The 72,089-nt window shown below is 36.7% G+C and overlaps 2 protein-coding genes and 1 pseudogene across 3 annotated transcripts; 2 read left to right on the forward strand and 1 right to left on the reverse strand.

Moving 5' to 3' along the window:
- Window positions 1-32,749: 32,749 nt before the first annotated feature.
- LOC113282252 lies at window positions 32,750-40,018 on the forward strand. 2 transcript variants are annotated; one of them, XM_026531236.1, is made up of 11 exons: window positions 32,750-33,374; window positions 33,479-33,736; window positions 34,884-35,126; window positions 35,288-35,458; window positions 35,579-36,960; window positions 37,653-37,726; window positions 38,123-38,204; window positions 38,291-38,416; window positions 38,501-38,607; window positions 38,916-39,106; window positions 39,267-40,018. In XM_026531236.1, the coding sequence occupies exons 1-11, from the start codon at window positions 32,934-32,936 to the stop codon at window positions 39,522-39,524; spliced, it is 3,333 nt and encodes a 1,110-aa protein (XP_026387021.1). In that variant the 5' UTR covers window positions 32,750-32,933; the 3' UTR covers window positions 39,525-40,018. The 2 variants fall into 2 exon arrangements, 1 of the variants encoding a protein (XP_026387021.1); XR_003326683.1 differs by lacking the exon at window positions 39,267-40,018 and having other exon boundaries at window positions 38,123-38,178; window positions 38,916-39,093.
- Window positions 40,019-40,688: 670 nt separating this feature from the next.
- LOC113279323 lies at window positions 40,689-48,732 on the forward strand (annotated as a pseudogene).
- Window positions 48,733-49,228: 496 nt separating this feature from the next.
- LOC113279324 lies at window positions 49,229-51,841 on the reverse strand. The gene has a single exon (XM_026528020.1). The coding sequence runs from the start codon at window positions 51,839-51,841 to the stop codon at window positions 49,229-49,231; it is 2,613 nt and encodes an 870-aa protein (XP_026383805.1).
- Window positions 51,842-72,089: the final 20,248 nt, after the last annotated feature.

Raw genomic sequence — 72,089 nt, forward strand, 5'->3', positions numbered from 1 at the left:
GTGAGACGAAGATGTTTGTGACTTCTTTATCTTGCCTATCGGAGAACTCTCACGATCTCAAACCAATCAAAGATTGTACTCGTACGATATAAGATGCAAGATCAGATCACACAACCACGATAAAAGTAGTATCGGTCTGGCTTCACAATCCCAATGAAGTCTTTAAGTCGTTAACCTATTTTTAGAGAAGAAAACCAAAGGTTAAAGGAGAATCGACTCTAGCGAGCGCACTAGTTCACACATACGTGTGGGGATTAGTTTTGTAAAATGCTAGATGTCTCCTTTATATAGCCTTCAAATCAGGATTTTGCCTTAGTTACAAAGCAATCCATATTCACCGTTACATGAAAGACTTATTTATATTCAAGCTAATATTTCTCACCGTCAGATCGAAAACTTAGCTTGTCACACACACTTGGGTAGACGTTTACTGGGTTTGTGAAAACCATGCCCAAACGTGTACGTGTATGTTGGTTCAACATAGTAACCCAAAAGGTTAACCATATGAGCAATTCATATTAACCTAGTTCTTCTTCACCATAACTAGTTCAATTGACACAAATGAACTAGTTAGAGAGTTGTTCAATTGCTATGAGATCTTATGTAACTACACAAGTCACAATTGAAACAAAGATGATTCGATTCGATGAATTGGCTCATGAACTTTATAGCCACGGTTTGCATAAAGCATTCCTTAGTAATTTAAGTTTCATGTTCAGAGCACATCTTTAGAACCACTTAAGCTCACAAACAAGTTCGTGGACTTAAGGCAACCGGCAGAGTTTTCCAAACTCAGCAGAAAATCTCGGCAAAGAAACTTCCGCCAGTTCGCGGACTAAACACGCAAACGAGTTTTTGGAAAATCCCAGCAGAAATTCTCGGCAAGAGAACTTCCGTCAGTTCGCGGACTGAGGTCGCAAACTGAGTTCGCGGACTTGGCAAAGCCAATTCCTCTGGTTTCTCTCAATCAACAAAGTTCGAAAACTTCGGATTAAGGAATACATGGTTATGTAATCTAAACTCTCATTCCAATCATTGAGACATTCTCAGAGGACGTTATATAGCCGTTATTCACAGACCGTTTCACGTAAGAGCAATTCTCAAAGTAATTGAAACTTTTCATGACTTTCGTCACTAGGTGAAGATAAACTTGATCAAAGTGAAACGCTTTACCAACACACGATTTCGAGAAAAATATAAGTAGTGAATACTCAGCTCAAAATGTCAAATGTGTATGATCCAGTCTATATAGCATACAACTTTTTGTCTCATAAGAAGTAGGAGATAGAATAGATAGACTTTTGAGTGATAGATAAGTTCAAGTCTCCACATACCTTTTTTTTGATGAAGTTCCACGGTTCCTTGAGTAGATCTTCGTCGTTGTATGATTAATCGCCATGAAGTCCTTGAGCTCAACTACACTTTCTAGCTGTAGGATCAGAATCTCGCAACAATTTTGTCTCAGTGACATTATCAATGGTACAGCACAATAGCGTCGCAGAACAGTTTCAGAAATGATAGAATAAATGACGTCATCTAAGGTCACGAGAAAGATGTGATAGTCTTGCGAAGATTAAAGAGTTTGCGAGATTAACATCTGTAAAGTTGCAAAGATGTCGCAAACCATATCCGAAAATAAAGGAAAGGTTAGCTGTCATCCACTATGTATTTCCTTATAAATAGTCATTTGAGTTGTAAGGGAAAGAGAGATCTTTTTGAGTAAGAAACAAGTAAATAGGAGAGAGAAAGTTCAGAGCAGAGATCATTCTTGACTTCTTTATCTTTCTTGTAAGAACATTCAAAAATTAATCAATAAAATTAAGAATATAAACCTAAAAATGAGTTGATTAACAATGAAATCATATGAGGGGTGTACTGTGGGATTTCCTGCAACTACATAATGGCGCTAGAAACAGGGAAGAGTTGAAGATTATTCTAGAAAAAGCTAAAGATTGATATTGAGATTTGTGAATATTTAAAGTGATTGATTAAGAATTTTTCATAATTTCTTGCAATACTGTTAGCATTGAAGAAATGGCTAGAAGAAGAAACACATCCGAACAACCGACTACTATTAGAAGAAGCAAAATAATTGCTGGAAGAGAAAGAAGTGAAATGGGAGAATCTACTAGAATGAGAAATAATAGAGAAAATCTAATTCAATCGCCAATTCAACAAACACTAGTTCAAGAGAGGAATACAGATTACGACAGAGTGAGCGTACACACTTGGCGATCAAATTCAGCAGAAGAAATAGAAGAAGAGAAACAAAATAGAAATTACAGACAGGAAGAGAGAAATCAAGAAGTAGATGAAGGAATAATTCATGGAGACGAGGAAATTGGAGCGTTAGAAACATTGAGGCGAAGAATACATGTAGAAAGAAGAGCTGAGGCAGAAGAACGTGCGAATTTAACAAGGCAAAATCACGAATTAAGGATGGAGAATATAAGACTGCAGAATAGAGGATCGAGAAGTATCACAAAATCATATTCAAGATCGACTAGAAGAGAAATGAGGCGAAATTCACCCACAATCAATGCTGAAAATAATATTCAAGAAGAAACATCAAATCCTAACGAAGAATATCGCGAAGATAGAGAAAGAACTGATAATCGTTACATTCCACAAAATGAAACTTTTGATGATGCGCAAATTGGAGGAAATTAAGAGAACGGGCAAAATCAGAGAAAAAATAACCAAGATGGCGAAGGAAATCAAGAGGAAGGAAGAAGAATTTTACATGTGAGGGAAACTCAAAGAAATCAACAGACAATTGAAGAAGAAATTGAAAGACATAATGCTGAACAAGCACGTTTAATCTGCGAACGTGAAAGATTGAGAGCGAAAATGGAAGAACAAGAGCTTCATGAGACAATTCGCCAGAACAATCATGACAATCGAGAAAGAAGGCTATACAAAACCGGGATAACGATAATCTCAATGAAGAGTATGATAGAGTAAAGAAAATGGTTGAAAGACAGTGAATTGAATTGATAAGAAATGAACAAAATTATGGAGGGGAAAATGAACGACATCACCATTTGCGAATTCAAGATAGATATGAGGAAGAGAATCGCAGAAGAATACAAGATGAGGATAATGAAGAAGAGATACAAAATTTCGCAAGAGAAGATAGACGTGAACGCAGAAGAAGAGAAGCAAAATTAAAGAGACCAATGGGTCAAGATTCAGGTGTAAATAAACAAATCTTGAAAGAATTAGAAGAAATGAGAGGAATGCTAAATAACAGAGGAGAAGTAGGTAGAAGACAATTGGATGAAGCAATAGAAGAAGCTGCGAAAACTCCATTTACAAGGGAAGTACAATTAGGAGGAATACCATCGAAATGCAATTTTCCCGCATTAACCAGCATTTTCGATGGAACAACTTGTGCAATTCAACACATTAAAGCTTATGTGAGGTGCATGTTACAATGGGAAAATCATGATGCGATATTGTGCAAATATTTCGCATCCATCTTAAAAGGAGAAGCGTTAAAATGGTTTGAAGGTTTACCAAAGAATATAATAACCTCCTTCAATCATTTGCAGACCACATTCTTGGGAGCATATATAAGTAATAATTCCTCACGACCTGGTATAGAAGATGTGTTTGGATTAAAACAAAGGATTGGAGAAAGTTTGAAACACTTTACTAAAAGATGGAGAACTATGTGTAGCTAAATGGCTGGCCGTGTAGATGAGAGATATCTCATATTATCATTTATCAATGTTATGTTTGCAACAAACCTGTTGTATGTCCAATTTTTCAGAGTCAAGAATACGATTACAATGACTGAATTGCGAGAACTTCAAGAAGAATACATTGCTTTAGAGGAAAGACAAAATGAAATGGAATCATATCCAGTTGCGAACACCAGCTCACAAACAGCGAATGCAAGCTTATTACCCAAGCTAATAAACACAGTGGCGAATACTTCGCAAGTACAACAAGAAAAGGTGACGGGTAACAATCACTAGAAGTTGGTAGCTATGGGGAGCCGAGATCAAGAAGAGTATGAAAGAGAAATAAATTTCTACAATCGTGGAGGAAATAACAAGATTCAAAGACTCGATCAACCGCAAGAAACTTATGGAGGTAAAAAACCAAACTTTAATAGAGGACAAGGAGGTCACAAGGTAATATGGGAAGAAATCAAGATGCCACCTCTAAATGAAAGTGTGGAGAAGATATGGGAAGCTATAATTTTGATGGAGAATATACCAACACCATGGAACATGGGAATGGAACCACCCCCAAACCACAGAAGTCATGAATTTTGTTCTTATCATCATTTTCATGGACATACCACAAATGATTGCAGATATGTAAAGAGAATTATTTTGAGAATGATAGATCAAGGAAAACTAAACGACTTTCTGGTAGGGCATCCGCAATCTCAACCATTACCACCACCTCCAGAACATCACAAAGTGAATACGATGAAAAATAAAGAAACATTCTTCATAGAAGTTGGTGCAAAAGCAAAAAATCTATTCTGTCACTCTATCGTACATTCATATAAGACAATTGAAGATTTTCATGATAATGTTTTGAGTAGAGTGTTCACAAGAGATAATAATGGAAGAGAAATTATGAATATTGCGAAAATCTCGCGATTAGAGGAATGGCAGAAACATATCATTTCTTTTACCGCAGAAGAAATTCCCGAAGGAGAAGAGGTGCATGACAATCCATTGGTAATAAAATTAGAAATTAATCCAAAACCGAAAGAAGATGAGGATGATGAAGCTGAAGATTCATGGGCAATCAATAGAATTCTAGTAGATACTGGGAGCTCTGTGAACATCTTATTTTATCATACTTATAAAACCATGGGTGGAAGAGATGATGATCTTATACCATCAACATATAAGATATATGGTTTTAATGGTACTGCTAACAAGCCTAAAGGGGAGGTTACTATGCAAATTCCATTGAAGGGAATATCTTCTGAAATCTCATTTTGTGTCGTTGATGTAGAATCACCCTACAATGCATTAATTGGTCTACCTTGGCTACATGGGATTCTAGGTGTAGCTTCAACTTTCCACCAATGCATCAAATTCCCTCACCCCAATGGTGTAGGAATCATAAAGGGAGATTGGGTTGAAGGAAAGAGATGTTACGAAACTGAGATAGAATCTTGCGAAGGAAGAGCAAACAAGAAGGAAAACTGGCGACACAAAATCAAAGACGTACAAAGAAGTGAGAGGTTGATGGTGGATACAATCGAAAAGAAAGGAGAAGAGATGTTGCGAAATTAATGCTAGATCAGAATAAAAAGAATGAACATACCACTACCAAGGAAGCAGTAGCAGAAAATAATAAAGAAGCAGAGGATGGCAAAGTAATAAAAACAAGAAATGCATGAATGATTAAGTTGTTGCGATAATCTCGCAACAAGTAAAATTCTCAAAAATGCATTTGATTGAACAACAAAATTGAGATTGCGAAATTCAGATACAATATAATGATTTGTGAGACTATCGCAGAGATAATGAATTTTACAGAAAATAATCAGAGAAGAATGACAAAAGAGAAAGAGGCGAACCTTTATGGCGTACACCCTAGTTCGCGAATACAATTTCGCAAGAGGCAAATGTAAGACCTAAAGTACGTCATATAAGGGAGTACCTATTACATGATTCAGGGAAAGGCTACACCGCCACCGGAACTTGAGTCATGGAGATTTGGGGTCAATGAATCCCATCCGGGAGAGGCACCTTGGATTCTCAACTTAAGCATATGACTTAGGTTGGGAGACTAAGGTAATAAGGATTCTCCCAAGGAGTGCAGAATCTGATCAAGGCGACGAGGTACACGGTTGAATCAAGAGTGTCGGGGGCGTTTGAAGTGTCCTTGCCATTCTTGACAAGTCTTGGCTTATACTGCACTCGGCCCGAAGAAAACCCCACTTAGGGTGCAGTCTCGTAACCATAAGACCTATAGGTAAAAGGGATAAGAGACTGCGAAAACAACTGGTTGTTGTTAAGACTGGATGGGAGGATCTAACCTTGTATGGTAGAAGTACGCCTCCTTGAAGGGGCAACCAGGGGGGAGATAAGGGCGGCACCCTCCATTAGGGAGCTGATAAGTGTCTTAAGACGCAAATGTCATAAGACTTTTTATTCGCAAGGATATTAAGGCTTGTCATATTTGTGCAACAATCCTGAAGAGGCAATAATACGAAAGAAAAAGATAAGACGAGATCAATGGTTTTCGCATGAAAGTGCGAAGACGTCCTGCGATTTCGTCCCAAGACGGCAATGTCATGGGGATTTATTTTCGCAAGAATATTTAGTCCTGTCATATTGTCGCAACATTCCTGAAGAGGCCATAATACAAAAGAAAAAGTTAAGGCAAGATCAATGGGTTTTTGCATGAAAATGCAAGGACGTCCTGCGATTTTGTCGCAATGACAAGAGGTGGCATAATAAGACCTTTAATTAGGAAGGCAAAATAAGACCACACAGGAATGAGATTTTGAAAAGAAACAAAATTCACTTCGCAAAAGGTTGTGAAATTATACAATAATTTTTTTTTTTATGAAATCTCTCATTTGGATTCAAATAACAGAGGCAAGTATGGGAATGTATGAAATTAGAAAATGTTATTTATCTCCATATGAGAGATTTACTCAAAAATTCAAGAATTAATGATTATATTGATTAACTGTATTGCAAAGAAGAATTGTTTTCATTTACGCAGGTCAAAATGAAAGAAACACAAATATACAGAAAGAAGAAATAAATGTTCAAGTATTACAAAGAATCAAAGAAATGAGTAAAGACTATTTCTTGGTTAATCCTTCATTATCTTCATCAGACTTGTTTCCTTCTTCATCTGCGTCAGAATCTTCATCACCATCAGAACTTCCATCACTATCAGATTCTTCATCGTCAGCTTCGCTATCAGAGATAATCAAACTGGGAGTATTCTGTGGGATTTCTTCTAAAAGACAAGGATAATCAGAATGTGGGATATTATGATCATCACAAACCATTTGGATGGTTTGATTGCGAAAATGCATAGCGTCATTCTTAAAATTCGCAACGGTGATCTTGATTTGATTCTTCAATCTAGAATACTTGTCGTTGCGAGAAGAAAGATTCTTTGCGAGTTCCTCCTTTTCAGCTTCAAGTTCTTCAATCTTTTCACGATATTTATTTTCAGAATCTGCGAACAAAAGACCAATTATTAACTTGATGAAAATTCATAAGAAGCAAAAGATTAGTAAAGAAGAGCAATTAGCAACCTTCTCTGTCAGAAATCATGTCTCTAATCAAGGCTGTATGTTCAACTTGGAGACTAACATTTACGCCTAAATCTTTTCTAGCATCATCTAAAATTTTCGCAGCCCAGACAAATTCATCCTCACTACTTATGAGAAGACGAGAACGAATTTGATTTTCCCTTTCGCAGAGTTCAATATTCTTGCGGTTAGCTTCATCTCGCTCAAGTTGAACTTCAAGGAGAGCCTCTTGGAATTTCGCCAAAGCCTTGGCACCTTGATCAGAGATACGATCCTTATCATCTATGAGACCGCTAATTTTGGTTCTTAACTCATTGGTTTTCTCTTTGGAATCAATAAGGAGACGCTTAAATCTGTTGGCTAAGCCTAAACTGGATCTATGATCAATTTCTAAGAGGCGAAATTTCGATCTAAGTTCATTTAGAGAAAGAGATGAAATTCTATCATTTGAGAAGCTATTTAAGGAATTGTTAAGACGTTCAAGAAGGGTATCATTATCCAAGGCATTAGGAAATGAGCGAAGAAGGGTAGCTTCATCAGAAAGACCATAAATGTCTGCAAAAAGGATCATTTAAATAAGATAAAACAACAGGATGAATGAATAAAGAGAAAAGAGAAAAGTACATACCGTAAAGCTGATTATTAGCTTGTTGAAGACTAGAAATTTTGTTCTTATACGAGGAAGAATCAATTTCTAATTGTCTATTTTTCTCGCGAAGACCTTTAACTTCAGCTTCCAATTCTTCATTCTTTTTGCGAAATTGAAGATTCTTCTTTTCAAGATTTTCGCGTCTCTCTAGATCTGAAACGCAAAAGAAGCTTTTCCAGCCTGCGAAAAGAAATAAAAAATATTAATATAGAAAGAGATTTTGAGTTATAACAATGAAGAAGTAAAAGATAAAAGTATACCAGACTATTGAGAGAATGCAAGAAGTCGGGAGTCACTGATCTAGAAACTCCACGAAGAGAGCTATCACCATCTAGTAAAGGGACATCACAAAGGGTAGCGAGAGCTTTGCAGGTATTTGCGAATTGGCTATCTCCCATTCCTTGTAGAGAATCAGAAAAGAGGCCAGAAAGCTTAGCCATAGAAGATTCAGGTGGAGAATCTTCAGTTGCAGCAAGATCATCGTTATCCTCATCACCCTTGTCACTTTCGGAATTTCGTTAGGAAGAACATTTGAAGGAGAAGAAGAACGAACTTTCTTTTCTTTGGAGGAGGACCAGTTGATTTTTCCCTGCGAAGAGCACCTTTACCTTTATCACCAATCTTCGCAGCATCAGCAGATTCTTCTACTTCAGCAATAATCTTCACACACAGATAGAAATAAGAAATGGAAGCATGGGAAGTAAAGTACTATTTAAAGTCATAAGAGAAAATTTCTTACCTCATCTGTGTATGAGCGAAGAGCTAACAGAGTACTAGATTTCCCAGTCCTGTTATAACTATCCTTTAGTTTTTGGATCGGAATGTCGCAAGAGTTAGCGAACAGAATAGTAAAAATCAATAAAGAATATAAAATGAGTTAAAGGGGAGAAACATACCTCTTTCTCCTTCTCGGGCCAAGAGAAAACCCAAGGTTGATATGCAGCGAGATTCGCAGGAAGAACGTTTGATCCAGCAATGTAGGGTCCCTTTAGCATTAAAGGAAAAACACACCATTTATCATCTTTGGATTGGCGAGGAGTTGTGTTTTTACCAGAATGCCAGTCAATATCTTGCATAAGAATTTTGGCTTCATCAATGTTATCTTTCCTTCTTAATCGAATACCCCAGCGAGTATTCTCTTTCTTCATGGAGATAAGTTCGTAGTTTCAAAGAAATTCGCCACTGTATACTTCTCAGCAACTATCTCTAGGTTTGCGAATTTTGGATCCCTAAGTTCTTTGGAGTAAAGAGATCCTCTACCAGCACCACGATTAGCGAACTCTAGCATCAGACGGATGCAGTCCCCACTTAGTTGGAAGATGGCTCGCGAAAATCCCGATGAGCGAGAATTTCATAAAATAAAGGAAGATCTGGGTTATAAAGAGGAATAGGGAGACCTGCGAGAATCTGACCTAGCGAAATTATGATTGATTGATCATCACAATTTGATTAGAGAAAAGCTTGACAGAAAGAATTGATTTGGCATTCTCACCAGGAATGGTGGAGAGTGTAAACCTTTATCAGCAAGATCTTTTTGGACATCTTGTAAATTCTTCTCATATCTATGACCACTTGGAGCCATGTTTGAATATAGAGTATGGGAATGTAGAAAGTAAAAGGATTGAAGGAAGAAAAAATTACAGCAGCAGAATTTGCAGAAGAATAACAGAGTTGCAGAGATGAGAGAATAAAAATAGAAGAGAAAGTAAAAAGAAAAGTGGAAAAGGGGGGAAGAGTATATAAAGAAAATTTTTACTCGAAGAAATAAACACCATTAAGACGAAGAGACGTGAGCGGTTGAAAAGTAGCGGTTACAGAAGACGTGTCAAGAAATAAATGGAAGAGAGAGTACGTGTGATAAATGTGGAATATGAAAAGATAAGCAGCTGCGGCATTTCTCACATCATTCTCTACTTTGCAGATAAATATGAGAAGAGGCAAGATGTAGGATCAGAATCTCGTAACAATTATGTCTCAGCGAAATTATCAATGGTACAGCACAATAGCGTCGCATAACAGTTTCAGAAATGATAGAATAAATGACATCATCTAAGGTCACGAGAAAGATGTGATAGTCTTGCGAATATTAAAGAGTTTGTGATATTAACATCTGTAAAGTTGTGAAGATGTCGCAAACCATATCCGAAAATAAAGGACAGGTTAGCTGTCATCCACTATGTATTTCCTTATAAATAGTCATTTGAGTTGTAAGGGAAAGAGAGATCTTTTTGAGTAAGAAACAAGTAAATAGGAGAGAGAAAGTTCAGAGCAGAGATCATTCTTGACTTCTTTATCTTTCTTGTAAGAACATTCAAAAATTAATCAATAAAATTATAAACCTAAAAATGAGTTGATTAACAATGAAATCGTATGAGGGGTGTAGTGTAGGATTTCCTGCAACTACACTATCCTAGTCCGAGACTTAGCTATAATAGACTAGAAATCAAGACTTATAAATTTGATCACTAGCATTGACAAACATGCTTGATATAGCAACGCATGCGAGGTTGACCGAGCTATGCTCTAACACTTTTCAGATCCCCCAATTAATCTTTCTTTTTTAATGATAAAGCCCAACCATGTGTATATATGCTTTTTGAATTTTCGTGCAGAATCGCAGGGTTCAAGTGCAAGTCGCATGGCATGCATGATTTTACCAAGCTCAGCAAAAATGTTGTGTGAAAGGAAGTCTTTCGGTCTTACAGTAATATATCATTTTAAAAATTGCATACGAGAGCAAATTTTTTGTGTAAATGGATATTTTTGATCGGATTTATGTGATTCGTTTTGGAACAGAGTGGAAGGCGCATCACGCATGCGTGTTATACTAGTTAAAAATAAACATTACTGCATGTGTTCAAAGTGTGTCGATATCCTTACTTTGTATGTCCTCTTTCATACTTATTGAAAAAGCGGGGGTCTAACAACCTCACCCAATATTTCGATTAGCAATTTTGTATGGACAAAATCCAACATACTTTCAAGAGAATCAACTAGACTCAATCTTAATAAAGTATATCAAAGAGTTATATCTCTCTTTCTTGATTCAATTCTTTCTCAAGCAAATAGAAATCTGCGAGTCTAATTGAATACAAGAGAAATCAGTTGAACGGTACCAAAGACCAATGTTCAAGGATCAATCAATTTCAATCAACAACCAAAGGTCGGATTTCCAATTGATTGATTAAGACGCACAACCTGTGATATTTCAATTATATAACAAATTATAATGCGGAATAGAAATAATACAGACACCAGAATTTTGTTAACGAGGAAACCACAAATGCAGAAAAACCCCGGTACCTAGTCCAGATTGAACACCACACTGTATTAAGCCGCTACAGACACTAGCCTACTACAAACTAACTTCGGTATGGACTGTAGTTGAACCCCAATCAATCTCACATTGATTCAAGGTACAATTGCGTTCCTTACATCTCTGATCCCATCAGGATACTACGCACTTGATTCCCTTAGGTGATCTCACCCACAACTAAGAGTTGCTACGACCCAAAGTCGAAGACTTTAATAAACAAATTTGTATCACACAGAAAAGTATACAAAATTGATAAATTTGTCTCCCACATATAAACCTACAAGTTTTGTTCCGTATTTTGATAAATTAAGGTGAACAGGAACCAATTGATAACCCGAACTTATATTCCCGAAGAACAGCCTAGTATTACCAATCACCTCACAATAATATTAATCGACGCGGCGAAAGAAGATATTGTGGAATCACAAACGATGAGACAAAGATGTTTGGGACTACTTTTCTATCTTGCCTATCGGAGATATAAATCTCAAGCCAATCGTTACGATTGTACTCAAAATGATAGAATCAGCAAGATCAAATAACACAACTACGAGAAAGTAGTATTGGTCTGGCTTCACAATCTCAATGAAGTCTTTAAGTCGTTAACCTGGTTTTTAAGAAGAAACCAAAGGTTAAAGGAGAATCGACTCTATATAATACAACTAGTATCACACAAGAGGTGTGGGGATTAGGCTTCCCAGTTGCTAGAGTTCTCCCTTATATAGTCTTTCAAATCAGGGTTTGCAATCAATGTTAGCTTGGTAACAAAGCATTCAATATTCATCGTTAGATGAAAACCTGATTAGATTCAAGCTAATATCTTTCAACCGTTGGATCGAAAACTTATCTTGTTACACACAAATGAAATGTACTATTTTGGTTTTATGTAACCGTACCCAAACATGAAAATTTGTTGGTTCAACAATAGTTAACCAAATGGTTAGCCATATAAGCACTTTCATACCAACCATATTCTTCTTCACCATAACTAGTTCAAATGACTCAAATGAACTAGTTAGAGAGTTGTTCAATTGTAAGGAAATCTTATGTAACTACACAAGACACAATCGAAGCAAAAACGATTTGATTCACTCGAATCGGTTCATGAACTTTGTAGCCACGGTTTGCAATTTGCATTCCTTAGTTAATATAGATAAGTTCACAAACAATCGTCTTTAGATATAACCATCTTAAGTTCACAGACTTAGTTCCCGGACTTAAGTTCCCGGAAGGAGTTCTCAAACTCCAGCAGATTTTCTCGGGTCGATAACTTCCGCCAGTTCGCGGACTGAGTTTACGGCTCTTGTTCCGGTTCTCTTGATCAACAAAGTTCGCAAACTTCGGTTCAAGGAAAAAAGGACTTATACATATATGTGTTACCACACAATGCTTATATCCATCATTGGTTATATAATCTAAACTCTCATTTCAATTATTGAAACATTCTTAGAGGACGTTATATAGTTGTTATTCACAAACCATTTTTCTTCAAAGCCATTTTCAAAGTGATTGAAACATAACATGACTTTCGTCACTAGGTAAATATGAACTTGGCCAAAGCGAAAGCTTACCAACACATATTTCGAGAAATAGATAGGCGAGATAAACTCGGCTCGAAATAGCAAATGTGTATAATCAAAGTCTATATAGCAAAACGACTTTTGTCTCAAGATAGGAGATAGAGTATATAGACTTTTGAGTGATAGATAAGTTCAAGTCTCCACATATCTTTTAGTCTATGAAGTTCCACCAGTTCCTTGAGTAGTCCTTCGTCTTGTATGATGATCGCCATGGAGTTCTTTAGCTCAAATACACTTTATATCCTAGTCCGAGACTTAGCTATAGTAGACTAGAAATCAAGACTTATAGTTTTGATCACTAACATTGACAAACATGCTTGAGATAGAAACGCATGCGAGTTCGACCGAGCAATGATTTAACACTTACAACCTTGAAACCGATTTGCCACACTTCCAAACAAGTTTAGAATTGGTTCATCTGACTTTCAAGAACTACGTGATTGATCAAGAACACTCAATCACAAATCATGGGTTTAACGGTTCTACCAAAACAAGTTTTGGTTCTACCTCCATGTGAATATTGTGCATAGTCACATTAGATTTCCAATATTCGGTTGACTAGGTACTAGGATCGGTTCCCCACATATATATGGATCTAACTTATATTTGTTGCACATGTCCATAGGATCGGTTCCCCTTTGCCTAAAAACGTGTTGCACATGTCCATAGGATCGGTTCCCCTTTCTGCTACAAACTTGTTGCACCTCATACAAGGATCAATTCCCCTTTGTGATGTGTTGCACCTCTTACTAGGATCGGTTCCCCTTTACCCAGATTTAGTCATACACAAATCACAAACTCGATCATGCCATCTCAGGTGATTACTTAAGATCGGTTTCACTAATAAAAGTCATACCAATACATAAGTCAGGCCTTTGTGAATAGTTTTACCAAGAAAACAAACAAGTCATGAGCTATTATACTAAATCACACATATTGGTTGTTCACAAGATATGCAATGAATAACAATACCAATAACGCTTGGCGATTTCCTTTTCGATTCATAAACAAGTTTATGAACTTACTTCCTTAAAACACATGTAAAACATTGTTTCCTAGGATGAAATCCTCACCTCATACCCATACATAATCACAATAGCATTTAAACGATTATGTCGATGTCTTATCTACAAAGTTTAATGGTTAAGCAATAAACCTCGTATTGTATTCCTTAATACTATGTCTATCTAGAGTGTTCATGCTTCGCAGTTTTGTTTTCAATATGCACGACTTGAAAGATACGTTAGGGAATGAAACAGTTCAAGTCAAATATCACTAACCTCAAGTGGAAGGATGATGTTGTCGTTGTATCTTCTTACTTCTTCACTTCTTCAAGTCTTCGCAATACTTGTAATGTCTCATATCCTAATACTTTCAAGCTAACCTATACGAAGTTGACTCTAGTACATAATCAAGCGACTCTTAAAATGAGTTTTGATTCACTAAAATATGACAACCAAACTTGGCATACCAACGCTTGGTGGGTTCAACCGAGCTATGCTCTAACAATTGATCTTCTCACGATTATAGTTTGTGAATATATTGCAAGGAATCCGGAAGATGGTCTTAGTTATCGTCTTCCTCCCTGAGACCATAACTGGCAGGGAATAAGATCGTGAAATTTAATATTTACGTCCATACATGGCTAAAGAAGATATCGTTCTTATGTTGAGACATATCGCTAAAATCACGCTCTTTGTTCGTAACTTGCTTAAATAATAGTTATTGTCGATCATTATTTTTCTCACGAAAGTAATGAATCTTAGTGCCTCTTACATTAAGATCATTGGTTTTAACTTCTTCGTACGCAACTGGCGAGAAGAGAGAAAAATATTTGGGGAAATAAATTTACTAGTAAAGTTTTTAATACCAAGAAAGTCATTCTCTCGTATTTATATAAAGGTCGCTAATGTTGTTCTCTTGGGAATGACATTAAACGGGGGAGAATTCAATTTGAACTTGTGATTAATTGATATATCTTTATGGGGAGTACGGCTGTGGAATTGTATGAGATGATTGTACCTTTATATCTTCTTTATAAAGACACTAATTTTACTTGGTGAAATCGTCTAAATAAAAAGTTGGTATGTTATCTCTAGTCTCGATAACTCTTTTGTGTAGTTCATTACGATCCCTTTTTTTTCTGCTTTGCCAATTTTTTTTAAAGAAAGGGGGATAATTACTTAGTAGTACTCTACTATAACATATAGCTTTTCGGAGCATTATGTAAGCGGGAGTAAACTGTAAGCTATAGGTTATACCTATTATGAAAAAGAGGTAAATAAAGACTACGGGGGAGTACATATTACCGTAGTATTGCTTCAAATTTTTGGTACAATTGAACTTTTAGGAAGGTAACAATACTATGCTCCGATATAACAACCACTGAGTTGAGTGACTTTGTCATTCTAGAAAAAATCTAAACAAGTGTTCTCATAAGTTTTTATCACTACGGAATATTCAACAACAAAGGTGACGCAACGATCATATGTAAAACCATAGAAGAACTTGAAGAACGAAGAATTCAAGACGATGTTGAACATTCAAAGAAATCAATCATGATAGATTCTGATCTCAAAGTTTTACTTATTTTGAATCCATATGTATTGATAGTTTTGTCACTAAAATTGACAAATGGGGGTATTGTTAGAGAATTGCTCGGTTGAACTCGCAATTTTTTTTATTTCAATCTTGTTGTCAATATTAAAAGAACAAAAGTATATCTTGATTTATAGTTTACTAAAGTCAAGTCTCGGACTAGAACTAGAGTATGGTAGTTGAGAGTCAGACACCACAGAATAACCCTCGAAGATTGAAGACTGAAGAACAAACGAACACATTTGAAGATTTTCATCGACAAAGAAGTAAGTGAAGACTAAACCATCGTATTTATTCACGCATTTGAATTTTATTTTACTTGAATCTCAAGTTATCTTAGCTTGAATTTAAAGCTACCTAGATCCTTGAAAATCTATAAATGGAGAGACTCATGCAACAAGATTTCTTAATCCTTGGCACTTATGTGTCCTAGTTGCTTGATATAGGCATCCTTTAAAAACCTATGTTTCCACTAAAAAACATAATTAGGTTATGACTTCAAAACTTAACTTATGGATTCGTGAAGCCGGGTCCGATTATTTTTTACCTAATAGTTCGGGTGTCTTGATCTTATATTCATCTTCGAGGTTCTTGTTATCTTAGATCAGGAACGAGATATATGGAAATCACAAAGTTTACTTCAGCTCAGACTTTGTGATTCCTCAATGTTGATATATATCTAAACTTTTCTTTTATTTGTTTGGATTGTTCTGAGAGGTGGTTAGTAATCCAGGCTTCTTAGATAACTGAGTGTAAGTATTCCAGATTCGTGAGGTTTGATGGACTTTATATATTGCAAACATATTTCTAAACCTAGATCGAAATATCAAAAGGGAAATCAAATAGGCTTATTTTTTAGAGGAAGATTGGCATCAAAAGTCTTCACTTAGGTTGAAAAAACTCTTAGGCTGTAAAGGACTTCAACTAACGGAATCAACTGCGCAGAACCTTACAAGGTTCAAGATACATAAGGAGTGCGATTCCAACTGAATTGCTTGGAGGGTTTATTCGGTTTTAACAACATTTAAGTCTGAAGTATGATAGTAGGCTAGTGTCTGTAGCGGCTTAATACAGTTTGGTGTTCAAAGCTGGACGAGGTCTCAGGGTTTTTCTGCATGTGCAGTTTTCCTCGTTAACAAAACTTCTGGTGTCTTGTGTTTTTCTTTTTCCGCATTATATTGTTTTATCTCTATATGAGAATAACACAAGTAGTACGTAATCAATCTAGGTAGTTTAAGTCCTTATAATTGTGATCGATAATGAGACCTGTTCATGTTATCAAAGATTTTATTGCTAATTTGAAAACTAAAATTAACCCCATAAAACTTAACCTCTTCTTCAATCCCTTTAGAATTTGTCATCTCTACTCATTGAACTTGTTCCTTGGGCTTCTCAGCTTTTCCAACAAAACATTTCAAATTACAAACTTTACTCTTTGTTACCAAATTTTATTTTTTCGCAATTTTAGCTTCAACTTCAACATTTGGTGCACAATCCAAGAAACCATCAAAATCTCTAATATATACCTTCTCTTCACCTATTTAAAAAAAACGGAAACAAAAAATATAAAATTAAACTGCAAGAATTATAACTAAAACATTTATGAATTCGATACTAAAAACTTGTAAATTAACATTTGCCCATCACCTATAATCGAGCATGTTTTTTCGTATTTGTATGCAAAAACCTAAATCAAGGTAATAGTTGTTTACCCGTAAATAGTTATTTTTCAAAAGAAGGAATTAGGTCTTTTCATAAATTTAATCCAGATAGATTCTAGTTTTGATATAGTAGAATGAAAGACTTAGTTTTTAATAAAAAGATTTAATCTAGGTAGATTTATAAACACTTATAACAAAAAATGGCAAAGAGGGGGGCGACTGAGGATGATCTAAATGATAACAAGGGTAAGCGGGTATGTATTAGTCTGGAGGACCAAGAGGTTACTTATAAGATGACCCATCTGAAAATAACAAAGGACATTGCGGGTGAATTTAATCTGATGCAGTTGAAGGAATTGTAGAATTTTGTGGATCAAAAATATCAAAAAGGGTAGAAAATAAAGAAACACAATGAGGTTGTTGCAAAACAAGAAGCAGGGGAGAAAATGAAGGCTCTAAAGGAAGTGGCAAAACAAAGGAGACTTTTATATTTGGCCCAAGAAGCCAAAATCAGAAAGGTGCTCAAGGAAAGCAATGACCTCTGGTTATCATCAACTCTTGAATCAAGCCTTGCAGATGAAGTACAAAGTTACAAAAATGATCAGGCCTTTACAGATGATGATTTTGGAACTCTGGAACTATCTATGGTAGTGAACCAGAGCACGAAACATGTGATGAAAAAAATGAAGATGAGAGTGAGGAGGAAAGTAAGGAGTCCTGGTCCGACTGAGAGTTACAGTGTCAAAATGTGGATCCTTAGATTAATGTTTTTGGGTACTTTTTTTATAAACTATTTTGAAAACTTTACGGCATACAGGTGGTTCCCATGTGAACATTTTGGTATAACTTACGAAGATGTAGGAGTTGAACTGACTATATAACATGATTTTTTTTTTCTTGCATTTAAATAGCTTTTTGCATGTAAAATTGGTTTTTAACATATGAATACATTTGATAGTAGTTTTTTTGTTCTTCATATTTTACTATATAAATATTACATAAAATAGTATATACATATTCATAATCTTTCATTTGCAAGTTCCACATCACATGATAGTAGTCTTTTACTTGGAAGTTTTATATCATAGAAGCATATATTTATAGATGTTTTCAAGAATTATGTATGTTATACCCGAAAAACAAATTCTTGTCATATGAAATATTCATTCCTAACTGATGTGATGCTCTTCCTTGTTGTACTATCTACCCACCCATTTTGTTGGTCATCTAATCGGAATTAACGAAAACAAATATAAACATGGTAGAACCATTCGATAACTTTTACCATTGATTTCAATTGCCTTCGGAACCATTTATCCGGAGAAGTCCATTCTGAAAAACTTTGAAATTAACTTGGAGAAAGGCCTTGCATATAAACTTGGACCTAAAAATCCTCCCCCCAGTATTCCCCCAGTAAAAAGCACCTTTATCTGGATCAGAATCCTATGACAAAATTAACACAGCAAAACTATAAGAAAAAAAAAGACAAAAATCGATAATGCATTACTAAGTACAACCGACTACTAATTTAGTTGTGAAAATGTATCTCTAGTGCACTTTATTTTCAAAAATCACTCTACATGCACATGGAAAAATATGAGTTGTAAGATAAACTTGCTAGTTCTTATCTTCTTTGTGAGATTAGCATGGGATATATAGTTCTAAACTTCATTGCTAGGTTAACATGTGTTAGGCTCTGATTACCATTTAAAAAAAACTTCTTGTGTTATATTTGATGTTATCCACGAAGATTAGTTGTTCGTGAAGTTGTTGGTCATCATGGAGTATTAAAGTTTTCGATGACTATATTGCAGATCCGACTCTAAAATATTATATTCTCTTCTGGTTTCATTAACTTAAAATGGGCTTGTGCGGTGCTGAAGACATTTTATCAGGGAATAATAGTTAATCCAGCAATTGCCATGATCTAAAAATCATAAATCCTCACAAACATGCATCAAAAACTTCCTAGCATCGACGTGCTCTATTTTTGGAACCAATTGTTAATGCTGAGAGTTTTAATACATTTGCAAGATTGTTGGATTATTTAGAACCTATGAAGGTAATCCTACAATTTTTTTAGTTCACCTTCATTTGTTTAAAAACTCAATCTTGCAATTGAAGCAGATTACTCTTCATCTGCATCATTATAAACTTCTTTCTCCAACTCACTCCTCTTTTACATTCAGTTCATAATACTTTCAGAAACATACACCAATTTTTTACAAGTTTAAAAGCTAAGGATAATCGTTATTTGAAAAACTTAACTTTGGAAGTGTTGAACATTCATCTCTAGCCCATGTAGTTATTTGCATCTATGTAATTCCCATCGATATAGAAAGTAAAAGGTACATATTTGATCATTTTTTCATAACTAATTATCCTTAAAAGAAAGTGAAACCATGTGCACCCCCATTAAACTAGGGATGCACGTTCCTCCCATTTTACCATTATTAATACTTAAAAGAAAATGCAAATATATATATCCTCACTAAACTAGGGGTGGACGTTCCTCTCATTTTTATTGGTTGTATGTTTAACTATAGTTATCATCATATTATTAATTTTTATAGTTTAAAAATTGGTAAACACATTTGGAATTAGAGAAATAAGTTCGATAATAGAACCCACCATGAGTTAGCTTAATGTTTATCTTAAACAACCAAATTGTAGATTTTTATGGACTTGGTTGTTATTTCAATTACATAAAGAACATTTAATGTTGAAGAAGTCAGTCAAACTTACCCTCATGAACTCACTTCATTTCTTTTTTCATAGTCAAATTATCAATTTTTTACAATTCTCCATAGGAACAAAAACATTTTCTAACAAATTTATAAATTTAGTTTTGAATCAATGAATTGAGAGATTCTCAAGAGAAGTCATGACAGAGAGTTGTTGTCTAATCTTAGGGTTTTTCAGAAAATGAATAATGTTTCGACCAAAACGGGTTAATGATGCTGATTTAATTTCTTTTGGTTTCCGATTATCACAATAATTGTATTAATTAAGAATCAAATGAGAACGATTTAAGTATAATATAATCTATAAGTTGATAGCCATGCCTTCTTTTTGTTAAAAATTATAAATAAAGAAAAAAGATGTAAGGTGCAGGAGAGTGAACTTGGATTTGTGCCTATTTTTGTTATTTCTCAAATTTGTTTAATCTCCAATATGAATGTTTATTATATGATATTTAAAATTATAAACAAAAGTGTCAGAGCACTGGTCGGTCGAACTTGCAAGCTTTGTTATGTCAAGATTATTGACAATGTTAGATGTTCAAAAATATATCTCGGATTAAGATTAAAGTATGATAGTTCAGTTTTAGACATCACTGAATAACCCTAGAAGATTGAAGACTGAAAATCAAAGGAAGACATTCGGTAAACTTCATCGACAAAGTGGTATGCGAAGACTGAACCATCCTATTTACTCACGGTATTTACCATTATATTTATGAGACTATATCGTACGATTTTAGTAGATTTAATATTACAAAAAAGAAACTTTGAGTCAAGCTTGTCTTGATAAATCTCTCGAAATATGATTCAAGCAATTGATGTTTTAGATCCTTAACAATCTTGGTTAAAAACAATTTATTTCATGAACTATTTTTGTTTCAAGTTTAACATTTGGAATTTGTTCAAGCAGTGATATTTATTATATACGGCGATTGGGAACGTTTCGAATTGCTTAAAGAGAGTTTTCAGAACTTACTGAAATTTCAGACATATAGTAGGTACGCGTACTGGTGATATGAGTTCCGAAATAGGGTAAGCATGCATACCCAGTATGTGTACCAGAAGATTCTGAGTTCGTGAATGGGAGAGAGGTATGCATACCCAATATGCGTACCCCTAGGATCTAAGCTCGTGAATGACTAAGGCACACATACCCAGTACGCATACCCCAAAAGCCTGAGTTCATGGAATTGTCTATATGTATGTGTACCCCTACACATACCCACCCACTATCGAACTAAGCAGATGCTCATAAACTATTATAAAAATACGTTAGGCATTTCTATAACTCTCCTAAGCACTTCTAAGAAAACTTTTTTCACGAAATTACTCTGTATTTGTGACTCATGGTTTGAGTCTTGAATGGTAATGAACACGAATTACGGTTGAAATTTCAAAAGGCATATTTTCCAATACAAACTATCATCGTAAATGGTTCCAGAAACCTGGACTGTAATGTATATTATTCAATGTAATTTCAAGACGAATTTCTCACATCCTTATATGAATTCCAAATAAGAATTTCTTCTAAAATGAAAAAGGTTTCTCTTGAATCTCAAGTTATCTTAGCTTAAATTCAAAGCTGCCTAGAGCCTTGAAAATCTATAATTAGAGAGACTCATGTAACATGATTTCTTAATCTCTGACACTTATTTGTCCTAGTTGCTTTCTAAAGTCGTCCTCTGAAAACCTAGGTTTCCTATGAGAAACATAATTAGGTTACAACTTACTTCATTTATGGATTCGTGAATCCTGGTCTGACTATGTTTTACATAATAGTTCGTGTAACCTGATCTTATTCTTATTAATTTTCGAGGTTCTTGTGTATCTCGGACCGGGAACGAGATAGATAGAAATCACAAATTTTCATTCGTCTCAAACTTTCTGATTCCTTAATATAGATATGTAAAATCTTCTTTAATTTGTTTGGATTATTTGAGAGGTGGTTAGTAACCAAGGTTTCTCAGCTAACCGAGTGTGAGTATTCAGGATTCCTGAGGTTTGATAGAATTAATCTATTTCAAATAGATCTCCAAACCTAGATCAAAATATAAAAAGAGAAATCAAATAGCTTATCTATTATTGGACAATTGGTATCAAGTCTTCACTTAGGTTGAAGAAACTCTTAGGCTGTAAAAGACGTCAATTAAGGTAATCGATTGCGTAAAGCCTTGCGAGGTTCAAGAGACGTAAGGAATTCGACTACAAGTGAATTTCTTGAAGGGTTTATTCGGTTTCAAATATATTCTAGTCCGAAGTCTGATGGTAAGATAGTGTCTGTAGCGGCTTAATAATATTTAGTGTCCAAAGCTGGATGAAGTCTCGGGGTTTTTCTACAGGTGGCGCTATCCTCGTTAACAAAACATCTGGTGTCTTGTGTTTTTCTTTTTTTGCATTATATTATTTTTATCTTTATAATATGAACAACATAAGTAGTACGTTATCAATCTAGGTAGTTTAAGTCCTTATTAATTATGATCAATAACGAGACTTTTTCTGGTTAAATTTGTTAGAGCACTGCTCCGTCGAACTCGGAAGCGTTGCTATCTCAAGCTTGTTTGTCAAGTTTAGTTTCCAAAACTATAAGTCTTGATTTCTAGTCTACTTATAGCTATGTCTCGGATTGGGATAGAATGTGTAGTTGAGCTTTAGACTACACGACATTCATCGATTGAAGACGAAGAACTACTAAGGGGAGCTTGTGGAACTTCATCAACAAAAGGTATGTGGAGACTTGAACTCATATATCACTCAGAAATATATTTCTATTTTATCCCCTACTGAGGCAAAAGTCGTATAACTATATAGACTTTACATTATACACATTTGATATTTCGAGCTGAGTTTAACTCGCTTATATGTTTCTCGAAATATATGTTGGAAAGCTTTATGCTTTAACCACGTTCATCATTATTCTTGACGAGAGTCAAAAGATGATCATGTGAAAATCACCTGGTAACATATTACATGATTTGTGTGAGACAGTCATTTGATGTAGGCTCGAAATGTTTTGTATTGATCATTCGATCACTTGAAAATTGCTTATAAGATAATAGTTTTTGTGAGACAACTATTATCGTCTTCTAAGAATGTTTAAATGATTTAAATGGGTGTTAAGAGCTAAAACCCATGTCTAGATACATTACGGTTTGTATACTTAGTGTACGAACTGTTTTGACGGAATTCAGGACCGGAAGTTTGCATACCCGTTCGCAAACTTATTCAACTGTTTAAGTCAGGGTACTTAAGTTTGCATACCCGTTCGCAAAATTATTTAATTGTTGAAGTCCGGGAACCAAGTTTGCATACCCGTTTCCTAACGGTTTCATTTGAGTTCGGTCCGGAGCTAAAGTTTGCGTACCCGTTTGCAAACTTAAGTGGTTCAGGTTCTTAAATCGGTTAAGTATGATTTCATACTCATGAATACATTTATAAATTAAGGAATGCAATCTTTGCAAACCGTGGCTAAAATGTTCATGAACTGATTCTCTTGAATCAATCCGATTATGCTTCAATTGTGTCTTGTATACTTCTATGAGAATATAAAAAATTGAACAACTCTATGAGTAACACAATTAGATTCACTTGATTATCAATTGAACTAGAAGTGTTAAGATGAACAAGGTTAAGAGAAAAGTGTTTATATGGCTAACTTCGGTTAACTATTATTGAGCCAACTCAATACACATGTTTAGATACAGTTACATATATCTAAATGAAGGTATATTTCATTTGTGCGTAACAAGCTAAGAAAATCTAACGGTTGAAAGATATTAGCTTGAACCTTAAATCAGGTTTCATCTAACGGTGAATATTGATTGCTTTGTTCCAAAGTATTAAAACCCTGATTTGAAGCCTATATAAGGGAGAACTCTAGCAACTGGGAAACCTAATCCCCACACCTCATGTGTGATACTAGTTACGACTAGAGTCGATTCTCCTTTAACCTAGGATTTTCCTAAAACCATTATAGGTTAACGACTTAAAGACTTCATTGGGATTCTGAAGCCAGACCCACTATTTTCTCTGTAGTTGCGTGTTCTGATCTTACTTTGTTTTATCGTATTGAGTACTATCTTCTCTAAGATTTGCTCGAGATTTATCTCCGACGGGTAAGATATAAAAACTAATCACAAAGCTCTTCATCTCATTCTTTGTGATTCCACAATAACTTGTTCTAACCATATAGTTAAGTTATTGTGAGGTGATTGATATTACTAGAGTCCTGCTGGGATTCAGAGGCGTAAGGAACGCGACTATACCTTAATCAGTATGAGATTGATTAGGGCTCAACTACATTCCAGTCCAAAGTTAACTTGTAGTAGGTTAGAGTCTATAGCGGCTTAATACAATGTGGTGTTCAAATCTGGACTAGGTCCCAGGGTTTTTCTGCATTTTCGGTTTCCTCGTCAACAAAACTTCTGGTGTCTGTGTTATTTCTTTTTCGCATTATATTTTCTATATAATTAAAATACCACATGTTGTGCGTAGTTCAATCAATTGTAAATCCAACGTTTGGTTGTTGATTAAAATTGACTGACACTTGAACATTGGTCTTTGGTACCGTTCAAGTTGTTTCTCATAATAATCAGGCTCACGTATTTCTATCTGTTTGATTTGCAGATTACATTGAGAAACAAAGATATAACTCTTGGATGTATTTTACTTGATTGAGTCTGACTGTATAGTTGATTCTCTTGGAAATATATTGGAATTAGTCCATACAGATTGCCGAAACGAAATATTGGGTGTGGTTGTTAGACCCCTACTTTTTCAAGGAAAACACGTTTAAGACCTCATAAGTTTGTGTTTGTAGCAATCTCACTCTATGGACAGAAATGCTATCTCTATAAACGTACCACCAGTCTTCGATGGCTCGAATTACTTATGGTGGAAAGTTGTTATGCGCGCTTTTCTCTAAGCACATGATTTTCAATCATGGGTTCGTGTAGTTAATGGCTATGATCCTCCGGTTGTTACAGAAGGCGATGTAACTGTATCAAAGGATATTGGTGTATATCATCCTGCCGATATTCACGCTGCAAAGTAAAATTCTGGCGGATTAAATGCTATCATCCATGCAATTACCCCAGATCTTCAACACCATGTGACTACGTGCACTAAGTCTAAAGAAGCCAACGATATTTTAGAAACTATATTCGAAGGAAATTCCACCGAAAAAGAAGCTAGGCTTCAAAACCTAAATTCTGATTGGGAAAACCTTTGTATGGCTGATGAAGATTCATTTGACGAGTTTAATCACAAAGTGCCTGAAATTGTTAATGTATCTTTTGCATTGGGTAAGACTATTCCTGAAAAAGACATTGTAATGAAAATTCCCAGATCATTGCCAGCCAAATACGATTCTAAGAAACATGCCATCGTTGAAGGAAATAACCTTGAAACAATTTCCATAAATACTCTTGTTGGGAAGTTAAAGATCTTTGATCATGAGCATACATCCAAATCCGGGAAGTATATTGCTTTCAAAGCACAAAAGAACACTAAATTGCTTGACAAAAGTAAAAGTGTTGGCATCTCTGTTGTTGATCCTATTGAGACTGATTCATCAGATGAACATCTTGACAACTCAGTTTCACTGATCACAAGACAGTTTAGAGATCTTCTTTCGAAGAGAAGTATACGGTTCATCAGAGATAAACCTAGGTCATCAGTCAAACCTCATGATCGTGCTCCTCTTGAAAGGGACACCGTCGATACTGATGACGAGGATATGCCACAGTGATTTAAGTGTAAAGGTTCTGGTTATTTTGCTAATGAGTGTCCAAATCGTAGAAAATACACTGTGAACAAAGGTCTTGCTGCAATTCTTGATGAATTGTATGATCACTATGATTCGAGCGATGATGAAAAGACAAGTGTTGCACTCCTTGGTGAAAATATTGATTTTGATACATCAATCTTGATATTCTTCCTGGAGAAACTTCGTCAACCACTATGAAGGATAAAATGGATTTTTCCTTGTCTACTGAAAATTTTATTTCACATGTTTCAGGTACCTCAATTTGTTTAGCAGCATGTTCAACTATGTGTCTGAACCGTCCTCCACATTGACATGTTCTTATTGTACTTTTAAGGGTCGTTAACTCTCTAAGTGTTACAAGTACAAGCATAAAATAAGATATGTCAACAAACTTCAACGGAGAGCAAATCGATTAACAAATAAGCTCAAACTTGTTCAGAAGCCTAATTCATCTGAGGTATGTAACTCAATACTTCTCCGAAAAAGTTTATTTCAAAAGAAAAATTAGACCTCTACAGAAAAGAACAAGGTCTAAACATTCTGTTAAAAAGGGTATTAAGAATTTCGTACAAGAATTGAATGGTGGACAGATTATTGTTCACCCCAACACAGCTTAATCGTGTTGAAGGTGCATCTTGTCTCATGTGCCTAGTCAAAGAGACAAGAGTTGAGCACAAATCAGGCTTTAGGAAAATAATTTTTTTTTTCTTTTCCTTTTTGGTTTTCTGGAATTCTATTGATTTTTCGGTATTGAAAAGTTTTTTCCTTTTTCATTGAAAGAGGGTTAATATCGACAATTCTACCTTATTTAGGGATATGAATTGGTCGTACGTGAATCCTACTCTGTTTATAGGTTTCGTAACCCAACATTCCTTTTTCCTTCCCGGAAAACTCTTTTTATCACAAGATTGCTTGTTGAGCTTTAATTGTGTATTTCTCTCACAATTCCATATTTGAATGGAGACTCCAAGCATCATATCTTCTGATGGAAAATATGTTAATATGATTGTTTCAATAAGTAAAAAGATAAATCTCATTCCTCTACAACTTTGACAAGAAAAAGGAAGAATATTCATCTTGCAATGTTTAGATTTATTTATTTAAATTCTGAGTTATTTGGAAGATAATTTTGCAGTATTAATCTTTATTGGTTTTATATATTGCATATTATGTTATGAGATATGTTTGTTTACGTCTGTGAACTATGATTGACCCATATATGTCGAAACTTAAGTCTATTATGTCATTATTCAAATATTGATGGAATTGATTTATATGTCAAAGATTAAGTCTATGGGTATCATTATGCAAATATTGGTGAAAAATAGAATGAATCTTTGAATATTCTGCAGTATTGATCTTTCCCTAATCCACTTCTATGTGAAAGTACTGTATGGCTCCGTAAGTTTTCTTATGTTGAGCATTTCTGATTAAATTAATCATTGAGTTTCCTTTGTGGTTAATTTAATTGATTTTTCTGGATACAAATTCATGTTTCATGTGATTTGTTAATGTCCAAAAAAATCCTTATTTTCTTGTAAAAGTAAGGTCGCTCTTGTTGTTCTTTCGGGAATGAACTTGTGCTTCATTTTATGGGGGAGAGTTCTTAATTGAACTTGTGCTTAATTGCCAAATCTTTGTGGGGAGTGCGGCTGTTGGAGTTATCTTGTATTTGTATAAACTCCTTGATGAATACACTAAGTTTCGACTATGTGAAATCATCGAAACAAAGTTGATATGTTCTCCTTTAGTCATGAAGTATCTCTTTGAGAATTTCATTATGATCCCGCTAGTTTTCGTACCATTGCCAATTTATATTGACAAAAAGGGGGAGAATTATTTTGTAGTTCACACTACATATACATATGGTTTACAGATCATTATGTAAGGGGAAGTGGTTTTCATTGTGAGATGAAGTATTGACTAAGGGGGAGTGATACATATCACCATAGTATTATTGTCAAAGTTGTGATACAATTGAACTTTGATGATGTGTGATAATACTATGACTCTATATAACAATACGAAAACAATCCTGTTGAATATTGTTATGGCTACGGATCTTCAACAACTATGATGCTGAGTTGAACACGTTCAGAATCACTGGAGTACTTGGAGTGACGAAGAATTCAAGGAATGTTGAAGAATCAAGGATATCAAGCATTTGGATGATAAGCTATAAAGTTTATTTATTTTGTAATCCATATGTATTGATATTTTTGTCACTAAAATTGACAATGGGGGAGATTGTTAGAGCACTGCTCGGTCGAACTCGCAAGCGTTGATATCTCAAGCTTGTTTGTCAAGTTTAGTTACCAAAACTATATGTGTCGATTTCTAGTCTACTTATAGCTATGTTTTGAATTAGGATAAAATGTGTAGTTGAGCTTTAGACTTCACGGCGTTCTTCGATTGAAGACGAAGAACTACTAAGGGGAGCTTGTGGAACTTCATCAACAAAAGGTATGTGGAGGCTTGAACTCATCTATCACTCAGAAGTATATTTCTATTCTATGAGACAAAAGTCGTATAACTATATAGACTTTACATTATACACATTTGATATTTCGAGCTGAGTTTAACTCGTTTATATCTTTCTCGAAATATGTGTTGGAAAGCTTTTTGCTTTAACCACGTTCATCATTATTCTTGACGAAAGTCAAAATATTATCATGTGAAAATCACCTGGTAACATCTTACATGATTTGTGTGAGACAGTCATTTGATGTAGGCTCGAAATGTTTCGTATTGATCATTCTATCACTTAAAAATTGCTTATAAGATAATAGTTTCTGTGAGAGAACTATTATCTTCTTCTAAGAATGTTTCAATGATTGAAATGGGAGTTAAGAGCTAAAACCCATGTCTGGATACATTATGGTTTGTATACTTAGTGTATGGACTGTTTTGACGGAATTCAGGACCGGAAGTTTGCATACCTGTTCGCAAACTTATTCAACTGTTTAAGTCAGGGTACTTAAGTTTGCATACCCGTTCGCGAACTGATTTAACTGTTGAAGTCCGGGAACCAAGTTTGCATACCCGTTTCCAAACGGTTTCAACTGAGTTTGGTCCGAAGCTAAAGTTTGCGTACCCGTTTACAAACTGTCGGCTTGTGACCAATATCCAGAACTTAAGTTTGCGTACCCATTTTCAAACTTAAGTGGTTCAGGTTCTTAAATCGGTTAAGTATGATTTCATACCCTTGAAAAAATACATTTATAGATTAAGGAATGTAATGTTTGCAAACGTGGCTAAAATGTTCATGAACTGATTCTTTTGAATCAATCCGATTTTGCTTCAATTGTGTCTTGTATACTTCTATGAGAATATAAACAATTGAACAACTCTATGAGTAACACAATTAGATTCATTTGATTATCAATTGATCTAGAAGTGTTAAGATGAACAAGGCTAAGAGAAAAGTGTTCATAACTTCGGTTAACTGTTATTAAGCCCACTCAATATACGCGTTTAGGTACGGTTACCCATATATAAATGAAGGTATATTTCATTTGTGTGTAACAAGATAAGACAATCTAACGGTTGAAAGATATTAGCTTGAATCTTAAATCAGGTTTCATCTAACGGTGAATATTGATTGCTTTATTCCAAAGTTATCAAACCCTGATTTGAAGACTATATAAGGGACAACTCTAGTAACTGGGAAACCTAATCCACACACCTCATGTGTGTAGTTGCGACTAGAGTAGATTCTTCTTTAACCTAGGTTTTTACTAAAACCATTATAGGTTAACGACTTAAAGACTTCATTGGGATTCTGAAGCCAAACCTAACTATTTTCTCTATAGTCGCCTGTTCTGATCTTACTTTGTTCAATCGTATTGAGTATTATCTTATCTAAGATTTGCTCGAGATCATCTCCGATAGGTAAGATATAAAAATTAATCACAAAGATCTTCGTTTTATTCTTTGTGATTCCACAATAACTTGTTATACTACCATGTAGTTAAGTTATTATGAGGTGATTGATATTACTAGGATGTTGTTCGAGAATGTAAGACCGGTGTATCAATTAGTTCCTGTTCACCTTAATTTATCAAAATACGTAACAAAAACTCGTAGGTATTGTGGGAGACAAATTTATCTATTCGATAGACTTTTATGTGTGAGACAGATTTGTTTATCAAGTCTTCGACTTTGGTTCGTAGCAACTCTTAGTTGTGGGTGATGTCAGCTAAGGGAATCAAGTGCATAGACTCCTGCTGGGATTCAAAGGCGTAAGGAACGCGATTGTACCTTAATCAGTGTGAGATTGGTTAGGGATCAACTACATTCCAGTACGAAGTTAACTTGCAGTAGGCTAGAGTCTGTAGCGGCTTAATACAGTATGGTGTTCAAATCTGGACTAGGCCCCGGGGGTTTTCTGCACTTGCGGTATCCTCGTTAACAAACTTCTGGTGTCTGTGTTATTTCTTTTCCGCATTGTATTTTCTATATAATTGAAATATCAAAGGTTGCACGTAGTTCAATCAATTGGTAAATCCAACCTGTGGTTGTTGATTAACACTTGAACATTGGTCTTTGGTACCGTTCAAGTTGTTTCTCATAATAATCAGGCTCGCGGATTTCTATCTGTTTGATTTGCTGATTACATTGAGAAACATAGATATAACTTTTGGATGTATTTTCCTTGGTTGAGTCTGACTGTCTAGTTGATTCTCTTGGAAATATATTGGAGTTAGTCCATACAGATTGCTGAAACGAAATATTGGGTGTGGTTGTTAGACCCCCGCTTTTTCAAAATTCGTATCTTGTAAGATACATAACAAGTTTCATACTTGTTGGACTAGACTGATTTGTAGGATCGTCCAAGAATTGTTCTACACAATTAAGTTCACGGACTTCTTGATCTAGACGTATTGATCGTGGAAGTGATAAGATAAAAACTCTCTCTCTCAATATATATATATATTGTTCAATGATCTTTAATTTAGATCTACTTGCTATTGTATTAGGTTTTGTCCATACAGGATGTCGAGTGAAAAAATTGGTAGTGTGTTTTTCTCCCTCTCCTTTTCTTTCAACTCCAACTAAGGAAAAAAATGTTCCACTGCTATATGATCCAAATAAAGTGATTGCAGATGAATCAAATGACAATATTGATTTAACCATGTCATTGATTACTAGTCAGTTTCGAGATCTCTTTTGAAACAAGAATAAGAGATTCGTAAAATATAATCATCATCATATTGTACGACCTCATGATCGTCTTCCAACCAAGAACAAAAATGATCAAGAGAAAGATGGTGAATATCATCCACATTGATTTAAGTGTAAAGCTTTCAGTTATTTGTCTAAAGGTCAACCTAATCTAACAAAATTAAGGGGAATCAAGGCTCTTGCTATAAATCTTGATGAGATCTCAGACTAATGTAATTCTGAAGAAGAGGATACAACTAATATTGCACTAGTTGTTGAATTGTCGTTTCCTTCCAATACCACTGATAACCCAACCATTTAAAATATGGATACATCTTCCAATATTTAGAATGCTATCAACATGCATGGTAAAGGAGGAAAAATCCATGTGCACAACTGTCAAAAATCAAAGGAAAACTAAGGTCCTCTTTTGAAATTTCTGTAACTAGTCCTTTGTGCATAGTTCCTTGTAGGTAGCCTTCTTTTTGGTTAAATCCCGGGCCTCAAATTTTCATTAACATGGTTAGACCAATCTTTATCGCGATAGGTTTTCTGAATTACCGTGGTATGCATATTATGCAAGTAAGCATGGTCTTGTGCGTTTTAGAAGTACTTAAACCATGGTATGACCCACAAATGACTGGGAACTTCCGCTTAAGAACTCCCACTTCCTGTTCCACATCATTCCTCAAATCCATTTATCTATTGCCAATACCGGTATGAACGACCCAATTCGCCTGCAGGGGGATGACAATAAGCTTGAACTAAGGTTGACCATTTTGGATAGATCATATCCGCAAGATGGATGTTGATGTGAAATGTACTTGGGGACAAATCCATACTTTAGATCTTCAAACAAAGGCGATTTGTGCAAAATATTAATGTCATTTTGTGAACCAGAAAGACAAAAAAAAAAGGTTTCATATCGGACAATCATAAGAAGCAACAACTTCAAAGATAACATCGGATTCTAGTTAATGACCTTTATATTGACCAGCACAATAGGTAGGGAATCCGGTTCATACCCAATGCAAACAGTCAATACTACCTAGCATTCCTAGAAACCCATGTCTTGGTTTTGCTTTAATATCTCTCTAACATCTTCCTTGGTTGGTTTTTCGCAAATACATTGGATCAAAATGATTATTCATTGCTTTGGAATACAATGAATTTTTTTTGTATGAAGTTGTTTGCCCATAAGAAGGTATTCATAGTTCGAATCCACAGGTATCCCATGACATAGAATCCTTAAGCCCGAAGTAACCTTTTGTAGGACTATGAATGCATCAAATTGATAATTAAAATGAGATTCTAACTCACCAAGTGACAGGGCATGCAAAATCGACATTGGAAATCTTTATCAGAGTACACACAATCGAAAAACAATTGTGCATAGGCATTTGGTGGAACCATCCCTTCCTCGATACATCTTGTGAACACTTATTTTGGACCTGGAACTCTAGATATTTGGTCCAAATGGGAAAATTTATGTAAAAATAAGTATGTATAAATTGATGAAGTAGTGGTGTATGTGTAGGACTGAAGTAGAGGAAATATAACCGTCTGAATAACGATCGATCCAATGTCTTTTAACGCGCTTCATATGGAGTCTATCACGATCCACTTTTCTCGTAGTGACGCGTATAGCAAAAATCCTATGCATTGTAACCGACTTTAGATTAATTAAACATGTCGGTACAGCTCGGTCATAAATCATAATGCACAAGAGAAGAAAAATATGTAGGGTTCAAACAACCTCTTGCAAGCAATCCTCAAAGTTACTAAAAATTAATTAAACAACAAACATTCAGTAATCCACCAGTCGTTCCCAGTAATTCTATTTCTAAATCTAACGGTTGTTCTTCATATCAAATCACAAGTAATGATGATGTGTGTTTTACGGTCCTACCTTAAAATAAACGGGTCCCTGATTGCATGACCACCACGTGTACCCACCTCCAATTGCTTATAACTTAATTAATTTCTTTTTTTTCCTCCTTCGAAATTTCTCTCAAACAAACAAAATTAAAATTATTACCAATTTCCAACTAAGATTCCATCTCTAAAACCAGTGATTAAGAAGAAATCCAGAGCCATAGCCAGAACGTCCCATGGCGGTGGTGGTTCTCAATTACAGAGAATCGGAAGAAGAATTTCTACTCAAATTGATTGAGAATTTGGATTACTAATCGTCGTGTTGATGGCAATTGTAACAGGAGATAGATACTTAGATTTCTTGGTAAAATATGTTGATAAACAAGCAGGATTGTTACTTGAAGGAAGCATAATCTTGAAGCTGAATCCAGTTGGATTACACTATGTACAATCAAGAATTGAAGCATTAGAAGAACTTGAAGGATTATTAAGTGGTGCACCTGTTGATTATTTACGTGCTTATGTTTCTGATCTTGGAGATCATAGAGCTTTAGAACAATTAAGACGGATATTACGTTTATTAACATCTTTGAAAGTTGTTTCTGTATTACCACCACAATTTAGAGATCCAACTCCATTATCGTTATTACCTTTTGGGGGACTTAGGGTTTTGGAATTACGTGGTTGTGATCTTTCTACTTCTGCTGCTAAAGGATTGTTAGAGTTGCGGCATACTTTGGAGAAGATTATTTGTCATAATTCCACTGTAAGTCTTGATTATGAATTCCAGTTTCTAAATTCCACTATTGTATTTGAACTTTTTTTTTTCATTGTTTGATTTTTTTTTTTTTTTTGTTGTTGTTATTGTAGGATGCGCTGAGGCATGTGTTTGCGAGTAGAATAGTGGATATAAAGGATTCACAAGTATGGAAGAAATTGACATTTGTATCGTGTGCTTGTAACAATTTGATACTTATGGATGAATCCCTGCAACTGCTGCCTGTTGTGGAAACTCTTGATTTGAGTAGAAATAGGTTTGCGAAAGTGGATAATCTGCGTAAATGTGTACAGTTGAAACATTTGGATCTTGGATTTAATCATCTTCGGACGATTTCATCGTTTGCTGAGGTAAGTCTGGTTGAACTTCTGTGTTTAGTTGTTTGAATTATGAATTTGATGTTTTTGAATAGTTGGAAAATGCAGTACACATACTTGGACTAAAACTTGTTAGTTGAAATAGAACCTCATGCACTGGTCATTGTAGTACTTGGGTTTAGAATGTTATGTGATTGAGGATTCCTTATGCCTTGGTATACTTTCTGTAGTTTTCATCTGAAATTCCACTAACTACCGCATTGATGACCATGCTACTTAGACTAGTATTATAAATTCACTAGTGTATTTATTGGTAGTGGTGGGATATTAGAAGGAAACAATGAGAAGATTGACACACAAGAATCACAAGCTCGCATGAGTGTGTAACTTTTCAATAAACCAGGGGCAAATCACTAGATGAGTCAAAAGGTGTAGTTGGATAACTCTTCAAAACATATATCTCTGACTGTCTTGCATATATTGATTGTTAGAATCTGAGATCATGAATTAGGGAACTTAGCCATTCAGTGAGAAGATTGGTATAATGAAGTATGTTGGTGGGAACTCAGCTAGTTTAGGGATATATCTTGGACTTGATCAATGCCACACTTGGTTTTTTCTTTGTCTCTTACCTGGTTTGGTTACAGAGCTAAAAGGTTGATTCTGATCACGCACTGTGTGGGCTTCTCTCACCTATAAAGTTCTTGAACAGAGCCATGCAAATTCTTATGATCAGTTATTTCTGTTATTACATAGGCCTTGAGCTTGGATTAGTGTGTTATCTGATTCTTCTCATTAAATTTTTGTCGATATCTGTTGTTTATGTCGCCAATCTAGAGTTCGCATTTTTAAGTTGTGCCTGAGGATCTTACTTGACACATAAAAAAACCTTACTGAAGTGGGTAGACCGCGGGCGTGTACCTTTATTTAATTCATGAAATCAGGTTTAATGCGACTTTAAAACTTTAGTCCCTTATGTGTTATTCTGAGATTCTGGTCTGAAAATCATTTATTCTTAGTTTCTTGTTTACTGTTTTGGGGAAATCATATCAAGTACTTGGACCCCACTTTGAACTAGCTCTGTAGCTGAAACTTACTTGGTAACCTTAGTACCTTAATAAACGAGAACATATTTTTAGCGTTGCATCTGCTTTTTAAATTCTATTCTTGTATTTTGCAGGTCTCGAGCTCAATTGTTAAGCTTGTTTTGAGGCACAATGCCTTAACAACCTTGCGCGGGATCGAGAATTTGAAGTCACTTCAAGGAATTGACCTTTCCTACAATATTATTTCCAGTTTTTCGGAGTTGGAGATTGTAGCAAGTCTTCCATCTCTTCAGAGCTTATGGTTGGAAGGGAATCCAATTTGTTGTTCACGGTGGTACCGAGCACAAGTTTTCAGCTTGTTCAGTAATATAGAAAAAGTAGGTTCTGGTTTCTCTGTAAATAAAATTGTCATGATATTGTGTTGTTCATGGCATACAAGCATTTATTACTTCACATTGTATATTGTGGTAACGTATATGACCCATTTAGTCAAGCAAGTTATCCAGCCGATTTAACATGTTATTTATTTCTGACTTAGTTCGAATTAGATGACAAGGAAATCAACACACAGGAAGCTTGGCAAAGGCAGATTATTATTGCAAGCCGGCAGATGAGACCAGCTGCATATGGCTTTTATTCTCCTGCAAAACATCATAGTCAAGGGGAAGAAATTATCAGGAAAGGGGAAAGCAGCGCCTATGGAAAAAGGGTAGGTGACTCTTTTCTGACATCAATACTTATACTAGTAAATATGTCCTTCGTAAGTTCCCCTAATCTAATATGTGTGTATCCTCGTAATGGTTTCTGAATTTTGAGTTGCTAATGGCAGAAAAAGATGTCCCGTCTTGCTTCTATCGCAGACGAGGAACAAAGGAGGCTTAATGCTTTGGAGGGGGTTGAGCAAGATTCGTTGTCATGCGACAGTGAGATTCTAAGTAGAGATGAGAACATCGTTTCTGATGGTGAAGCGGAAATTATTGGATTAATGAATAAAGTAGAATTTTTGAAGAAAGAGCGATCTGTTCTTTGGCTACGGGAGTTCAAAGAGTGGATGATGGATCAGGCTCCGGAGGGTATGGTGGAAAAATACAGAGTTGCAGGGTTGAGCAGTCCTGGTAAAGAAAATTATATCCCAAACAAGAGTTACCATAAACATGTTGGCGAGAGTTCAAGATATGTATCCGAATCACAAACTTCGGTAGTTGAGAGCACCACAAACATTTTAGAATCTCACAACGCACTTGCAGATACTTCAAGTGGTGTAAATGCTTATCAGTACCTCCACTCAGTCAGCAAGAGACCTCCAGAGTCTTCAGTTTTGGGGATTGGTAGAGATGCTCCACCCATGCTAAGAGTGGAGGAATCTGATCTGAAGCAGGGGCTACTGCAGTCTTATTCTCAAGAAGATTTGAATTTTTCTGAACCCTCATTAACCCTGGGAAATGATGGGGTAGGCGGAAAGCCTAGTGGTAAACCATTAGCAGGCATTGATGCACTTTTGGAATCCCACTCATTCACTTCTACTCAACCTGGATCACCACCTCATTACCAAGAAAATCTCCTCCATCGCCGCCAAAACTTAGAGGAAGAATTTCTACAGTTATCAACGGAGTCTCTTTCATTGGCGTCATCTGATACTGAAACAAGCTGTAGCGATGATCATTTATGTACATCTGACAAGTCTTTAGGTGAAGATGAATTTTTATCGGATGAGGAACTCCCGAATGGGATGATTGATGACCACCCTAAGGCATTCTCTCATGACCGTTATTGGAAAGGGAGACATGGTGCTGTACACCTAAATCATCTAGAGCCAGAGCATGGTCAACAAGTTCACACAGCTGAGAAGCTTGGTAATACTACCTGCGTTGACACGGAAAGTGATACGTATGACGAGGCAGAATGCTTGGTAGATAAGAAAGGTAGAAGGAGAACTAAAAAGAGAGTAATTTCACTATTAGAGGGGGGGTCTGCTGAGAACAACACAGGAGCATTATCTAACAGTGAGAATGGCATTTCTGATTTGCGCGATTTGAATTTGTACGGCAGAGCAGGTTTGATGAGCAAATCAACCACTCAAAATCCATTGGATGATGAATTCATAAAGGATTATTTTCATGCAAGAGTTGCGGATGCGGAAGTTTCTGAGACTTGTTTGCAGCATATGCCCTGTGATACTGTGTTTGAAGAGGATTCGAGATACAAGGAGAGGTAAATTATGTTCATTCTAATTTGTTGTTTTCCAGTGAACAGAATTTTTATTCTCCATGTAACATAATTCAGTTTATGAGTGGCTTAATGCTTTAGTGTGGCTTTTTTGTGCAACTTGTGTGATTTGATTATATTGTGACTGGGATTTAGCTGTTCATACCAAGTAACGTATCTGAATGTAAATTAGCTGTTGTGTGAGTAATCTGGCCATATCAAAGGATATAATATGTATTAGGTTGTCTATCTATTGAGTTTATTTGGTATTTAAGAAGTTTACATACTTTAAGGAGCCTTGGAAGGCATGCAGAAAACCAGGCTGCTTATATGTATTAAGAACTCAAAAGAGAAAAAGGACTATTAAATAAAAACAAAGATGAATGTATAATCTGTACTGATAACAGATATAGGAAATAGAAGATGAATTTGCTCTCCGTTGTCTATAAAAATCTAGATGATGGCGGCACTTGATTGGGCATAAAGATCAAACTTGGGATGATCGAGTTGGTCCTTTTGTTGAAAGTGAGGGATTGGGATTTAGAAAGTGGTGTGGGATTATGTGGTTGACTGAGATTGTGGGGAAGATTTTCTGACATGTTTATGTTTACCTTCAGTTGTTGCTTTTCTGTTTCGTATACAATTGGTAAAAAGAAAACAATCCAAAATTCTGATGTTACTTTTATGTATATGTGCAGCGAAGTAACGTTAGTGCGTAGCAGTGAAAACAGATTGTATGTGCTACTGTTTGATTCCGCATCTGATGGTTCAGGTACTCAATTGCACTATTTTAACTGGGATTGCTAGGCTTTGCTTGGTGTCTGCAGGACTCAAATATTAAAAAAAAAATGCCTAATTCTTTTCGGAGTAGTGTTGGATTTTGGTTGCAGTTTGCGGTTTGGGCACTTAGGCAAGAGAGTTGTGAATATTCACATCCTACATATACTGTGGATATTCAAACCCTTTCTGCTTATATTTGAATGCTTCAACACAAACTACTGTCAAAATCTCATTGATCCCCAAAACATATAGGCCAATCTCTACAGTTTCATTTTACAAAAATGGACTGGAAACAAGTGCAGCAATATCAGCTTAGAACTATTAAGCTATCTCCCGAACTGCTATTATCTTAGTTACTTCTGCAGTATGATATGTTCCCCTCTTGCAGGAACTATTGCTAGAGTTATAGGACGCCATAGGCTAGACGATCTCCAAGAAGTTGTGGTTAGTATCGGACTACAGGCGTTGAGGTTAGGAATGTCATTTTTTGTTTCTTTCTTTTTAGAATGCTTATCAACTGCCGCCTTTATTAAGATTTGTGGTTCTTTTCTTTAAGGGTGCACTTCGAGGTCGATGTGGCATACCTGTTCATAACAAGGGACATCGAGAAATCAAAGAGATTGCTATCTCTAATACAAGTTTCTGATTCGACTTTACCAAGTAATGCCTGTTCGTTTACGAGGTAATTACCAAAATCTGATATTGGGGTTACAGTTCACTTGTATTTTCGTTTGCAATTGGTCTGTAACCATGAAATATCTTGCAGTTTAGAGCAGGTTCAGGTTGAATCATTTGATGAACATGTATGTGGAGGTTTGAAAGTGAGCATATTTCTATATTCTATGCTGCTATTCTGGCACAACAATACTGAAGGTGAGGTCTGATTTCCTGGTTACAATGTTGAGTAAGCATATTAATTCTATCACCCATATTAATTGTTCTGGGAACCAATTGAGATGGTGTTTCAGTATTTTATACCAGGATGTGGTTATGGTCGCCACTTCTTAATTTTTCATCTCCGCACTTTAGTAATCAAAAAATCTATGTTGGAGTGCATTATGTCATATACTTGTGATTAGACTCATTAGAGTTATCAGATCGAACTTTGTTTGCTGCTTTTACTTTCGGCATGTGCTACGGAGTTAATGCTTAAAACATTTATAATTTTCATGGTTCGACAGAGGAGGAATTGTGGCTTCCAAGATCAGTATTTGTGATTGAAGGATATTTGCTCATCTGTACAGAAGATGTTATACAGTTAAGTTGTGATACTAATACGGATGATGATGATGCCGAGAGTGATATATCATCCTTCTCCTCCCGCTATTTCTCACTCGACTCTAGGTGCTCCATCGGTAACATTCTAGAGATGGTAATATTAGTTTTAAGGACTTACTTGATGTGAAATAGCATTTTGGTTTATACGGATCCAAAGTATAAGAATAAGCAAGGCTGTATGCAACAGAAGGCCAATGTTAACTGGCTTCATGTTTCTAGGCACTTATACTCACTAGCTGGAATTTATTTTGCAGGTTATTGAGCCCAGGGATAGCAAGTGTGTGACCTTAACCTTAGACAACAATTTGGTGTCTAATAAGGTTTTTAGCTCCTCAGCTACTAATCCCAAGAAAAAGAAGGATGTGAAGAAGAACCCAAATGATACTGGATCTCAGAAGATTTGGAAATTGAAGTGGTTCTCTGAAGAGACTTTGTCGAAGTTTGTTGTTTTACTGAAGGCACTCTACTCAGGAACCTCCTTGACTCCTTTACCTGTTAGATGTATTATTTGAGAAAACAAATTGCATCTCAGTATCTTCTGAAGCATAGAGAAAAAGGAATGGTTTGGTTAATCCTGGTGTTTGGAAGGGTGAGAATGATGCAGGCATAATGGAACCTTAAGTAGGCCAGTTGGCTTGTGTAACCGTTGTTCATCATATTGTACTGGTCTCTCAAAGTTTTGTTCACATAGCGGTAGTGCCTAGTTGACTGGCAGGTGAGGGGCTAGATGAGATTTAGGCGTGGAATCAAGTAAGATACGACCAATGGGTTGAAAGTGTTGGTAGGCAAGTAGAAGCTCGGTATTCTTTTTATTCTTTCTGCTTTCTTTTCTTCTAAAGTTATGTTGTTGTTGTTGATAAGGCTTGGCTGTTTTCTTATTCTTTGATTCTTTTGTAAAAATGAACAAAATTGTACATACTCCCAGACAGAAAAAACACTTCATATGTGTTTTATATTGTTTACAGAAAATGTTTAATCCTGTAGAATCAAGAACGGTTCACCCACATATTCTGGTAGTTGGGAAAAATTTTCTTAACAGGATCATTCAAAATCTCATAAAGGAACTCTAATTGTAGCTTCGCTAAAAAAATGGGAGATAAAGCAACCACTGTGGTGCTTGGTGCTTGGCTATATGTGCCTGAAACTAGTATTTGGCCATAAGATATTGGATGAAATCTGTTTTGAGGCATACGTTCGGCTGATGTTATCATCCGAACCTAGGAAAAATACACAAGGTTCGGCTCAAATTTAGTATGACAAACAGGTTACTATTGGATCCAAAAGTTACTTGGCGGAAACTTAAGTTCTGGCCACATAAGTGTATGCAACTGCATCTGATGGCAAAGCTATAGAGAAAAGTATCCTAATACTTGCACCAGAGTGCTCTATAGGTCGACTTTCTGAACCTCTCCCTCAAACAAATCAACCTCCACCACCGGATTGATAAGTGAGAGTCCCACTAGTAGTTTAAAAATCCCATCCCTATTAATCTCTTGGTGGAGGGGCATGGTCGTAAGGAAGCCCTAAGAATTATTTTTGGAAGCAGCAAAGTTATCTTTTGATTAGTTCCGTTCGCGAAACCTAACCTAGTACACATCGAAGCCTCGTGATCTGCAGATCCATCTCCGCCACCAAGTACACATTAAAAAAAATCATCACTGGTCTACTAGCTCAACATGCACGGTCGACCACGTAAACCCTTAGAACCAGAAAATAAACAAGTTTCATTACAGAAAGCTACTGAGTTACGAATTCTTCAATCTCAACTCCTTCATAATCACCACAATAAAATGTAAGTTTTATATGTTTTTTCTTTGATACTGGTATTATTGTGAATCCTACATGATCATGATATTGATTTCTCTAATTAGTTATTTATATTTGTTTACACTTCAGTTACACCAAAGAAGCGCTAGATATTAGCGCAAAGTTTGATGCAGGGCATACTACAATTCCAGAAGATTCCGCTTAGAGGTTTGGCTTCCATGGTTTCCTAGTTTCAGTCTTTCTTATTTTTAGGATTCTTTTAAATTTCCTTTTAGTTTTCTGTTTCCTAGTTTAGTTATTCTTCAAACCTATATAAAGGCTAGATTAAGTCTTGTAAGAGCAATCTATTACTCAATCAAATTATTAAACACAAAACTTATCTTTCTCTTCTTGCTTGAATTCTCTTCTCTTCTTGCTTATAGCAATCTAGTATTGCTTTCTTTTACCTTGTTCCACATTAGTTGGTATCGACCGCTTAGTTTTAGGTTTTCATCCTATAACTTGATCCTTTACATCGCTTCCGCAACACCTTTCAGTCCTTTTTTTAGTTCCTTTTCGTATACAAAAAAAAACAAAACAAAAAAAAAATAATATGACTGCTCAACCAGTTACTCTAGCAGCAATCGAAGCTCTCATCAAATCCCATACCCAGATTTTGGCAAAAAACATTACTGAAGCTCTTGAGAAGTCCATGGAGGAAAAATTAGGGTTAAGAGATACCAAGCTTGACACCATGCAGAATCAACTTTTGAAGGTTGCAAAACATATAAATCTAGATTTGGATATGCCTGAGCTTGTAGACTTAGAAGGAAAAACTAAAGAAGATATACTTCAGTTTTTACAGAATGATGATGTTAGCCATTCACGTCGACAACCTAGCCATATTGTGCCTTATACTCCACCTCTGGCTACACCTATCTTAGCCAATCCAGTTGATCTTCAGCCAGGTCAGCAGTCTCACTCTCTGCAACCAACTCCTCCTACTACAGGGAATCGGTTTCATAACAGGCAACAACAATTTCCAGAGCAACAGCGAGCTAATAATGCTTATACAAAATTTCGTGGAGATAAGTTCAATAAATGTCAGCAATCGGGGCACACTTCTAGTGATTGTCGGAAATTCAATGCTTTGATTGGTGAACCTCAGTTCATTAATGAAGTCACTGGTGCGCTTAATGAGTTCGAAGATGAAGACTCACCTGGTGATGAAGACGAGTTTGTTGGGATGATTCGTCCATTATTTCTTACTCAACAATGCAAGTCTCAGAGACACAGTATTTTTAAATCAAGATGTTATATTGGGGGTAAAATCTGCAAGATGATAATCGATAGTGGCAGTGTGGATAATTATATTGCTGATCACGTAGTTAAGAAGCTTGAACTACCAGTAACTTCTCATCCAGAACCTTACCCTGTAGGATGGGTTAATGCCTCTAGCACACAGAAGATTACTCTTCAGTGTTATGTGTCATTCTCTTTTGAGGGTTATGAAGACACAGTTCTATGTGATGTCATTAATATGACGGCAACCCATCTTCTTCTTGGCAGACCTTGGCAATACGATCTTCACGCGGTTCAAAATGGATTCGAGAATACTTACACTTTTGTTCATAATGGGAAAACCAAGGTTCTTAGTCCATCTAATTCCACTTCAAACTCTTGTGCGCAGACTGATGCTGTCGTAGCCACTGTTATTCGTTCTTTGCACCCACAACATTCTTTACATTCCCATGAAGATTCTAAGCCTATGATTGAGTTGCCTGCAAAGGTGAAGCCCTTATTATTTCAATATAATGTTTTATTTCCAGATGAACTACCAACTGCGTTACCTCCTTTACGGAATATTCAACACTGCATCGATTTTATTCCTGGAGCCTCTTTACCAAACCAAGCACACTATCGCTTGAGTCCTGCTGAGCATGATATATTACAGGGAAAGGTAAATGATTTGCTTACAAAGGGTTTGATACGACTTAGCAACAGTCCTTGTGCCAGTCCTGCCTTCTTGGTTAGTAAAAAAGACAATGGATGGAGGATGTGTATCGATTGCAGAGCATTAAATCGCATCACCATTCCTTATAGATTTCCGATCCCGCGTATTGATGATATGATTGATTTACTGTCGGGCTCTATTATTTTTACTAAGTTGGATTTACGCAGTGGTTACCACCAAATACGCATTCGAGGTGGAGATGAGTGGAAAACAGCATTCAAGACACGTGAAGGTTTATATGAATGGCTGGTCATGCCATTTGGGTTATCTAATGCACCTAGTACTTTTATGCGACTAATGAATCAGGTTCTCCAACCCTTTCTCAGTAAATTTGTTATTGTCTATTTTGATGACATACTAATTTTTAGTCGCAGTGAGCCAGAACACCTCCAACATCTTTCACAAGTGTTTCAAGTTCTTGCTGACAACTCTTTATATGTTAATTTGAAGAAGTGTACCTTCATGGCTTCTTCAGTAACATTTTTGGGATATGTGATTTCTACTGATGGTATTCATGTCGATCCTTCTAAAGTTCAAGCAATTGAAGATTGGACAGTTCCTACTTCTATTCGTGTTCGTAGTTTTCATGGTTTGGCTTCTTTCTATCGAAGATTTGTGAAGAACTTTAGCTCTATTTCTGCACCTTTGACTGACTGTCTCAAGAAGGAGAAGTTTGAGTGGACGGAAGCAATGGATAAAATCTTTATTCTTCTTAAATAAAAGCTTTGTGCGACACCAATTATTGCACTTCCGAATTTCAACAAGCCTTTTGAAATTGATTATGATGCATCTGTTGTTGGTATTTGTGCAGTATTATCACAGGAGGGTCATCCAATTGCATATTACAGTGAGAAGAATTCAGATGCACAAAAGAAATGGTTTACATATGAATTAGAGTCATTGGCTCTTGTTCAATCTCTTAAGCAGTGGCATACTTATCTTATACATAGGGAATTTGTTGTCAACACTGACAACCATGCTTTGAAGTTTTTGAATACTTCTGCTAAAGTTAACAGAATGCATGATCGATGGCTTTCCACACTCAACAAATACACTTTCTCCGTGAGACATAAAAGTGGCAAATTGAATCAAATTGCTGATGCCTTAAGTAGAAGAAGTCATCTATTAACTACAATTCGTAATGAGAGTTATTCATTTGACTATATCAAAGACATTTATCCAGAAGATGAAGATTTTGGCAAACTATGGGATCAATGCAGTTCTCAAACTCATGGGGTTGATGATTTTCTTATACAAGAAGGTTTTCTTTTTAAAGGGAATCGATTATGTATTCCTCAAGGGTCTTTACGTTTACATCTTATGCGAGAATTACATGGCAGTGGTCTTGGTGGTCATTTTGGGAGAGATAAAACCATTGCCCTGATTGAAGAAAGATATTTCTGGCCATCTTTGAAACGTGATGTACAAAAGTTCGTACAAAAATGCATGTTCTGTCAGAGAGCAAAGGGTACAATTCAAAATACCGGGTTGTATACTCCTTTACCAGTTCCTGATGCACCTTGGGTTGATATAAGTATGGATTTTATACTTGGTTTACCTCGTACTGCTAGAGGTAATGATTCTGTTATGGTCGTAGTTGATCGTTACTCTAAAACGGCTCACTTCGTGGCTTGTAAGAAATCAACTGACGCTTCTAATGTTGCTTCTTTGTTCTTTAAAGAAGTAGTAAGATTGCATGGGGTTCCAAAGTCTATCACTTCTGACCAAATTTTTGAGTTATTTCTGGAAAAGTTTATGGATGCGCTTATGCACAGTTCTACAATTCAGCACAACTTCACATCCGCAAACTGATGGACAGACTGAGGTTGTTAATATATCACTTGGGAATTTGATTAGAGCTAAGTGCATGGATAATAGTAAGCAGTGGGATGTGTTATTGCGACATATGGAATTCGCTTTCAACACTTCTGTGAATCGTTCTACTGGGAAAACACCATTTGAGATTGTGTACTCTAAAGTACCTAATCATACTCTTGATTTGGTAGCCTTACCCACCACACAGAGTACAAACACTGCAGCCGACTCTTTTGTAGACAAAGCAACTGAATTACATAATGAAGTAAAATCTAAACTGGAGAAGTCCAATTCTAAATATAAAGAGGATGCTGATAAACACAAGAGGTTTAAAACCTTCAAAAAAGGGGAGCTCGTGATGATACATCTAAGAAAAGAGAGATTTCCAGTGGGTACTTATAACAAAACCAAGATGAAGAAATATGGTCCTTTCAAGGTTTTAAAGAAGATCAATGATAATGCTTATGTTATTGATCTACCAAATGATTGGAATATCTCCAACATATTTAATGTTCAAGAGATTTTTACGTTTCATGGTGACAATGAACTTCTGGTTTGTTTGGACAACTCGAGGACCAGCTTTACTCTAGAAGGGGGGACTGATGCAGGGCATACTACAATTCCAGAAGATTCCGCTTAGAGGTTTGGCTTCCATGGTTTCCTAGTTTCAGTCTTTCTTATTTTTAGGATTCTTTTAGATTTCCTTTTCGTTTTCTGTTTCCTAGTTTAGTTATTCTTCAAGCTTATATAAAGGCTAGATTAAGTCTTGTAAGAGCAATCTATTACTCAATCAAATTATTAAACACAAAACTTATCTTTCTCTTCTTGCTTGAATTCTCTTCTCTTCTTGCTTATAGCAATCTAGTATTGCTTTCTTTTACCTTGTTCCACATTAAAGTTATTGGGAAAAAATCCAGAATTCTACACAGCTGTGGAACATTATCTCTTATCAGAAACAAATAAAGATTTAATCAAATCAGCTCTTCATGAAGAACTGAAAACTGTATGTTTTTAACAAGAACTGACGTTTACCCCAGATTGAATCAAATTTTATTTTTTAGTTCTTACGTAGTATTATTTATATAGTTTATTGAATTATATATGAATTTGTGTAGGTAGAAATTTCTTTGGAAAAGAATCCTAAGTCATATGTGGCCTGGTATCATAGGAAATGGATTTTACTGAAGGGATTATCGTCTTTGGATCATGAATTTAACTTACTCGAGAAGTTGCAATTAAAGGATCGGCGAAATTTCCATTCTTGGAATTACCTGAGGTGATTATTGTGTGCCGATATTGAATCTTGGACAAAAGTTTATATAATAAATTTCTGGTTGCTTTTATCATTTTCTTACTGGGTTTCTCGCGGCATTGGGAATTGTATCAGAAAAGGAAGAATTGGAATATACAAAAACTATGATTGAAGAAGATATTTGTAATTATTCTGCATGGCACTATAGAAGGTGTTGGTTTCTTACTCTCTTTGATTTAATTGGCATTAATCTTAGACTTTGTAGGTGTACCATGTGTTATAACGCATGAGTGCACCTTCATAGCAGCATGTGTCGAATGCGCTTGTCACTCTAGTAAATTTTTTACAAGAGATTGTTGAAAGGAAAACTACACATTGCAAGTTTTAGTATCGGTAGTAATAACTAATAAGGCATTGCTGATTGATGTTAGTATCTCTTAATATGTCTGTGCTTTTGTATAGAGTAGCTTTTATAATTTTTAAATGGCAATTATTGTTGTCTCAGACCAATTCAATCAGGTGTTAGAAAATAATTTGTTTTTCGTTTTTGCAGTTCTTATTTGCTGAAGCAAATAGCTAAGGGATCTGATTCGAAGGAAATGGTCTTAGAAGAAGAGTTTAAGCTTGTACAACATGCACTTGCTACAGAAATAGAACCAGATGAACAATCTGGTTGGTTTTACCATTTTTGGCTGCTTAATCAAACTACGACTTCATATGCTCCTGTGCTGGTTTCTTCCTGGCCCATGCATAGTTTAGATTTGATACGGAAGACTGGATGGTTGTATGCTATCTCCGTGCACAAGATATTATTCAGATAAAAGAGTTTTCCCCTTAATTCTTTATTTTAACGAAAAGGTTGAAGGTGTAAACTCGTCGACTGTAAACATTAAGTATATGTTCAGTAATAACGAAGACACTAGTTGGGAACCACTTTCAACAAACAACTCCGGGTATGCCAAAGCTTGGGTGACATACCTGAAATTTCCTGATGAAAAAGACCGTACCACAAAACGTTATCCAGTTGAACTTAGTGTAGGACATTCCCATGGTATCATTTCATCTCGCAGGTCAAACTACGACTTCCCGTCGCGATTTACATTTACAGTACGAATTGATAATGGGAACAGTGAAGCAGGAGTGGATGCTGACAAAGTTGTATGGACAAATGATAGGTGTACTGACGAGGCACTTCTAGAGGGTCTGAATTCTTTGTTATCTTACCGATTTCAGGACATTGTCCCAATAGCTTCAAAGTGGCAAATAAAGAATATAACTAAAGAGATTGATCAAATTCGCGAGTTGTTGTCATCGGATGGGAACTGGTACTGCTTTTTTTATTAATGTTAAATTAATTATTTGTATGTAGTTTTCGATCTCTCTCTCTATATTTACTGATTCTATTTTTCTCTTTTAGTAAAATGGTAAAGCTTACACTTGCACGATTGTTGATTGCCCATGACGCAATAATGTCATACAGTGCTAATTTTGCACACAAGAAGGTAAATAAAATACTGCAGAAGTCCTTGAACTGTTTACTGACTTGATGAAGTTGGATCCATCACATGCAAGATATTACAAGGACGAACACAGTTTAGTATTGACGGAGAAGGTAACTTTTTTCTTGTTTTTTTTACTGGTGTGGTTTATGCTTATAGTTGGTTTATCTGCATTGGGGGAAGTAAATCTGTTGTATGTATCTCACTGCACAACTCATAACAAAATCGTTAATATGGTAGTGCAGTTAATCTCCAATTGGAAATCTGTGATGAAGGTCTGCCTTTACGAAAGAGAATCAACTCTTTCTCAAGACTTTTTATGCTTGGGTCTCAATAACTTTTCATTATCTAGGATTGGATTCTCTGAATGTCTTTTGTGGGTTCGAATGTTGGATCTCAGCCGCAATGAACTTCAGTCAATTGAAGGTAATTTTTAAATTATTTTATGATCTTGAAATGAACCAGTCTTCTATATTCCTATTCAATACGCTTACAAGTATGCCATGCCGAATGAAACTATATAGAGATATGAGAAAGTGGTTGAATAATTGTTGGGAGTCCGCAAAGGAGATTTTGAAACCGAGACCCATTTTTATAGCATAGCCTCATAGGTTTATGGTGTATAAATACATATACCCCATTTTAAGCAGCCTGTATTTTTATGCATATCCCGAAAGGCCAACATTCAAATTTGAATTGGTATTATTTGGTTTGTCTGTTACATGCCTGTTGGAATTTTAGGTTGACGACGGTTTTGACTAGAAAAATAATATGTGAGACAATCAATGAGCTTTTTCTGTATATATAGAGTGGTAGCCTTTCCATTTTAATTATTGATTTGCACATTTTGTGACTAGAGAAAACTACACACCAGAGTTAAAGGAGTCTACCTTAGAGGAAGGTGGTGTAGTTCCACTGCAGGTTTGTGAAGGATATAATTAAGCACAAAGAAGCAAAATGTACAAAAGTGATGTGTATGATAAACTGGTAATAAATAAGTTTTTAATTCCTGTGATTATTATTTGGTTTCTGTGACAGGTTTGGAGGCACTGCAGCTTCTCTCTTGCTTGAACCTGAGTTATAATAAGTTTAGAAGCCTAACTGCACTAGAGCCTTTGAGAATGTTGCAGTCATTAAAAATATTGGACATATCCTATAATGAGATCAGTTTACACTCCATTAAGACAACGAGTTACTTGTGCTCTTCTCGTCTATCCTACACAATAGAGAACAATGAAGAGACAGATTGTTGGGAAGCGGTGTTGTTTTTTAATGGTCTACAGCTAATCCAACTTTCTGTAGAGGGCAGTGCACTTAGCAATGAGAAATTTCGTCCATTACTGGTTAAGATTCTTCCCACACTTAAATGGCTAGATGGCGAAGCTATAAACTAATCCTTTCCTGCATATATCTCCTCCTCTTTTTTTTAGTTGATGATAGAAGAACCCAAAAGACGCTGCTGAGTCTCAGAAGATTTGGAAATTGAAGTGGTTCTCAGCAGACTCATGAAGTCCATGTTTATTGTTCTTGTATATAAAAACCTCTACTATGGCTCTGTCTTGTACAAAATTAAAAGTTAAAACAAAAATGATTCTTTATAATTTTTTGTATGTATTTAAACTGTTCGTGCCACAACCGCAAGCGGAACGTATATAGCGATGTTTGAATATAGAACAAATATAGCGATCTGAAGGTGAAATAAAGAACAAAATATTTCTATTGAATTTGCTCAAATAGACTTGTCACTCAAATTGTGAGAAACTTTTTATCAAAATCCTACAAGAAAGAAAGAAAAATAATTCCTAGCATAACTTCTTTTAACATGCACCATCGACATGCATGTAACATGTTCAACAGATTCTTGAATCATTCTTCATTGAGGAAGAAGATTCAATCAACTACAACAAGCTTGTTATATTCCTCGCCAGAGATTGCTTTTTCCATCACTCTAATGGGTGTAAACTCGCTAATATCCGAACCCTCGAGAAAAAGTGTCAGCAAGTTCTTTGAATATCCGCTAACGAGTGCGACACCCTTTTGTTGTGCCACCACTGGAGTTGAGCTAGAGTCTCTAAGGTTCCAAAACACAATCTCCGGCACCTTCATGTATCCTTTGTCTCTAAACTTCTTCTCTATCAATTGGTAGTCCGTCTCCCAGTCATTCCCTTTTGGGTCTGAGTCTGTCGTATCATAATCATTATTTTTTCTGGCCTCATCGAACTCCATGTCGCTGAACACGAATAGCCTCTTTATCATCTGATCTTCCTTTAAGTTGCCATCAACTGCTACTTGCAATATTTGGTCAAAAACCTTCTGGAAATCAGTTGACATCTCCCAATCCATTTTTTTAATGGATTTTATCTTTGATCTCAAGTTTTCGCCTTCAATCTTCTGAAGTTGAGGTTCTGCGCTGAAAGTTATCAGTTTTCCTTTCCACGGTTCTTGACTCATGTCAGGTATTAACAAACCAAGAGCAACAGATACCTCCAATGGAGTCCCTGCCATACTACCAGATACATCACAAATGGCAAGACAATCATTCAATTTTCCCATTTTCGACATGTCATCTACCATTCGTTGCCATTGCAGCTCCGCGACATTACAATCACCTTCGTCTTCCTCATCATCCAAAGAAGCTAATATCTCGTGCGGTAACAGTGCACCAGCAGCAATCTTTGTCTCTCCTTTTTTAACACTCTCTAGATACTCATTAAACCGTTCTTTATCATGTTCTTCAAAGAAAGTCTTGTACTTTTTCATAGCAACGGATGAAACACGGTTATACGGCAAAGATTCCCAGTTTTTAGAACTCATGTAAACTTCAGGCAATTCTAGTACTTTACGAAGAGGAACCAAGTATTCTCTCCTCAAACGATCACGAACACGATAAACATATTGAGCTTCTTCAATATTTTCATAGTCAGGGTTGGAATTACGCGGGAAAATCCTTCTAGCAATACTTTCACATAAAAGAGTAGCTTTGTCGAAACAAGAATTCAGAGAAGGACACCATTTCGAAGCCAAAGTAATCTTGCCAACTTCACCGGAGCTCAGATACTTCAAATCAGAAGTTAAAAACTCGGCGAAAAGATCAGATACTGCATCATGCAAGATTCTATACTCGGTGTCTTCACCATATCTCTCAAGTGCTCGTTTAGACAATTCAATCGCCTTTTCTTTTCTACTCTTCTTCGGCTTGTCGAGTTTACTCCCGGATTTTGTTTTCATCAGTTTAGATTTTCTTTTGCACTTCTGGTTGGCATGAACTCGTTTACCATTCTGGTTTTTCACTGGGTAATTATGTTTTTCTTTCATCCACTCTCTCTTCTGAACTTCTCGGATATCAAGGCCTTCATGAAGTCTATAAAGAATTTCAGGCAAATCTTTGAAATATCCAAAGCCAGAAATAGCTTTAAGGTTCGAAGCTAGGGTTTTAGGGTGGTTCTTATGAAGCCACAATGCAGCGGCATAAAACCCTTCTTTAATAGATTTTCCAGTTCCTCTAACACCTCTCAAGTTACATATCAACTTCAAAGCTGTTAACGGGTCATGTTTCCAAGCCAACTCTAACCGTCGAGTCATGCTTTTGTGTGGTGTATCAGGAACTACATGGAAGAAGAAATCAAGTAATGGGTTTCCACTTGCAACGTATGTTGCTGATCCATTCTCTGTAAGACCTCTGACTGGAGAACAAGAACGAGATGGAGATCGTGATAGAGAACGAGACCAAGAATTTCTAACTCTAACTGGAGAACAAGTACGCGATAAAGATCGAGATAAAGAACGTGACAAAGAACTAGACGGAGACCGAGATAGAGAACGAGACGGAGAACAAGAACGAGAAATAGAACTAAACGGAGACCGAGATAGAGAACGAGGCGGAGAACGATATCGCTGTCTAACTCTAACTGGAGATCCAGAACGAGGCGGAGAACGAGACAAAGAAAGAGATCGAGAACGAGACCGCCGTGTCACTCTAATTGGAGACCGAGACAGAGAACGAACTATTGGGGACCGAGACGGAGAACGAAAACGCCGTCTAACTCTAACTGGAGACGGAGAACGAGACCAAGAAAGAGATCGAGAACGCCATCTAACTATTGGAAACCGAGACGGAAAACGAAAACGCCGTCTAACTATTGGAGAACGAGACCAAGACAGAGATCGAGAACGAGACCGACATGGAGAACGAGACCGCGGTGTCACTCTAACTGGAGACAAAAAACGAGACGGAGGAGAACGAGGACGCCGTCTAACTCTAACTGGAGAACAACGCAATGGACGATATGGAGAACGAGACTGCTGTGTAACTCTAACTCGGGAACGACGAGACCGCTTCATAACTTTAACTGCAGAACACGAACGGTACCGAAAAGTAGAATTCATAAAATCGTGAAGGTTATTAACCATTAAGTCCATGAAAGTGAAAGCAGTTTTTTGAGTTTGGCGGTGGATTGATGGAGGACCAATGAGTTGAAACTCAGTAGCAATAGAAAAAGACATTCTTGCTAGGGTTTTTGATCGAGAAGAAAATTAGGTATGCGAGTATGAGAAGATCTCTGTCAGTTTATATGTATTTATATGTTTACTAGTACATGCAAGGTGATACAGTATTTGAAGAGGAATCGAGATACAGGCCCGGGGAGGTAATTTGTTGGGAAACGTTTCCTAAGTTTGGGACAATTTCCATATTCGGATAGGTTTCCTTAATTGATCACTAGTCTAGTGAAAACAAAAGTCCGTTTTATAGGAGTCCAAATCTGTTCACACTCCAACACTCCTCTACGAGTGTATATTTCACATATTTTTGTGATTAGTTGATTAATTAAGTGATGATCTCATTATTCTCCATGTTTAGAATCACGATCCTCGTTACATAACTTCCTAAATTAAATCGAGGGTAGATATTAAAATGTGAAATATACACTCGTTAAGGAGTATGCACGAATTCGCATTTGTTTTATAGTTTGGAAAAATCATGCAGAATAGAGGATGGGAGGAAACGTTGCTGCAGACAAGGGAGCAAACGTCGTCGCAGCCAATTCATCCGTCGGGATTATACGTATAAACTAGATTGTGTGCCCATGCTATGCACCAGGCCTATTTTTAATTCTAACCGTATTTTGGGTTTGATGTGGTGTGGCGCGTCATTGCCCCTTCCTGTCTGGATGCATTTTTAATTAGGTGTGGCGGGGCAACATGATGCATTTTTTATTAGGTGTGGTATGGCTTCGCCCCGCCGCGATGTGTTTTTTATTTGGTGTCTTGTGGCTTCGCTCCCGCCCTGTGGGAATGTATTTTTTATTATGTGTGGCTTGCCTTCGACCCGCCTCGTCGGGATGCCTTTTTGATTTGGTGTGGCCCGTCGTGATGCCTTTTTGATTCGGTGTGGTGTGGCTTTATGCCGTTCCGTCGCGATGATTTTTGGTTTAGTGCCTGGTGCGTACTTCTCAAAGCAGTTGCAATTTTCCACCAAAACGATAGTGAAAATTATTAGTCGTCAGTAGCATTATTAAGGGCCAATTACAGAATGGTCATATTTTTTGAAATTCGTTCACAAAATGACCATACTTTTGTATTTCGATTACAAAATGGTCACACTTCCATCCGATTTAACATTTTTGAATAAAACGGTGTTAACTTTTCCCATAATATCCTCCTCCAAAATACCCTCTTCATTTAATAAATTGGTTGATGTGGTGGTGATGAAGCTGTGGTGGTGGTGGTGGTGGAAGCTTGAGAATCTTCACTAAACCCCAGAGGGGAAGCGATGAATCCTTTGACTGAATGCGGTGTAACGATCCTGAATGCGTTCTAACGAACCTGAATGCGTTCTAACGAACCTGAATGGGATGTAACGATATGTAAGCGGCGGCACCACCACTTACAAATAGCACCACCACCGTCAAAAAACTATAATGAAAGTAGAATTTGAAGTTATGTATGGAAGGATATGTAGGTAATTTCATTATCATATTGAACTGTGAGTCACCACTTAACTCTCTATTTAACGGAAGTATGATCATTTTGTTAATAGTTCGTAACAGTATGACTACTTTGTAACTCGGATCTTAATAGTATGACTGTTTTGCAATTTTTCCCATTATTAATTAGGTGTGGTGTGGCTTCGTCCCACCCCAAAGCGATGTATTTTTGATTTGGTCTGGCATTCAGTCCCGTTACGGAATATTTTTGATTAGGTGTGTCGTGGCTTCCCCGTCCCGCCGGATTGCATTTAGATTTGGTGTGGCGGGGCGTCGTCTTTGAGCATCGTCACAATACGAAGCTAACTTCAACAGATATAGTTTGCCTCAATTGAGTTAGGTGTTTACCCTTCCCATTTGTAGTATATAAACGATGGTTTTGTTACCTTCTCCATCGTTGGAGAATCCTGCTTAAGAAACGTAAACCAACGTCATCAAGAGAAATGTTACCATAACTTTGAAAAGTGGCGTGCTTATGTTAAAATTACACAAAATTGATTAAAAAGATCAAAATTAATAATATTTGGGTGAAAAAGACATCTAAATTTTGATACTGTTTAAATGGACAAAAATATAAAAATAGCCAGGATGTAACCAGTTTCATCCCACCCATTTTTGAATACTTTTTCTTATTTTTAATTTACATCAGGATGCATCCAGTTTCATCCTCGCTATTTTTTAAGTTTAAGCCAGGATGAATCCAGTTTCATCCTTGTTATTTTTTTTTTTGTCCATTTCACCTATACTAATTTTTACTCGTCCATTTGAACCATGTTTTAAATTTATCTTGGACAAATGATCCATTTTCCGTTAAAATTATAAATAAATCAAATTCTAACTTGAGCATCAAAATATTAACTTGGTTTCTTTGAAATTATTTTACTGACAAATATTATACAAAAGTAACGACACTAAAAGCGACTGAGTATCAAATGTAAATGACACCACCAACTGCAAGGAAATTGATTCAGTTGTTCAGAGTGTCATTGGACTTGAGCAGAGGACAACAGGATACTAACTTTCCTCGACAGGTTCATAGGTGGTATACCAATTGCCGGGTAAAAAAAACTACCTTTTTGCTTTAAGAAATTTGGTCAGAACTATATCACTGGTGCATCAGAAAATAAAACCGAGCAATCAATCAACCAAGTTTGGTCAGAACTATATAACAGAAGCTGCAACATAAAATACCAAGTAACATACAAAGTGACAAACACAGCCTACACTACACAAACACCTTTTACTTTAAATTCTAAGATGGTAATTCCAACAACCATATACCATGTAAACCTATCACATTGTACATGATTAGAAATTAAATAACAGTTGGTGTATGAAAGTATAACTTCACAATGGCTTCTTTATAAACGATAAAAAAAATTATCCAGTTTATTTTACTGTAAGTTGACATGGCTAAGTGCGTTCTTACATAAACTGTGGCAAGTTGCCCGCAAAAATTACGGAAAATGGATTATTTGTCTAAATATTTTTAAATCACGTTCAAATGGACGGGTAAAAAATAGTTTGGGTGAAATGGCCAAAAAAAAAATAGGTTTAAATTTAAAAAATAGCAAGGATGAAACTGGATACATCCTGTCTAAATTAAAAATAAAAAAAAATATTTGAAAATAGGCACGATGAAATTGGTTACATCCTGCCTATTTTTACATTTTTGGCCATTTAAACAATATCAAAATCTAACTGTCCATTTCATCCAGGAATTGTTAATTTTGATCTTTTTAACCAATTTTATGCAAAAATTATCCAGTTTCTTCCTGCAGTTACTAAGGGCGTTTTAAGCCTCGCGTCGATTCTGCATTCATTCATCAAACTTAACGGAATAAATACGGGAATACAAACATGCAACACAATATGCATCCAATTACCCATGCTTTCGTAATTTAATATAATACCAATTTTTTTATACTCTAACAAACTTTTTATCCCCGGCCACATGTCATGAATCTGAATAAGAATCAAACACGTTATCATTACCACATTTCTCAAAGAGACTCTAATTGAAACTTCAGGAAGCATCAGTGAATTCATCCTCTTCTTAAAGTTTCTCTAGAACACAACATTACTTTGAGTTTTGGTCATCAAGATCCAGAAATACAACACAACATTATTTTTGCAAAAATCATGTGTATGATGCATGTAACCGACATCGAATAGCAAGGCAGTTGTACAAAAAGTGATGCTTAGTTAAAATGGAGGACGTTTCCCCAAATGAGTTTTCTTCATTCAAAATTAACACTTTTATTTACTACGAAATTCATTTTCGGGGTCTGAAAAACATCACCCAAATAATAACTTATTGGATTGTTAGTATTCAGCAACCCTTAGTTAATCATGCTGTCTCAATTTTGAGAATTTGCAACATTACTAACTTAACTTACCGCAAGCACCTTTATACTTACTTCCCATAATAGTTGGTATTATGTGCGCTACCATGATAACCTTGCATTTTTCGAATTCTTTCCTTGTGTTTTTCCGGAGAATGGCATATGTTTTATTGTCTATTGAAACAGTAGCTTCATCAAGCACCAATACATGGCTTCCCCTTAACAAGGCCCTATCCAAACAAAATAGTTGACGCTGTCCAATGCTCCATTTCACACCATCTTATTGTACAGTAAAAAAAGGAAAGAAAAAAAAGGCAAATTTTTGCTTCCAGAACTTCATTACGTGAACTATCTAGGCCTTCTTCTTTCTCTCGTACTGTCTCCTGTTGAGACTATTAGTCCCATATTATTTGGGCAATTTAAGATCCTGCGGTTTATAATCTATTAGGGCCCCTCCACTCATTGCCAGTTGGTTTTGAGTTGGATGCCCGTATTCTAATATAGTATCAGAGCAGGCTATTTGTGTCGAGTCATTTGACCGCACCTTCACTCCGCATCACCCGATTTATTGTCCACGTGTTAGACCCAACGAGGCTACACGTGAGGGGGCGTGATAAGGCTATTAGTCCCACATTATTTGGGCAATCTAAGATCCTAGAGTTTATAATCTATTAGGCCCCTCCACTCATTGCCAATTGATTTTGAGAATATTCTAATATCTCCCGAAGCTGGCATTTCCCAAGAACTACATGCATCGACGGAAGATCCTATTAGCTATTTTACTTAAAAACTATACATATATATGTGTATAAAAACATACATCGAATAAAGAAGCAGCAAAAATACTACCTACCAAATTGCCTGGCCTGTATGTTGAGAAAGAGGGTCCAAATTGAATCTTTTTTTTGAAGCACGAAGATATATATTAATTTAAATTGTTGTTACACGTGGGAATTTGAAACCCATAGAGTCTCTTAATATAATTTGAGTAATACAAGGTGGGATTGCATGTTCCCAAATTTTAGTTGAGTAATTTTGTTGCCTGGCTTCCGTCCGCTGCTTCGTTTGCTAGACCGTCTGCTGCTTGATTTCCTTCTCGATAAGTGTGCTGGATATCACAAAGTTGGATTTGGCTCATTCTAAATTTTATTTCAGCGATCATTTCTGAGATATACCACGGGGCTTCAGTTGGGGTTTTTATGAATCTCATAAGATTCTCTGAGTCCGTTTCGAACAACACTTTGATCCACTGTCTTTCCATCGCCAATCTGGTTGCTAGGACAGTCGCCCATGTCTTAACGGTGATGGCATCTGTTATGCCTAATGGTTGTGCGCTAGCCGTTATCGTATTGGCATTTGAATCCCTGCAGATGATTCCTGCTCCCGCCAATCCTGGATGTCCCCTAGCTACGCCATCAGTATTTATTTTTATTCATTCTGGTTGTGGTCTGATCCAGCCTACATAAATTGTTATTGGTGTTCTGAGGTTGCTTGCAGTAATCCTTGTTGGTTGTTCTCCTGGAAGTACTGGGAGATTGGAATTTTTTGCCCAACCAAATTCTTGTTGTTGTTGTAAGGCTCTCGTTAGAATGGTTTCAGGTGTGGAGTCTGCTTGTCTAAAAACTAATTCGTTTCTGGTTGTCCACAGGAACCATAGTAGATAGCAGTAAGCAGTGATAGTAGACGGAGTTGCTGGAGATTGAATAATTTGGGATATTGTTGTTTGAGATGTTATGGTGAGTGGGTGGTTATTTGAGCTTGGTTGAGTAGTTGTTATTAGGTTGGATAACCTATACCAAGCGTCTATTGTTGTTTGGCATTGTATAAGCATGTGTTGTGTTGTTTCTGGGGCGATGTTACATCTAGGGCATAGATTGGAATTTGAGATCTTGACATGGTGTAGCAAAGAGAAGGTTGGAAGGCCTTCGTTGATAGCTTTCCACAAGAAAAGCTGAATTTTTGGTGGACAAGGTAAAGCCCAAAGAAATTTGGTTTGTGGAAGGGGTTTTTGGTATGATATGATGTCTTGTTGTATGAGACTATCATATCCAGATGCGGTTGTATATTTACCATTTTTGACATTGGCCAGATGATTTTGTCTGGGGTATTGTCAGAAGGTATATGGATGTTTATTATATGTTGGATTGCTGTCGGTGGAAGTGTGAATAGTTGATCATGATTCCATTTATGAGTGACTGGGGTCGATAATATCTGTCACTGTTTGTATAGGGTAGCATTGTGTGAGGCCGAGATTTTGGAAATGAGGTATCCAATTAGCTGGATAGGAGTTTCTAGACCATTTCCTATGCGATGAAATATTAACTGTTTGAAATAAGGGACAAGAGTTGTCATTTGCCTCCAATGTGGACTGGCGGTACTATGCACTCGTATAGTACCTTGAAATATAGGTTGATGGTTGAGGTACTTTTCGTTATATAGTTTGGAGCAAATGGAATGAGGCTTGTCGTGTATATTCCATATTCTTTTCATAAATAAGGCTTTGTTGTGATGACTACTTTTCCTAATGCCCATCCCTCCTTGTGCAATTGGTTCGTTTAGTTTGCTCCATCCTAATGGGTGTAGTTTTCTGACAGATGAGTCGTGTCCTCATAAGAAGTTCCGGGTTATTATATCAATCTTTATGTGGACGTGTGATGGAAATAACTGTGTTTGCATAAGATGGTTGGAAGTGGGTGTGAGAGAGGTTTTAATAAGCACTAACCTTCCTGTAGGTGTAAGACATTTTGTCATCCATCCTTGAGCTTTACGAGCTAACCGTTGAAGTAGAGGTTCGAAGATGTGGCGAGAAGTTCTTCCATATTTGAAATGTACTCCTAAATATATGGGGTGGTGTTGATGTGGTTGTCATGCTAAAGAATCGTTGTACGGATTCTATTTTATTTGGTTGCAGGTTCGGGTGGTGAATGATTGTGGATTTAGCGGTATTGATATGTTGTCTTGCAGAGGTACTGTAGGAATGAATAATTTTCTGTAGGCGATGGTTACTATCTTGAGTTGCTTTATAAGTGATGAGGAGATTATCAGCATACATCAGATGTAATATTGGTGAAGCTTTTTGTGAAATGCGGATCCCTTCAATCGCCTTTTTAGCTTGTAGGTTTCCCAGATTTGTTGATAAGATTTCTGCACAAATAATGAATATATAGGACGAAATTGGGTCTCCTTGTCTTATGCCTCTCGTTGGGGTGATGAAACCATGAGGTGTTCCATTGATGTTGATAGAATAGGTGACTGAAGATATACATAACATGATATAATCTACAAAAATGGTTGGGAATCCTAGTTTAGTAAAGGTTTTTTTAATGAATCCCCAATCCAGGCTATCATATGCTTTCTCTATATCTAATTTCATAGCGATTTTGGGTCTTTGGTGTTTGTAGAGGTTCTAATATGGTGGAATAGCTCTCCCGCAATTGCTATGTTATCATGAATTGATCTTTGAGGCACGAAAGCACTTTGATAAGGACTTATTATAAAAGGTAGGATTGGCCTTATACGATTGACTAATATTTTGGAAATGACTTTGTAAGTAACATTGCAGAGACTAATAGGCCTGAAATGGGATGGTTTTGTTGGTGAGTCTATTTTTGGAATTAGGGTAATGTTTGAATGGTTCATGAGAGGGTGAATGTTCATAGAATCAAAAAAACTACGCACCATGGCTACCAGTTGAAATTGAGTCTTTTCCCAATTTTTTTAAAAAAAACTTACTTTGTATATCCGTCAGGGCCAGGAGCGCTCTCAGAGTTTATGGAAAATAGAGCTTGTTTGATCTCTTTTATGGTTACTTCCTCCGTAAGCTTTTGACATTGGTTTAGAGTCAATCTCGGCTGGATTTACGCAAATAATTCTTCTTCTATTGTTGTTGCTGGGCCTGTGTATTGGTTGGATAAGTGATCAAGTATGATCTGGATTACCTGAGGTTTGTTGGCGACCCAATTGTTTTGATGATCTTGTAGTTGTTGGATATTATTGCGACTTCGATGGATAGTTGATTTTGTGTGGAAGAACGTAGTATTATTGTCCCCTGATGTGAGCCATTTTATTCTTGATCTTTGTTTCCAATATGTTGCGTGACATTGTAGCAGGTTTAAGTGCTGGTTTCGAAGTTCTTTCTCTTTTGTTAACCAGTATTCCAGGTCTCTTCCATATCGAGTCGCGCATTGATGTTGAGCCCATTGAATTTGGGTTGTTGACTTTTTAATTAAGTTTGGTAGGTGACCAAATGTCTCTTTATTCCATTCCATAAGTATTTGGCCAGTGGTGATTAATTTTAGCTGTAGATTTAACGCTGGCTCTGGATCTTGCTGCTGACTCCAAGCTGATTCCACTATTTGTTTGAGTTGCAGGTGGCTTAGCCACATGTGTTCGAATTTGTAGTTTTTTTGTCCTTGTCAGTCCATTATTTTGGTATGCAACAAAATAGGCGCGTGATCGGAGGCAATCCTAGGAAGATGAGTGACCGCTGCATGAGGATGCGTTGTACGCCAGTTCGAAGTTGCGATTGATCTATCTAGTCTTTCCAGAATGTTGTTTTGACCTTGCTGACTATTTGTCCAAGTGAACGGATCACCATGGAATCCAAGATCGATGAGCCCCATCTGATCCATCATGGTGAGGAACGGTTGAGTTTAACTATATGTGACTTGTCTTCCGCCTTTTTTTTCCGATTGATTCATGATTTCATTAAAGTCACCTATTAACACCCAAGACGTTGAATTGTTGATGTTGGGGAAGATGGAAGGGAAATATCTCCATATTTCGACTCGAGCGCTTGGTTGAGGGGGACCATAATATGTTGTACAAATCCAAGGTGTTCCTGGTGAAGGCGGAGTGACGAGAGCATGTATATAACTTCGTGACTTGAATAGAACCTTAATGTTGTTTTTGTTCCTCCACATAAGGCATAGTCCTCCTCGTCTACCAACTTTGGGGACAGTGGAAAAGTTCTGATACTGTAGGCTTTGGACAAGTCCCGACATTTGTCTTTCATTTGCTATTGTTTCGGAGAGGAAAAGGATATCAGGTTTGTGTAAAGATATGAGTCCTTTGAGGTGTTGAGTTGTGGTTGGGTTATTTACTCCTTGGCAGTTCCACGCTAAAATATTCATTTTGGTTGAAATATTGAAAACGGATTTATTTGTTTGCTAATGCGAGATGGGTGTGAAAGGTTGTTTTGTTTTGTTTTGATCAGGCTATTGAATTGAGTCGTTAATGGTATTGAACTGAGTCGATATGCTCGATTTTGAGGATCTATTTGAAGGTAGTCTTTTCAGGGCGATTACAGTAGATAGGAAGCCTTATGGATGGTGTTGAATCAGTTGGCTCTGACTGCTGATCTTATTACACGGTAAAAACTATAAGGGGAGTATTAGTATTAGTCCAAAAGCACTCAGTTAGAGAGGGAGTGATAAATACAATACTCTATAAGACTTATACACACCCTAAAGCACTCGGTGTTAGCAGAGAGGACTCGATTTACAGTACCGACGATAACCAAATTAACAGAGGACTTGAATAACACAAAAGAACTCTGTAAAAGCAGAGAGGATAGAAAACCATATTCTATGCAATTCTAGGTACTACTAAGGCAAACTGGAAGGTGACTAGATATAACAAAGTAGGCAACTGAAAAACCCTGCACGGTACACTGGAACCAAAAAAGTCAGTTGCTAGGCTAAGGCACAAGATTGTAGCTAAGTCACTTAAAACAGAAAACAAAAAGATCAGAGATTTCTAATAAAGGTGGATATCCACCGGCCCCCGGATGTGTCATCACTTATATAACCAGAGTGTACTGTTGAGAGGATGGATTGGCATCCTTGGTTGCTGCTTTTCTTTAATAGTTGTTGTTGTTTTTGTTCATGTTGTTGTTGTTGTTGATGTTCAGGTCAGATTTGCTAGATGCTGCCACAGAAATCCCTTTGAATCGTTTTGCAGGTGCATTCTGAGATGTCCATTGCAACAGGTCGTCGTCATGAATTCTTTCGGATACGTTTGGCGAGGATGAGGTCCCAATTCCAGATGAATGAAGATAGTTTTTCTGCTCAGGATTAACTCTCTTATGGCCTGGTCTCGCAGTCTTACTTGATGAATCTGACGAAGAATCTGAAACTACCTCAAAGTCAGCTTCAATATCAGATGTGAGGAATCTGTTGGGGTTGGACTGACCTTGCTGCTGTTGTTGAAGTTGTATTTCTGCCATTGGTTCTTGAATGTGGACTTACTGCTCAACTTCTTCTTCTTCAGAGTAAGATTCATTGATTCTTTCAGATTGGTGGGTGTTGTTGTTTCTGAACCATGTATAGAAACTATCCGAGTTTGTTCCTTCAAAGGTAGAGGAAATGAAAGAGTTAAAACCGTCTTGATGATATCCTGCATATGTTTGTTCTTCTCCAGATAAGGAGATAACAGACTGATCTTGGCTTGATGATGCAGGTGATGGGTGAACTGGTGAATGGTGCACTTCAAGGCTCTAGTCACTCCAATCAGTATCGGGATCGTCAACATCTACATTAAATCTCTCCTCTTCAGAATAGTTGTCCACATGGATAGGAACATGCTCATTCATTCTCTCAAATTGTGAAAGCTGTAGAGGTGTTGGTGATTGCATTCTTCGGTGTGTAAGGAGATAAATATCTATGCAATTTTCAGTTATGTGGCCTAATCTTTTGCAGTAGTTGCACATCAGTCTAGGAAGCTTAAGGAATTGGACAGCTACCCAATTGACACCATTAATGCGATTAGGGGCTCGGGTACCAAAAACTAAAGGTTGATAGAGATTGATTTTCAATTTAACATACATGCTGCTGAAACCAGAGGGATGTTGAACTGGGTATCCATAAGTGATAAGCTCTCCTAAATCTGAAATGATATTTTTAAGTTGGATATATTGAGTTTTCTCATGATAAAGATTGTGCAAGATGATTTCGAAGTTTTCACTATTTAAGGAGAAGGTTTCAGGGTTTAGGTAAGGATTCCAAGGATGCAACATGAAGATATCACCATAGATAATTCTAGTTCCCTGCTCAAGAACTCTTAACATTTCAAGACGATTTTAAAACTTGATAAGGTAATAAAATTGACTAAATTTGCTAACAGAAAAGCCTCCTTCAATACGCCACCTATAACTCAAGGCACATCTAACATCAAAAGATTTTTTACTTAACCTGGTGAGAAAACCACCAACAAGCTTATGCCTCCACTCTTCAACTGAGCTATTAAGAGACCTAAACTGGCTAGCTCTATGCCAACGATACATGATAAAACTAAACAAGAAACAAAGGAAATACAGACAACGGCAAGCATAAAACAGCACACAAGAGACTAAGAGCAGGGGAGCTAGGATTAATGGTTTGAGAATGCAAACTCTTGAGCAAAGGGGTTCTAGTTTATAGGAACAATCACTCAAATTAAGGCAAGGCATAATGATTACAATCCAGAAAAGGCGAGAACTAAGTTTCTTGTTTGAACAACAATTGAATTTATCAAGGCTTACTTAAAAAGGGGGAATGAAAAAGGTTACAACAACATGTATGTTTTGATTAGTTCATGGATCCGGCGATTTAATACTATGGTGCCACCTAGAGAGATGAGGTTGCAATCCCTAATAAATAAATTTTTTGGGACAATTTTTAGTGGATTGATGAGATCAGAGATATTAAGCAACAGTATTACCTCGGAATTGTTATGATAAATCCGGTGGAACAAGACGGATAGAAGAAGAAATCTCTTGAACCAGAATCAATTTTGAAAGCTTTGGTAAAATACCCTTGAGAGAGGCGGTGTTCAATCTTTAATTGATTTCTTGACTGAGATGTAAGAATCTGATTGAAGCAATCCTAGTCTTCTGGGTTGAAAGAAAGCTCGAGGTGGGACATAGAAGACATCGAATCAGGTAGCAACAACAACAATTTTCCAATTTAAAATCTATAATTTAACCATCCATACAATAAATCCACACTCTGGTATTTTGGTGATAACATCCGATCTGGGGACGGAGGAACAAAAGCTTAGCTAATGATTGGAGAAGTATTCATGGCGAATATTAGCTATTGGAAGGTAGGGTTTGCAGGAGATGGTAGGCTTTTAAAGGAGTAAGAAAATAAGACAAAGGATAAGGAGAGACAGAAAGGCCTACATGTTAAACTGCAAGTGCACAGTTGTCATTGTAGTGTGTATGTGCAAGAACAGGTCATCTCCACAGGGACTAGGGTGTATAGTTGAAGCTTTATGTTTTCCTAAGCTAGTTCTCTAAGTGCAAGGAAGTGAAGTAAATGTGACAGTGAAGTAGAATAAAGACAATGAAGCAAAGGTAACAGTGGCAGTTAACAGGAAACAAAGCCAAATAAACCAAGGCTGTTAGCCAAGGGCAGGGAGGAGTTTGCAGCTGTGGCTAAGCTAAGGCTTAGAATCCACCTTGTGTCCTAGCTAAACAATGCAATTCTAGGTTTAAAAACTTAAGCATCCAACTAGAATGGGAAGAAAATCAGCTTGCTCACTGATTTGCCCCTAGCATTGACTGTCTTTTGAAAGCACAGTCAATCACAGGCATATCAGAGCACCAACTTCTTCCCATTACTCAAGCAAAACAGGCCTTCCTAGCAATTCATCATTCAATAGTGCACTAAGGTTTCATCAAATCCCTAGCAAATGGAATTAAAACATCATGAACATAATTGACAGTGCAAAACAATTGAAAATATCACAAAACAGTTGAACTAAAAACAGGACAGTTGAGGAACTGGCTAGTCCAGTCCTCTTGGGTGAAGCTCTGGCTAGCCCAGGCATAACCCCTTTTCATGCACATCACAACTCTATTTATAATTACAACCCAATTCTCAAAATACCTAATTTACAAAATTAGGGTTTATCCCAAAAAAATCCAAAACAGTGAATTTAGGGTTTCGAATTCACCTAATTTGATGGGTCAAATCTTACCCACAACGTCGACCCAATCTTCCTCTGACTTCACTGCTTCATTCCCACGCTTCAATTTCTTCTCTAGCTTCACCTAATTCATCAATCTCTAACCTAGGGTTTCAGAGATAGGAAAGGTGCGAGATTGATGAAGTAGGAGGCTAGAAAGATGGGGGAAATGATGGGTTTCGCTTTTAGGGTGGAATAGAGTGGTTTGGTGGTGTCAGGGAATGGTGGTGGTGAAGGCAGAGCAGGTGGGAGAAGGTGGGGGTGGTCTGCAACAGGCATGGAGGGGGAGAGGTCGATGGAAGAAGGAGAAGGGGGTGTTTGGTAGGGGTATATGGCTCGGATGTTAGGGTGTTGGGCAGTTTCAGCGAGTGAAGATGTTATGCGATCCGGGCCGTAGGATGAGAAGATGGTAGGTAGATCTGACGGCGATTCAGAGGCAGGCGAGGACGACCGTCGGATGAAGAGATACAATGAAACGAACGGCATTTGATGGAGTTAGGTACTGTAGTGTGAAGCAGATATATCAAACTTTGATGAACAGCAAGGGAGCGACCGTAGGATGTTTCTGAGAATAAATCTGACGGTTGAAATCCGAGACGGGTATGGATATAGGAAATGGATTTGGGTGAGGGTTTTGGGCCTTGGGTATGCCAAGCCCATATCTTCTTTAAGAACAATTCTTCCTCTTCAAGCCCACTTCTAATTGATCCGGCTCTTGCAAACATCATTCTTCGCTTCCTCCTAGCGGGAGTCTTTGCCGTTCCTTTGCTCTTTTCGCACCGCTATTCATCCAAACTTTATTTATTACCTAAAAATGCAAAATTAATTAATAAAAATATTTATTCTTGAAAACCAAGAAAATACAGAATATGGGATAAAATGTAGAATTAATGCACAAAAGATGAGTTAAATGCCAACAAAAAGATATAGAAATATGCACTTTTTAGCACTCATCAAATACCCCCAAACCTGAATTTTACTTGTCCTCAAGTAAAACAAAACTAAGGAAATCCTACTTATACCACTGTCGCTGGTCTCTCGAATGCATTTAGCGTATGCACTAAGCCTTTTAAACCACTAAGTGTCCCTAGTGGACGAGTTGAAGTCTCGTGAAGGTTTGCTTAGAACGTACCTACAAAGTTCTAGGTCAAAATATAAGCTCAGATTCCATCAAATGTGACATGCGCAAGTCAGTAGAAGCTCACAGCAAAATGGAGATGTCAATCTAGCTATCGAAGGCACAATCCTAGCACTGATAACAAATAAAGACATGTGATAAGAGTGTAAAGTGTATCTACACATGTGTAAAGAAAGATCGGATGTTATGACTACTAATCACCAAGAGATAGTTTCTCAGGCTAAGAACCAAGGTCGAAATCTAGCTAGCTGTCCGGACTTTACGAGAATTGTGAATGAGTTGGAGGTATTTCACAATTACTCGCGTTGTACATCAATGGCATACACCCTTCCTTGCTTATTACAATAAAACACAAAAGATGACTCTTTACATGACTCTTATTTACATTGACTACTCTCTTTTATTTTTGGAACAAGAGAGAATGGAATTGAAAATACTTGATTGATTTTTTTTTTTTTCATTCTTTTTTTTTTTTTTTTTTTTTTTTTTTTTTTTTTTTTTTTTGTGAATAAGGAAACACTTTTGATACATATACAAAAGGAAACAAAAGATTACATGACACTTTGCAAGAGGTAGCCCTTTTTGATGCACCCAGTTAAATTCGATGGTTGTTTTTCTTAATGTAACCTCCACCTTCTATCCCAACCAACCAAAGAACAAGCTAGTCAAGTTTCGTTCAGTATTCTAAAGTGATTGGCAATCGTGACTTCCTATCAAACACCTTGAAGATCGAGGCTATACATGTATTGGTAGATCGTGCGCGTGCAAATTTCTTATCACTATGTGAATTGTGCTAGAATCAGGGTGCCTAAATATCTAGACTAAGACTCCTAATAATTACATATTGCACAAGAGTCAACATTTCAAGGTAAATGAGCTCCATTTTTATGTTTTTTTCAATTTTTTATTTTTTATTTTCATTTTTTTTCAAAAAGAAGGAGTTCTTGTTTTCAATTATGGCATATTATCAAAGTATCTACTTTTCACCCCCAAACCTAAACTAAACATTGTCCTCAATGTTTCAAAATATGAACAAAATTATAATACAACATATGAAGAGGATCATGTTGAGTAGAGAAAAAGGAAAGAGAATACCCGATTTCGGCGAAAGCAATATTAGAACTCCGTTATTCAAGGCAAGAATCCAACATATGTCAGCCGAGATCATATTGGATTAGCAAAATATATACAAAAGGAACAAAAAGGTTTTTAAGAAATTTTATCTACTGGATTATATACAAAAATTCACCATACACTAACAATCTAAAGAGTTGAGGATCAACCCAAAAGACAAAGTGTAGAGGTTTCAACAGCTTCACACAATAATAATATGATAGGCATGCAAGTGAAGCTGTGAAACAAAATGAGCTACCCCCAAACCTGGATTTTACAGAAGATATGATTTTGAAAACAAAATCGCGCAGTTTCGGGGGTTCATCATGTACAAGGTCTAACTCGAAATGAACTTTGCTAGGGACGGGTACACATGCTAATTCCAACTGTGGCTCCTCAAAGATATTATACTTAGATGCAAAATAGTCCAAAAGGACTTGGGAAGCATACAGTTCCAATCCTAGATTAGGAATTTTCAGAAAAATCGGTTTGACAATATGGGTACAAACCAAATCTAGGTTGGGTGGAAGGCCATCAGATTGTGACTTATGTAGGACGATAGGCACATCATTATTAATCACATCAACATCTCCTAAGTCTTCTACACGTGTCACAACATGCTCACAATCATCAAACAAATTGGCAAGATCACAATCAGAGTCATCAACATCATCACAAATTTATTCTCATGCATCGGCAAATCAGGAGAAATATCACAATGTGACCTAGGTAGAGAATCAGACACATCAAATATATTTTCATGCATATTAGCATTAGTGTCTACAGAAGATTCAACTATTCCTATGTCATGCTCATCTTCACAGAATAATTGTACGAATCCCATGTCAATATCAAAATCATATGAATTACAATGAGTATTAGAAAAACAACATTCATGAAGGTCGAGGGCGAGAAGCCATATGTTTTTGAACCAACAGGTTCCACAATATTTTCATGTTCTTCTAACATATCATCATAATCATCATCATGGTAGCATGCATATTGGTCCTCATTAACAGTGGTGGTGTCATTAGTCGATTCATGTTCCTCTAAATTAGGTTCATATTCAACATTATTTACATGAATGGGACTAGACACTTCCTTAGGGACAACATACATTTTCTCATGAATTTCCTCCTTTTGTAGGTGAAGCAAAATCTGATCTAAATATGCATGAATTCGTGATGTAGATCTATCAAAGTCTTGCTTACTGAGTCTTAAAGCTTCCGTGGTGGAGTCTAAATTCATGGGAGTACCAAATTCTTCATGTTCAAATTGTGGTGAATGGTACATGTGTGCATGGTCATTAGGGTTTACAAAATATTGATCGCAACCCTCAAAGGATTGATTATGGTCCCAATGACTACCGTTCTCACAATTTATGGGCATTTCATACCTTGGATTTTCTCTAGATTGCCTAAAATTATGCAAAATATGACAATTCTCAACAGGGTGGTCTAAACTATCACATGCAGGACATGCATAGATTTCAGGTTGCCTAAGAAAATTCGATGTGACAGATTCCTCATGTGATTGCATTTCTAAAGCTGCGATTCGAGCTTCTAATTGATCCATAAGTGATGATTGTGTGAGTGAGGCTCTAGCAGAATGTTCATTTTCACGTTGCGATGAATGATGCATGTATGAATAGTCATTAGGGTTCATGTATTGCGGCTCGGGACTTTGAAAATGTCCATAATAATTCCTATGACTATTGACATCATGGTCCGTGGAAGGTTCATAACGTGAAGTTTGTCCATATGCAAGTTCTCTAAGGGATTTGTTGTACTCCCCAACTGTAGAAAAAGATCTATTCATGATTGGCTCAAAAGCTAAGTAAAGAATGTACAAAGCTCAGAATTTGGTTTTTAAAGGGTTTGGATTTTTGGGAAAAATTTGGTTTTGGTGGGATAAAAGAAAAAAAATTTGGTTGTTAATGTGGGAGCAAAATAAAATTTGGTTTTAAAATTTGGGAGCAAGTAAAAATTTTGGTTTTTGAATGGGAGAGAAAATATTTATTTATTTATTTATTTATTTTAAAAGAAAATAAAATTTGGTTTTTGAATGGGAGCAAGCCCACTGTTGGTTTTGTGTTTGCTTTGGCTCAGCTGGTTTGAAAACGTTTGGTGAAACTGAGTCCAAAATCTCGGCCTAGAATTTGGGTACTCGGCCCACTAACGAGTTAACCTAGCGTGATCGGTTACAAGCTCAGCTGGGTTTAAAAACCCAGAATACAAAATACAAGTCCAAATTAAACAAGCTCACAAAAATTAAATACAAGCCCACAAATTAAACAAACAAGCCCACAAAAATTAATTACAAACCCAATAAAAATAAAAAGCCCAAAAATTGGCTTTAATATTACAAGCCCACAATTAAAAATGGAAGCCCACAGGTTGGGTTCTCTTAATGGGTTTAGGCTTACTTGCTTAAGCACAGCCCAGCTGCTCAGTTAGGTTGCAAAAGCCCAGTTGGGCTTTGGATCATCCTAAGCTTTGGCTTTTCTGAGGCCCAGTTGGGTATTTCAGTTACAAAGCCCAGTTGGGCTTTGTTCTTTTTCAGCTGCTTGGAATCAGCCCAGTTGGGCTTTGATGGCTCAATTTAACACCAGGCAGCAGGGGTTGCAGCAGACTTGTCCTGGCACCAGCAGGAGGCAGCAGCAGCTCTATTTGGGCTTCACAGCAGCACAACAGCACCAGAGGTTTGTTCTCAGCCTCACAGCAAGGTCACAGCAACAACAGCAGGGGCAACAGCTTCAGCAACAGGAGCAATTCAGCAGCAACAGGCTGCAACAGCAGCACCACAAGCACCTGGCAACTCAGAGAAGAGGTTCAGTTCCCAGAATGATGCAGTCGAAGCAAAGGAGAAGAGATTATGCAAATGATGCAGATGCACTAGAGGTGGTACTAAGTTACAGCTACAGATGCAATATGCAAGATGAGTACACTAAGATGCTTATCAGAACTACACAGCAGGTATGAGCATGCAAAGAACAGCAAGAAAAACTTCAAAAACACGGCAGCCAAGTCCCCGGCAGCGTCGCCAAAAACTTGGTAGGCTTTTAAAGGAGTAAGAAAATAAGACAAAGGATAAGGAGAGACAGAAAGGCCTACATGTTAAACTGCAAGTGCACAGTTGTCATTGTAGTGTGTATGTGCAAGAACAGGTCATCTCCACAGGGACTAGGGTGTATAGTTGAAGCTTTATGTTTTCCTAAGCTAGTTCTCTAAGTGCAAGGCAGTGAAGTAAATGTGACAGTGAAGTAGAATAAAGACAATGAAGCAAAGGTAACAGTGGCAGTTAACAGGAAACAAAGCCAAATAAACCAAGGCTGTTAGCCAAGGGCAGGGAGGAGTTTGCAGCTGTGGCTAAGCTAAGGCTTAGAATCCACCTTGTGTCCTAGCTAAACAATGCAATTCTAGGTTTAAAAACTTAAGCATCCAACTAGAATGGGAAGAAAATCAGCTTGCTCACTGATTTTCCCCTAGCATTGACTGTCTTTTGAAAGCACAGTCAATCACAGGCATATCAGAGCACCAACTTCTTCCCATTACTCAAGCAAAACAGGCCTTCCTAGCAATTCATCATTCAATAGTGCACTAAGGTTTCATCAAATCCCTAGCAAATGGAATTAAAACATCATGAACATAATTGACAGTGCAAAACAATTGAAAATATCACAAAACAGTTGAACTAAAAACAGGACAGTTGAGGAACTGGCTAGTCCAGTCCTCTTGGGTGAAGCTCTGGCTAGCCCAGGCATAACCCCTTTTCATGCACATCACAACTCTATTTATAATTACACCCAATTCTCAAAATACCTAATTTACAAAATTAGGGTTTATCCCAAAAAAATCCAAAACAGTGAATTTAGGGTTTCGAATTCACCTAATTTGATGGGTCAAATCTTACCCACAACGTCGACCCAATCTTCCTCTGACTTCACTGCTTCATTCCCACGCTTCAATTTCTTCTCTAGCTTCACCTAATTCATCAATCTCTAACCTAGGGTTTCAGAGATAGGAAAGGTGCGAGATTGATGAAGTAGGAGGCTAGAAAGATGGGGGAAATGATGGGTTTCGCTTTTAGGGTGGAATAGAGTGGTTTGGTGGTGTCAGGGAATGGTGGTGGTGAAGGCAGAGCAGGTGGAGAAGGTGGGGGTGGTCTGCAACAGGCATGGAGGGGGAGAGGTCGATGGAAGAAGGAGAAGGGGGTGTTTGGTAGGGGTATATGGCTCGGATGTTAGGGTGTTGGGCAGTTTCAGCGAGTGAAGATGTTATGCGATCCGGGCCATAGGATGAGAAGATGGTAGGTAGATCTGACGGCGATTCAGAGGCAGGCGAGGAGCGACCGTCGGATGAAGAGATACAATGAAACGAACGGCATTTGATGGAGTTAGGTACTGTAGTGTGAAGCAGATATATCAAACTTTGATGAACAGCAAGGGAGCGACCGTAGGATGTTTCTGAGAATAAATCTGACGGTTGAAATCCGAGACGGGTATGGATATAGGAAATGGATTTGGGTGAGGGTTTTGGGCCTTGGGTATGCCAAGCCCATATCTTCTTTAAGAACAATTCTTCCTCTTCAAGCCCACTTCTAATTGATCCGGCTCTTGCAAACATCATTCTTCGCTTCCTCCTAGCGGGAGTCTTTGCCGTTCCTTTGCTCTTTTCGCACCGCTATTCATCCAAACTTTATTTATTACCTAAAAATGCAAAATTAATTAATAAAAATATTTATTCTTGAAAACCAAGAAAATACAGAATATGGGATAAAATGTAGAATTAATGCACAAAAGATGAGTTAAATGCCAACAAAAAGATATAGAAATATGCACTTTTTAGCACTCATCAAATACCCCCAAACCTGAATTTTACTTGTCCTCAAGTAAAACAAAACTAAGGAAATCCTACTTATACCACTGTCGCTGGTCTCTCGAATGCATTTAGCGTATGCACTAAGCCTTTTAAACCACTAAGTGTCCCTAGTGGACGAGTTGAAGTCTCGTGAAGGTTTGCTTAGAACATACCTACAAAGTTCTAGGTCAAAATATAAGCTCAGATTCCATCAAATGTGACATGCGCAAGTCAGTAGAAGCTCACAGCAAAATGGAGATGTCAATCTAGCTATCGAAGGCACAATCCTAGCACTGATAACAAATAAAGACATGTGATAAGAGTGTAAAGTGTATCTACACATGTGTAAAGAAAGATCGGATG

Source organism: Papaver somniferum, chromosome 5, assembly GCF_003573695.1.
Source record: "Papaver somniferum cultivar HN1 chromosome 5, ASM357369v1, whole genome shotgun sequence".
Classification (NCBI taxonomy): Eukaryota; Viridiplantae; Streptophyta; class Magnoliopsida; order Ranunculales; family Papaveraceae; genus Papaver; species Papaver somniferum.

Coding starts and splice junctions, on each gene's coding strand:
- LOC113282252 (XM_026531236.1), top strand. CDS start 32,934: ATGGCAATTGTAACAGGAGATAGATACTTAGATTTCTTGGTAAAATAT. Junction 33,737..34,883: donor CGATTTCATCGTTTGCTGAG/GTAAGTCTGGTT, acceptor TGTATTTTGCAG/GTCTCGAGCTCAATTGTTAA. Junction 38,608..38,915: donor CTGGCACAACAATACTGAAG/GTGAGGTCTGAT, acceptor ATGGTTCGACAG/AGGAGGAATTGTGGCTTCCA.
- LOC113279324 (XM_026528020.1), bottom strand. CDS start 51,841: ATGTCTTTTTCTATTGCTACTGAGTTTCAACTCATTGGTCCTCCATCA.